Below are 71,391 nucleotides of genomic sequence, written 5' to 3' on the forward strand. Positions count from 1 at the left end.
CGCCAGAGAAAGACATCTCTTGATGCCAGAGATTGGTGAAAAAGGAAGAATTATTTATTTAAAGAATTATACAAACTTAAGAGCAATAACTGAATGTCTTCCTGAGACCCCAAAGTCCTTTAGAACACCCACAAATGCACAGTCTTTCCTTCCCCCTCTGCCCAGTCCGGGTTACCGTATCTCAGGAAAAGAAATAGAAGTCCGTGGTTCTTCTCTGCCCAAGCTGCATGGTCCCAAAAAGACCCATATAGCTGCCGTGCCTGGGTTTAAATCCCAGCACCAATCTTCCTCTGCAGCACCATTTCCGACTCCTCCCACAATTGGCCACAGCTGCCAGCATTCCCGTATTCTCCCAGCTTTCCTGGGCTGCCACAGTAAGTCCGGGCAGGTGTGGCCCTGTGGTGTGGAGCCAATCATCTCCAAGCTCTTACGTAGGCACTGTAACCAGAAGGGTTGCCTCCCAGTTAGGTCATGGGTTGAAGTCACTCCCATCCCCCTGGCTCAAAGCATGGCCACAGCTGTTTAATATACCTATGAAACCAGTTAAAGGTTATAGATATGTTAAATGACCGCTCTAGAGGTTATCTGCAAAACTGTTGCTATGCAAAGCAACTCTCAATGGCCCTGCTCCATGCGTCCCATCCCCCAGCTCAGACTTGTGGGGGTGAGGACCCCCCATATATATATTTTTTTTTCTAATATTTCCTGGACACCACGTTCTGGACCCCATTACAAACCCCTATGTGGGCCCCCCCCCCCCGGCTGCACCCTGTTACAGAGTGACCCCTGTGGACTGTCTACCATGGCTCCAGAGCAGGAAAGAACACAAGGTTCACACGGGAGGAGCGAGGGGAGAGTATACACACAGACTGACATTGTGCGGGGCCTTGGTGAAGATCCCCCCAAGTCAGCCATAACACAGGTGGAGAAACTGAGGCCCAGGGACGGGAGGGGCCTTGCCTGAGCCCAGGTGCATGATATGCAGCTAAGCCACGCTGGGGCCGCAGCCTCCGGCCTCTTCGCACACTGGGGTCAGCCCCCCTCTTCTGTAACAGGCCGGAGGGAAACTATTCTAGGTCCGAGGGCCTCGTGGTCACTCAGCTCTGCTGCGGGAGGCAGTCAGGGACAAGGTGGACATGGTGGGCGTGGCTGTGGGCCAAGGGAACCTTCTTTGTGGACCCCGCCCAGCCGCCTGCCTCCCAGCTTCCGCTGCCCCACCTCCCAGGCCTCCACCCACCGCATCTAGCACCCTTCCCCCGCACCCCTGCTGCGGGTGGTCCTGGCGATCTCTTCCTAGAGGTGAGGAGTCTGCTGACCTCTGTTTTCGGTCTAGCCCTATCTCTTGCCTTATGACTTCGAGTGAGACCCTTAACGTTCTGGGCCTCAGTTTACCCCCCTATATGACGAAGGACTGAACTAAGACGTCAAAGGTGACTGACACTCGGCTTCACGCATCTTTTCTGCTATGAATCTGCGGAGTCAGGCGGCTCTGCGGGCCATCCTAGGTCTGGACTCACCCGCCGTGGGACCTGGGTCTGGGGTCACCTTCACTCGGACCCGGGGACCCCATCTGTAAATAGGGGTGCTACCACCCCGGGCTCACTGGGTTGTTGCAGAGGTGGAACAAGACGCCGTGGGCATGAAACTGCTCCTTCTGGACCAAACGCTCTGACAAATCGAGGTTTTTCTAAAGCCCAGGCGTGTCCTCACCCGAGCTATCCCTCCGAGTTCTCCTGCGGGTTTCCAGAATGCTAACGTCGGCAGCTGGGAGATCAGTCCGCGTTTTGTTCCGGGAAGGCAAGCTCGCGCGAGATCCGGGACGGAACTGCGGCCTCGAACCTTCGGAGACCGAGTTCTAGTCGCCCGATAGCTAAAGAGCGCATGGTTCCCCGGGCGGTTTGTTTTGTACTCTCCTTTTTAATTTCTGTTCTGTTATTAAACAATTGCATGTGGAGATTGTTTAGCAGAGTGTGTTTGCCTCTCTAATGGAACATTCTAATAATGATGTTTTTATTTTACTTGGTTTTTAAAGGTTGTTACAATTTCCGTAAAGTTTCATAAAACGTGGCAGCCAGAAAAGCTTTCACGGAAAAAAAAAAATAAGTGTGTTTACTCAGACACTGATGCTGTCTTGCTATGCTATTGGAAACAGCATTTTGCAAAAGGACAGCAGGATTTCCATCGTCGGAGATGAAGAATCTTAGGTTTCCTCTCGCCCGCAGATCAGCGCAAGGGGTGGGAGTGGCTGGAAGGCTGTGTGGAGGCGTCTGAGGCTGCGTTTGGGCTCCGGGGGAAGGGCTCTGGGATGGATTTGTAATGTCTGCCACTGTACACCCTGGGGGTGTGTGTGCGCACACGTGTGTGGGGGTGCAAGTGCGTGTGGGTGCTTGTGCATCTGTGTCTGCATGTATGTGCCTGCAAGAGGAGAGAGTTATTTTCCTGTAGGTCACACGCTTGTCTTCCCGAACGGGTAACTCTCTACCCACTTCCTCACCCTCCTTGGGATGGTGGGGGAGGCACGTGGCTGGAACCAGAAGGTGACTCTCCCAGGGTCGCCCTGGGAGTGAGTGACAGAGGCAGGACTCGGACCCACAGTGTCTGTCGTGAGGTCAAACGCTCCTTCAACTCACTGCCATAGCCTTTGTGTGACTGAAGGAGACCCTCTCTCTGTGGTACCCCCTGGAACCAGTCCCCGGCGCTCCCTGGTGAACAGGAAACCGGTTGGTCCAGCGCGTGGCCTTCTGGCTCCCCAGTGGTGGACTTGGTAAAACATGCCCTAGCCGGGAATTTTGAATGAGAGCATCAGTCATGGAGATGGTGGTGGCGGCTGTGATGGCCTAGCACCTAAAAATTCTGGGAGTAGCACTGGCTGGGTTGCCCAGTGGGTTGGAGCATTGTCCCAGACACCAAAGGGTCGCAGGTTTGATTCCCAGTCAGAGTGTGTACCTGGTGGGTTGTAGGCTCATTTCTGGTCCGGGTGCATCTGGCAGGCAACAGACCGGTGTGTCTCCCATACTGATATTTCTCTCTCTCTCTCCCCCTCTCTCCCTCTCTCTCACTGTTCCTCTCTCTCTAAAAATCAATAAGCATAGCCTCGGGTGAGGATTAAATAAATAATGCCCGGGGAAATCAACATGTGAAAATGCTCCAGAGCATTCTTTATTCTAGTTTTCTCTTTATTTTCCAAATCCCCTATTGGGATGACTTTTACTATCAAACAATTAGCTTAAATTCTTTTAATGGACCCCAAAGCCCAATAGACACTGCGTCGTCTAGTTAATAAATATAATATTCCGTTTCCAAACGGGACAGTCCTTTGGGACGGTGGGGAATAAAGGGCCCGTTTTGGACGTGCGATCTTCTCACCGAGCATTCCCCGTCCGCCCACGTTTCCTGAGATCCGCGACAGGTCGGACCCAGCTCCACACACTCTGGGGGCACAGTGACAGCCCAGAGGTGGCCCCGAGCTCAGGGAGTGCGACGGGATTGGCGAGGAGCCGTCACGTATAAATCCTGGAAAGCTGAAAAATTAAGGACCGAAGAGACGTTCGTAGACCCCCTTCCAATAAAACCCCATGAAACCCCCACAGACCTGCCTCGGCGGGCAAGAACGCAGCTCGGGGCTCACGCGTGTCAGCGGTGATTTGAGTCTCTAGCTGGAGCATGCACGGGCATGCGGAGCTGCTCCCCCTAATAGGTTATCACAGGATGCAGTTTAAAATACCACTTGAGTCATAACCTCATCCACTTAGAGATCCAGAAAGGGTTCCCGGGGCTGATCAGAGGACTGATTTGCAAATTACTATAAATTAACGTGGTTATAGCTGAGACGTGAATATACGCCTGGAAAGGCTCATATACCGCATAATCTGAGCCGTGTCTTAAGATGATAATAGTGGTAATTTCTAAGATGACTTTTCCTCTAGCTGGCACCTTTCACCCTGTGATCTTGAAGTCCTTTACAAACACTAATTAATTACATTAATTTTATCATAAAGCTTGCTCGTTACTGTACTTTTATTATAAGCTCTTGCCAGCTCAGACTTAATGCAACGCCCTTATTGAAATTCTGCTCTTTGATATCGCCGAGGATCCGCTCGGATGTTACATGTGCCTTCGTAGGTTTTTAAGTCACGCTAAAAATAGTTGGAATAAAGGCTGCCTCCCTTTCACGTGGGAGCGCACGAAGGCACATCACGGCGGAGCCCAGATCAAGTGCTCTGACCACGGTCAGGGTCACACGGCTTGTTCAGGGTCAGATCAGAGGTGCCGGGCGTGGCGGGACCTCAGCAGGAAGACCCGACGGGTGGGCCGAGGGTGGCTGGCTGGTGCTCTGGGGGAAGCAGGGTGCTGAGCCACCTCCAGGACTCGTGAGAACAGCTGCTCTGTCCGACCAGCTTGCCGTGGACACGGCTGTGGCATCAACACTGAACTAGGAGGCGAGGCAGGAAGCCTGGGTCCAGCATCATGTTCCTTTCGTACGAGGTGGGCCTGTCACCCCCTCACCATGAGAGCCTCGGTTTCTTTCTCTCTCAAATGGGTGTCCTCATGCAAGCTTTGCTGCATCCGTGGGGCTTGGAGGGGGCGGAATAATGTGCGTGCAGACTTTTTCTTCAGCAGGAGAGTGTTTGTGGAGGCTGCTCCCCCCGGGGAAAGCTGATGGACTTCGGGGTCCGGATCCGTGGGTTACAAAGTCAGACCCGTTGCCTCCCCCCTTGGCTGCATGACCCTGGCAAGTCATTTCCTCTCTAGGGGCACCCCTCTTTTCTTACATCAAAAAGAGACAGTGATATCTGTGCATCTGACTCACAAATCTGGTCAGGGATTTCAGTGAAATAAAAACAATAAATGATTGTGGTAACTGTCTCATAAGAGGTGCTCAAACATTAGCTATGAACAAAAAAAGACAAGGAAAAGGACACGGAAAATGCGGACGATGGTGAAAGAAACTACACCAGGTGACGAAAACGGGTTTTCACTCAGAGATGGGACCGCAGTAGGTGTTGTTGCTACCTCTAGTTCTACCGTTAATGCTTTCCCTAATGAACATTTACACATTTTATGATGGAATAAAAGCTGAAAGCACTGTGTTTGTGGCTACACAAATCCATATACGTGATAATATCACACAGAACCACACACACATGAGTACATGTAAAAACTAGTGAAATAAGACCCGAGTAGGGTGTATTGATTGTATCACTCTTGATTTCCTGGTTTTGACGTGAATGATACTTGTAAGAGATGTTGCCCAAGGGGGGGAAGCAGGAAGGAAAGTACACAGCACATCTCTGTACTATTTTTTGCAACTTCCTGTGACTATAAACATATTTCAAAATAAAATTAAACAAACACATTTAAGTTATCACACTACCTGAAAGGGACTAAATAGTAGCTGCTCCAATGCCAATTCAATAAGTGGATGGATGGATGAATGGGTGAACAGCTACAGTCCCCCTGTTCCTAAGTAAACTCCCTAATGCTATAGACATAGTTTACTGTATTGTTCTCTAACCATTAGGTTTTGGTTTGAGAACAGGATACTCCTTTTCCCCAGGAAATTCATGCACAAGTATTTGTCAGTGACAACTGATTCATCTTTGAGACCGTTTTGCCCACAGAGGTTCCGGAGTACAGCCCTGATGGGTGTCCCAGGAGCAATCTTGAAGGCTTGAAACATCCAGCCCCGTTCTCCGAGTCTACGCGTGGGGCCAGAAGGGAGTGCGGTGCCATCTGCCAATGCCTTGGATCTCGCTGTGGAATGCGAGCAGAAAACCAGCCCAGCCATTGCTTTGGATATAACAGACCCTGCATGTAATAAAAATTGTGTTCATATGTTTCATTAGATAAATAAAGCTGACTTGGAGAGGTTGCTTCAAACCCAAAGTGAACTGAAACCAAGTTGGCTGCACTTGGTACAAAGAAGTAAATGCAACAGTGGATGCCAGTTATGAAGGATGCAGAGGCTCTGCGTATATTATGTCTTCTAATGTGATCAGGACCTTACAGGACACATGGTTCACTCTGACCATGGTGTACGAGGGACCCTATTCTAATCAGACTACAACCATGTGGCATATATATTCTTAGCATCATTTCACAGAGAAAGAAAGTGTGACTCAGAGATGAAGTAACAATAATAAGCGTGTTAGCAACAGTCAAGCAATAATTGCTGCTGTAACAAATAAGCCCTAGCATATCAGTGATTTAACACACACCCAGCAGTTTGTTTCTTGCTCACATGTCAGTCCAATGCGAAGGTCGGGGCGTGGCTCCCCATTTTCCATGCAGGACTTTTGTGGGAGACAAAGAGGAGAGGCAGCATGGAGGAGGCATAGCTGTTTCTCAGCCGACAGGGTCTGGGCATGCCACCCATCACTTCCACTGTGTGGGCACAGGTTCATCACATTGTCCTTCCTGGAAGAAGCCAGGAAGGAAAGATACTGTGCCTGCTTGGTTGCGTCACTGTACGGGGCGTGGAGTGGGAACCAGAATTGAGTTCAGCTGTGCTCTTTCTGTAACCACCACATGCAGGGGGTTGGCTCTGAGGATGGGCTCTGCATTCCACCTCACCTGGACCTGGCTCCTGGTCACGACACTTTGTACATTTTTACCTTTGGGAGAAAGTTTCTTAACCATTTTAAGGCTTGACCACCTCTTCTGTAAAATATGAGAATAATAAAAACAGCCACCCCATAGAGCTATTGTAAGGATGAAAGCAGAAGCATGCAAAATGTTTAGGGGTGGGCCTGGCATACATTAAACATGAACGGGTAGTTGCTATTATTACCCGTATGATGATGACAATGATTTTTATTCCGTGCTGCCTCCTATCTTCTCCCATTCAGTCCCACTGTGTCTGGCTCTTCTTGCTTTTTATCTCTTTGATGTCTCAAGTTCTCCAACCATTCCAGATTTCTCCAGCTCTATGGCAAAGCCTTTGCAGTAACTGTAATCTAGGAAAATTCGGAGTCTGCTTCCCTCTCTGAGGTATTTCAAGATGCAAACTTCTCGCTGAAGACTGTCAGCATTGCCACAAGACCCTGACTGTCTCCCAAAGCAAACACATTTGACACTGTTGATTTGATGGATAAATGTCACTGGCTTTATTAAATATGCATTAAGTGGAGCCTCTCATAAACTGTATGCACTTGACCCACTCAGGCTATAATACACACAACTAAACACTTGCTCCAACCATGCAGACGGAGCAATCAGGCTAACAACTTCAAGGTTGGTGACAATGAAGTGAGTTGAGTCCCCCCTTTTTGCCCCACTCAGTAGCTATTGCCTGGGCCTCCCCATTTGGCAGTTTGGCAGTTTTCAGCTGTACTTTCCCTGCTCTCAGTCAGTTGCATTTCTAGGTCTGTTAAACTAGAGTTCATGCCCTGCTCTTTGTGAGGTTCATTCACTGGTACCTAAGGGCATTAGGAGGGGGCTGGGTTTGACTCATTAGTGTGTTTCATCTGGACCTGCTGGTACCATCGACTCCCTGCCCTGTCAATAATGTACTCATGTAATTAGCCATAATCTGTCTTTTCATCTTTCTATTTATCCACCCGTCCATCCACCTACCATTGATCCACTCATCCATCCACCCATCTACCCACCTATCCATCCATCCATCATCCATCCATCTGTCCAGCTACCCACTTATTCATCCACCCACCCATCCATCCACTTACCTATTTAACCATCCATTCATCCACCTATCCATCCATCTACCTACTCATCACTTATCTCTGGGTCAGGTAGTATGCAAAGCACTGGGACAGCAAAAATGGAGCCTGGCTTCATGGAGTTTACATTCCAATGGTACAGACAAAAAGTAAGTACACAAGCACAGAAAATTACTCACCACCTGTTAAGTGCAGGGAAGATAAAGGATGACACTAAATGTATGCATGTGTGTGTGTGTGGTGAAGTGGGGGCAATTACGTCATATCCAGTGGTCAGCATAGGTCTTGCTGAGGAGCAGACATTTAACTGGAAGCCAGAAGGAAATGGAGAGGCAGTCCTATGAGGTACAGAGAAGAGAGTCTTTCAAGTACAAGTACAGGGGATGACGTTTGCAAAGGCTCTGGCTCAGCCAAGCCAGCAAACCCATATGTATGTTATCTCCTCTCGTATATAATGGGGGTTTGCATGTACAATTACATCATCTGTTTTTGCTTTGACACTTACTGGAAACCATTGAAAACATTTTGCCTTTCTCCTGCTTCTCTAAACGTGTTGGTCTTACCATTTTTAAAGTGGTAAATGAAAGACCCGAACATTTACCAGCAAGCCTAATGCCAACAGGGCCTTTCTGGGGAATAATGACTCTACCAGACTCACCCTGCAGCCCAGCATCTGGCCTGTAGTTGGAAATAGCAGAAGATGGTTGCATGAAAGTACCCCAAGGAAGAAGCCAAAATCCAGACCAGGAAGCCAGGGCGGTCCTCCTGACCCTGAGCACGTGTTATTTTGGAACAACCTGGTGAGTGATCCATTGGTAGAGATTTTCATTTACCTGCATCGGTGGCACAGTCAGGAAGAGGGTGAGCACCTGCCCTTCAGGTCATCTGTCTCAGCCCATTAAAGCTCAGGTTTAGCACCGACACTGAGGAAAGGGGTGTAGGGTCGAATGGTGGTCCCCCAAAAGATACGTCCTCATTCTAATTCCTGGAACCTGTGAATGTGACCTAATTTGGAAAAAAGGTTCTTTGCAGATATGGCTAAGTTAAGGATCTTGAGAGGAGGACATCATATCAGATTATCTACATGGGCCCCAAGTTCAATGACAAATGCCTTTATAAGAGAACACAGGTAGCAAAGAACACAGGGGAGAACACAAGTAGCGGAAGAAATGGGGACGTGGAAATGGAGGCAGAGATCAGGGTGGTGCAGCCACAGGCCCAGCAGCGCTGGCAGCCACCAGAAGCTGGAAGAGGCAGGAAAGGGTCTATGTATAATGGCTCCCATAGGGAGCATGGCTCTGATGAGTATTGCACTTCCACTCTCTGACTCTTCTACTCTACTTCTACGTCAGAGTTGTGAGATAACACATTTTAGTTGTTTTAAGTCAACAAGCTTATACTAATTTGTTGCAGCAGCCCTTGAAAATTAATAGAAGGGACATCTTTTAACCACCATAACTTCCTCTAACACAACAGTGTCCAGAAGAAACACAATGTGAGATACTCATATCATTTTAAATTTCCTAACAGTCATGTTGAAAAGAGTGAAAAGGGAGAGGGGAAATTAATTTTAATATTCTATTTTGCCCAATATAGCTTAATGTTATTTCAACATGTAAAAATAGAAAAAAAATAAGTAAAATAGTTTACCCTCTTCCTTTGCAATAACTCTGAAATTTGGAACAAATTCCTACTAGCCACATTTTAGGTGCTAAATCACATTTGTGGCCAGTGATGACTACATTAGACAATGTAGATATAGTATTTCTTCTGGGTTTCTTATCTTGGGTCTGGAACATAGTTGACCAAGTGAAAAAAGATACAAGAGAAACTTCTGGACCATAGAACTTCAGGGTCTGCCCTGCTGCAGTGTCCGGGGGTCCAGAGAGTGACCTGGATCAGGTCCAATCAGGCTGCAAAAAACCACACGGAGGGAAAATCTCTGGAAGTCCCTGTAGCCAGTTGGGTGTATTTATCTTGGGGCAAAGAGATAGGTAGCATGGACCAAGAATTAGACATACACGGGGCAAGGGCAGGGGAAAGTTGTGCAGAATCCAGAAGACATTAATACTAATCAATCAGAATTATTGAATACCAAGTATTTTCTGAGCCATTCTCACTTCATATAATCTTCACTACAAACCTAAGTGTAAGGCATCATAACTGTCCCATTTTGTTGAGGAAATTGAGGATCAGCAAGACAAGAGATTTGCTCAGTGTCACATAAGTGAGTGGCAGAGCCATGATTTGAACCCAGGTTTCTCTTGCTACAAAGCCACTAGGTTGTTGTGCATGCTTTGGCATCTGGTGTGTCTGGCCTCAGGCCTGAATGTCCACAGAGGACAGCAGGCTTCAGGGGCTCAGGCTGAGGATGCTGGGGAGTCTGGAGCTGACTCAAGGGCGGGCAAGGTCTTAGAATGCTCAAGGCCAAACAGCATGACTGTTGAATGTCCACTGAAGAGCTTTCTCTTTTGCAGCCAGAGTTCTCACACTCCTTTGCTGCCTCTTCTGGTTGACTAGTTGTCTCTGCAATACGCCACTTGCTGTGTCTCATGTTGGCAAAACTGACCCCACAGAAGCTAAAATTGCCCAATTGGCTAAAAAAAGCAAATTTGTCTTTTAAAAGCAGGACATCAGGACATTCACTTTCTGATAAGAATCTGTAATTTGTGTTTATTTCATTTTCTGTTGATTGATTGCCATACATCTTCTGGCACGTCTCCAAATATCTCTTGCCAACAAAGTAAGCCAAGTTAATTTTCTATAGGAAGAGATATTCTGAAGGACTCTAAAATCTGTCTTCACCATTTTACAAATGATTTCCTGTGTATGTAATGACAGTGGCTTTACTTTTCTTGTTAGGGCAGAGGAAAGAAGTCAAATTCATATTCGCCTGAGGGAATAATGATGAATGGATGTAACCTCTTTGTCTTTTGGTGAATGGACACTTTATATGACAGTCCTTATGGAACATGAGGATCCTAGATTTTCACTTTTTTATTGGCTAGAACCAATTCAGAGATTGGGAGGCAGGGTGTCAGCCCAACAGGAGGCTGTTTAATATAATCGTTATTGAATTGAATTGAGTGAGCACTCAACTGAGAGTCAAGACCAGCATTTTGGTCCTGACTTGACTAACTTGCCCATGATCTTGTGAGAGTTGCTTCTCTTTGTATTTGTCTTTTTCATCTATAAAGACAGGGGATTGGTCCAGATCAGTGGGTTGCACACTTAATCTCAGCCTATGCATACTGTCCTCAAAGAACATTTTCCTTGTAAACTGAAAACAGACTGGGTATGCTTTGCTGCTAGTAAAAGCAAACCTGCCTGATGATGTTTTAAAATATAGATTTATTATCTCACAGTTCTAGGGTTTTTTTTTTTTTTCCAGCAGCTTAGTGTGATGTAATGAAGCCTTCAGACTTCTTGTATCTGTCCACTTTGCAGTCTTAGCATCCCATCTTCAGGCATATTCTTTCATAGTTGCAAAATGGCTGCTGAAATTCCAGAGGCAAGCCCATATTTAGGGTAGGGAGAGTGAGAACAGCTTTTTGCACCTATCCTTTTGACTGTAAAAAAAATCTTTCTCAGAACCCCTCTCCTTGAATTTCATTGGCCAGAACTGTGTCACATGACCACCCCTGGATGCAAGGGAGGCTGGGAAAGTGAGTATCTGATAGGGAGGAATATAGCTTCCATGGCTGCCTTAGGCCAACCTTCATTCTTCCCTTGAGGTTGGCCACATGCCCCCCCTGCCATGTAAAACTGGGTCATACATGAAAGGAAGAAATAGGGAGGTGGTTATCGGGTGATCTAGAAACAGTGCCTGCCAAAGGAGAGGAATGTGAGTGTGATGTAAGGGTGCAAAACCAGATTCCAGTATTTCTCATGAAGGGGTGCTTGGCTGGTCTCAGGAACCTGAAACGGAAGACATTTTACCTGCCTGAGATGAAGACATGAGATGCTCACAATGAACTCTGGGCTCAGAGTGGGGTGGAGGGGTGGGGGTGGGGAGGGGCAGGAGGAATCTGGGCTCACAGTGGGGTGGAGGGGTGGGGATGGGGAGGGGTGGGAGGATGTGCTTTAGTCCTGCCTGTCAAGTCCACAACAGGTTGCATAACCATGTACAGAAGTGAGCACACCAGATGGTGCTTTTTGTTTGCTCGTTTCCTCAGAAACTCACCCTATTTCATGGATATAAGCAGTGCTGTTATGGATGAAGAGGGCTGGGAAGGGAGTGACCCAGTGTGGGAAGCACGTATATAAATCACCATACAAGTTTCCCTTCTTACTCAAGGTGCTGTCCCCTACTTGTCCCCAGTGCATGCCTGGGGAACCTCTCGGTCTCCAAGGAACCCAGTTTGAAAAGCAGCCCCCAAATCTAGTATCAGCGGTTCTTTCCTGATAGTGGGCCCTCCTTTGCAATAGCATTCTGAATGACGTCATGCATTTTTTCCATTTGTCCTTTATCCTGTAGGACTAACTTAGCTTTGGGTTTGTCTAGCCCTGCAGTGTCACCACTGGGGTAGCCGCAAGGCACAAGGGACTATTTAAATTTAAATTAATCAACATTACAAAACATCAGAAGTCCTATTTCTCCGCCAAACTAGCCACACTTCAAGTGCTTGATAGCTACGTGTTGCTGGTGGCTCCCTGTCGGACGGCTGAGGCACAGAACTTCATTGAATGGAGTTCTGTTGGACAGAGCCGGCTGCCCTCTTGAAGTGCTGCTACTGGTGCTGGGGTGTGGGGCCCTGACCACGGCATGCCCTTGAGTTCCCTTGAGGGCTAGGGACTGAAAGTGGGGATCAGAGTGATTCACTCGGAGTTTCTACTTCGGAGAATTTTCCATTAAGTGGGGCCGCTGTGGGTTATGAGCCGCAGTCTAGCAGTCCAAAGGCCTGGCTTTTCCTGATTGGGGAAGTCTACAAAATGCCTGTGCTTCCCCAAACTGTCGTGGTCACGGGAAAACAAAGGAAGACTGGAAAACTGTCACAGACCGGAGGGGCAAAAGAGGCAGGAAGGGTCAGCACAGTGTGGTGCCCTGAACCACGTGAACCCTGGAGTGGGAAAAAGACCTTAGTGGGTGGGGGATCGGGAAAGTCTGAGTGAAGGGTGGACTTGAGGTCACAGCGGTGCCGCCGTGGAGGTTTCTGAGTTTGGGCAAACGTACCAGGTCATGCAAGACGCCCACGGAGGACAGTGGGAGAGGAAACTCACTGTTGCTTGCAACTTTTCTGCGTATCTAAAACTATTCCGAAATGACAGTTTATTTGAAATGAGGAGACTTGGGTTTTCATTTCCGCTCCATCAGTTAGCAACGGTGGCTCCCAAGCACGTGGTGTCTCACCGCCCTCCCCCTCCTCCCGCTCAGGGGCATGAGCGGTGGCTTGGGCTTCACAACACCGCCAGAGCCTGGGGACTCGGAGGCACCACGAATGCCCAGGGACAGCCATCCCACCTTCCAGTGGAGGCCACCACACCGTTCTGGCTAACACTGCGTTGAGTTCTTCACAGTGGTACGGCGTGCTCCTTGCTGTGCGTTTAGTAGAGAGTTAAAGCCACGGGAGGCAGGAGAAGAAGGCGTCTGGTGCCCACTGAGCACCCACCTGTGCCTGACACTGGCGAGACACTTTCCCCCGTGGGACCCCGGTGAGCCTCGAGAGGACCTTCTAGACTCTAGACACGGGCTGTTCCCATTTGCAGAGGAGGCTCCTGAACGTGGAGAAGGAACAGACTCCTCGCCCTTTCCTGGTTGACACCGGTGTCCTTCATGCCCTTCTTGCTCCCTGCATGGCCACCCATCTCCTGATGCTCTGCCCCTCTGTGTCCTGGAGGGTGGAGAGGCCCCAAGGGCGGAACAAGCGTTTGTGCCCCAGAGTCATACTCAGCAGCACTGCAGGGCTCCAATTTCATGAGCCTTCATTTTCTAGCTTGTCCGTGAGCCCGGCTCTCTTCCCCGTCTCATGAGCTTGTCATCGGGGTCCTTTTTCTCCGAGAGCTCCAGGAAACAGTGCTGCTGTCTGCAAAGGAACACGCTCAGGGCCCCATGAGCCCTCTCGGTGGAGCTGGTGGCGCCGGGAGGGTCCTTCCTGCTGATCTGCAAATGACCCTGCTGCCTGCGAAGCCACCTCGTGGTGTGCCGTCCTCTTCTGCTGGTTCAGACTCTCTGTCCCTGTCCTTGGAAAGGAGTTCCTCCAAGCTGTATCCCGTAACCTACACCTAAGGACCTCACATCCTTTTTTTTTTTTTTTAAGATTTTATTTATTTATTTTTAGAGAGGGAAAGGAGGGAGGGTGGGAGGGAGAAAGAGAGAGAGAGAGAGAGAGAGAGAGAGAGAGAGAGAGGGAGAGAGAGAGAGAGAAACATCAGTGTGTGGTTGCTGGGGGTTCTGGCCTGCAACCCAGGAATGTACCCTGACTGGGAATCGAACCTGGGACACTTTGGTTTCCAGCCCGTGCTCAATCCACTGAGCTACGCCAGCCAGGGCTAAGACCTCACATCCTTTGTATGGGTTCAAAGTGTATGTGTGTCTACTGCCCCTCTGTGTCACTGGGTCCAGTTCTCCCCCAGACACTGGGTGTGCACACGGTAGGCTTTGTGGCAGCTCGTGTGTGTGTGTGTGTGTGTGTGTGTACACACATGCACTGTGAGACTGGCCCCTAGCAGGGGCATCTGAGGAGTAGGAGCATGGTGTGCGTGGGAGAATGTGCATTCCAGCCTCTTACAACCCCAGCTTTGAACACTGACCTTGCCACTCAGTAGCTCTGTGACCTTGAGCAGATCACACGCCCATTTTGGACATCAGTTTTTTCTTTCATCACAGGGGCGGGGCTGTGAGGCTGATCCCCTGAGATGCTGGGGTGCCGCTGCTGGCCCAGCCCTGGGATGGGGCTGTAGGGGGATTGATAGGAGTTGTTTTTCTTATCTTTCCCCTGCCCCATCCCAATTTTTCCCCCTAGCCCGCCTGACCCTGGGAGGCCCAGAGTCAAAGCTTTTTATTGTTGGGGGTGGGGCACGTTTGCGTGCCTCTCCCCTGCAGTGGCTGCTGGGTGAGGGTGTGGGGGAAGGTGGCGGGAGGCAAGGGCCGGTCCTCCCTGGATGGGGCTGAGCAGGGCTCGGGACAGTTGTAGGAAGGGCTGCTCCTGCCCTTCACCCTTGACCTCCGCAGGATTGAGTTACAAGCCTTACCTTCTTGCATCACAGAAACCAATCACACGTGGGCCTGTGTGTCCAAGGTCACGCTGTCGTGGGGCACGGGTTCACTTGCACCCCCTGAGGGCAGGAAGTGATCGTGATCTGATGTGGCACTTGGAGCCCAGCGGAAGGAAAGATTGACCTGCCCTCAAGACCTCTGAACTTGTACTTCCAACAAGGAGGGCTCTGCAGGCCTTGGAGGAGTAAGAGGGGGATGGGCATTCCGGGGGGAGGGGCAGCACCAGCGACTAAAGCTCCTTAAATGCTTGTTTATGTCGGACGCTGCTCCAGGGCTTAAGGCAGCGAAGCCCAAAGCACCCGCAGCACGTAGGCACCACTGATTCCATTTTATTTTATTTTATTTTATTTTATTTTATTTTTGTTTTTATTTATTTTCATTTTTAAAAATACATTTTATTGATTATGCTATTACAGTTGTCCCATTTCCCCCCCTTCACTCCCCTCCCCCCTGCACACCCCCTCCCACCCACATTCCCCCCTTTAGTTCATGTCCATGTGTCATAAGTTCTTTAGCTTCTACATTTCCCACACTATTCTTGCCCTCCCCCTGTCTATTTCCTACCCACCATCCACGCTACTTATTCTCTGTACCTTTTACCCCCTCTCTCCTCCTCCCGCTCCCCTGTTGGTAACCCTCCATGTGATCCCCGTTTCTGTGGTTTCATTCCTGTTCTAGTTGTTTGCTTAGTTTGCTTTTGTTTTAGGTGTGGTTGTTAATAACTGTGAGTTTGCTGGTTTTTTTACTGTTCATATTAAGCGGGGGCACGGAAGGTCGTGTGACTCGCTCAAAAGTGAAGAGCCACAAAGAGGCAGAGGCGGCGGGATTAGAACCCAGCTCTGTTCTCATCCCGGATTAGCGCTCCATTCCACTCTCGGGGCACAGGACGCACCCTTGTCACCCCGAGACGAGGGGAAGTGAGCCTGAGAGAGCACCAGAGGACAGGCTGCGACGTTTTCCAAGCCACATTAGGATCTTTTGATTTCACTCTGGGGCCAGGGAGGGGGATTCAGGCGTTTTATGCCTCAGAAGTGATCTGAATAGCGCTGCGTTAGGGAAAGTTCACGTCCGGCCGCAGTGTGGAAGGTAGATTGGTGGTTGTTGAGATATAACCTTATAATAAACTCTTGGTTTTGTTTAATAACTACAATTGGGCCTGAAGTCGCCTCCCCACAAGACGGCGGCTGTAAAAGTGCTTTGTGGAGCCAAGAAGGCTCCTCAAGTGCAAGGCTATTATTAATATGGTATTAGGTTATTGCTTTATTTGGGGACAACTTCCTTTGTTCTTGGAAGACTTTGAATAGAGAAAGGGTTTCTCCATTGTTCGGCATTCGCTCTTAGGGACAGCAAATTGATTTGATTTAAATGCAAGTTTTTGTTCCAATTGTAATGGCTTATGTAATACCAGGAGTTTTTGTTTACAATTTATTCCTGCTTCTGCAGGTGCTCCGTGGGGTGGAATCCTGCACCTGGGGAGGCTAGCATTCACTTCGAAAAAGAAGAGTTTAGAAATACAAGCGTCAGCGTCGCCAGCACAGTGAGGGTGGCAGTGGGTGACGGAAGGGCCTTCCAGGGTGGCGCTCCCGAAGAGCATTCAGGCCGCCTCCTGCTGGAATGCCGGCCCGGCCTGCACCTCCCATGCATTCTGTTCTTTAGCAGCTGTCTCGGAGGCTGGAGGGCGTCGTGTGGAGCCAGGCAGGGTGATGTCTAAATTTGCTGCCTTCTGGGTGGTGGCCTTGGGCAAGCCTCTTCTTACATGTCCCTGCCTCAGTTGCCACCGCCACCGCGTCACACACACAGTCTGAGGGGTCACCTGCCTGCCATGCCTGTGCTGGCCTCCCGAGCAGGTCCATCCCCGGCCTGGGAGTGCAGACACCGAGTCTTCTTGGTGGGTTACACTCAGGTACAGTTGCGGAGGGACCGTCATCTTCTCTCTGCTGGGGCTCACCTCCCTGCTCAGGTGAGCCGAGCTATGAGGTGTCAGTCTGCCCACTCTCCTGCCCCCTTCCCGCGGCTCTCCCAGACTCCCGTGCCTACACCCACCATCTGGCTCACCCTTCTGGTCACTGGACAGTGCCCCAGACCAAAGCGCCCACCCCTTGAACCCCACGTGCCCACGCTGCCCTGAGAGTCCTCCTCCCTGAGCAGCTCTCCGCACCCCCCACCACACCCATCCCCGTTCCCTGTGCTCTGGAAAGCCCCCCGACCAGGACCATTCCAAGCCTCCCTCGCCCCTTCCCAGAGCTACCCCCTTCATCTCAGCATTGGCCACAACAGCGCCCCAGCCCACGACTTCTTGCTAACTCTGCCGATCCTCCGATTTTTCTCTCAGATCTAAGTCTTTCCACTTCCAGACCACCGCCACCTCATCTTCTTCTTTTTTTAAAAAAAACAAGGCCATGTTCCTCTGACCGGCCCTCCGTATCCTCCTCGCCTTACCTCTGAGGGCAGTGCCTTCCTTCACGACGTCTTGGGTTTCTGCTTCCCCATCGGGGCCTCTGCTCCCGCTCTGTACTCATCCATCCGGAGTCGTGGCCACGTGTGCCGGAACTGACACGGCCGGGACGTTCCCTCGTGCACCAAGTCACACCGACACTCACCCACGCTGCAAGCCAGGCTCTCGGGGGCCGCCCTCAGGTACTCGGCTTCCTTCTGTGCTGACGTGTGCCCTGTCGGTGACCCCTTCCCAGTTCACCCCTGAGTTCCCATGGCCAAGTCCACCGTGCTCTATCTCTTACGGCTGCAGCCTCCTGGTCGTATGCCTTAGCCCTCCCCAGTCGTGTCCATAAATAAGGGTGTATTTCTCTCTCTCGCCTTTGATTTTATCTAACTGGGAATTATTTCCTTCAAGAATTCCTAGGAGGTATGCAGAAGGCCTAAAGAACAATGATAAAAACAATACCAATGGACTCATGGGCCGAGATTAAGTGCCTGAATGTCACCCATACAGTCGAAACCCTGGTTGTACCCTTCCCTTACCTCCGCCCCCGTCTTCTCCCAGGACGTAACGATTCTGGTGCTTCCGGTTCACCGTCCCTGCCTGCCTTCGCAGGGAGTGTCCCCTGGACCATGTGGAGGTCAAGTTTGGGAAGGGTACTGCCTATAGTCCTCTGAAAGTTGAATTTTTTTTCATAGTTACATCTGGAGACACACACACACACACACACACACACACGAACATCATATAGAAGTAAAAATGAGGAGTCAGGTAGCTACTCTTCTTGGCATGGATGGACTTCCAACACAACACGGAGGAAAAGGACAACCAGGAGAGGGTCGGAGGCAGGATGCATGCACATGTCCGGATGGACACGCACACATGTAGGTGCACACACATCACAGTGTATTTATCAACCGTATTTGTCTGTTCTCTTCGTCGATGGACTGTTTTCAGTTTTTGCGTTTACGAAATAGCACTGTCTGAGGATTCTCAGCCGTTCCCGGTGCACGTGCGATTCTCTAGAACTTACAGGAGTGGTGGAGTTTCTCGATCCAAAGTGATGCGCATCTTCAACTTGACTGCATGGGAGTCTCAGTTCCCTGAAGAGTCACTCCCGTTTTGGGGTCCAAGAGCATGGGGCAGGCCGTGGTGACCCACAGGCCCGAGATGGGTGATGGTTCACACCAACTGGTTCTTTCTCCTGCTTGGGGCAACTTTGTCCCCCCTCTTGTCACTCAGAGACCCAGACCAGCTCCAGCACTTTTATCACCTGGCCTTCAAGGTCACCCAGGCGGCCACCGTAGTGCTCCATGTGTGGAAGACCCGTCTGAAACTGACTCTGGTTGCATGCCCCTGGTTGGAGCTCAGCCACTGCGCATGCGGCCACCCCTGCCTGTACCACCCCTGGCACCTTTCATTTCCCTCTGTGCCTGGGAGGAAGACTCCAAGGTTTCGGTGCCTTCATCTCCTCTTCAGGCTTGCTCTCTGGGGGGTATGAAATGACTCCTTATTGAAATATCAACTTACACTTCCCCGATTCCTAGAGAGCTGGAGAATTTGGACACCTTCGACCATTCGTGTGTCTCCTTCTGGGACTTGACTACTTATGACAGGTGGCCGTGTTTTAAAAACCAGCTCATTTGTTTTTCTCTTACTTGTTTTTGTAGGTTTGTGTTGTCTTTGGCATTCTGAACACTGATCCTGTTTTGCTTCTGCGTCTGCAAGAGTCTTCTGCACTTGGCTTGCCCAGGACGCCTTTTTCTTGAACAGAGGCTTTTAATGCTAATGTACTCAACATGATCATTTTCCTTTATGATTTATACTGTTCAGTGGTTTGTTTTAAAATATCCGTTCTTACACTGAGGCAACACATTCTTGTATAATTTCTTCTGGAACTGCCCCTGTCTTCTGTATTTGCCTTATAGTCTTACACACACCTGTAACTGGGCTTGATGTATGGTGTGAAGTAAGGAACCAAATTCCATTTTTCTCCACTTGAATAACCGGTTGTTTCAGTACTGCTCATGAGATGTCTTCCTCTTTTCCTCTCTTATCTGCCGTGGCAGCGGTTGAGAAGCAGGATTCCAGAGCTGGGTGCACTGTTCCTGACCTTTCTGTCCCGTGAGTGGTCTGACCTTCTTCCCCTCAGTCTTCACCCGTGGCGTCTTCACAGCGCACCTAGAGCGACATGTGGTCCGTGACACTCGGCCATGCCGCGCACACTGTCTCAGCACCCCGACCACACCGGCGTGGTGTGGGGTTAACAGTGTTAGCCCCTCTCACCCAGCGCAGTTCTTGGTACCTTGTCGTTGCAGGGAATGGATGGGTGTCTGCTGGGTACACAAACTCCGTTTCAGACACGACACGTCGGGTCCACCAGGGCACTCACAGCATCTTTGACGGAGCTGAGGTGTGGCTGTGAACACCCCCCGCAAGACTCAGAATACGGGAGGGGCACAAAGTATGTCTGTCTTCCCAACACGCCTGAAGTTATTTCTCCTGCTTCCTAGCCACCTTAGCGCATAGTGTAACAGCGATACATTTTTTGCCTGTCTGTCTCATGTACCAAACTGTCTTAGTCAGAGGAATACATGCCACTTGCTGTAACCAGCAAGCCTCAAACTGAGGCTTAACAAAATAAAAGTGGCCGTCTGCACACACGTTGATTTCCCATTCGTTTCAGTTCTGTGGGGGGTCAGGTAGGGTCCCTGCGCTCTTCTCTCTAAGCAGTAACTCAGACATCTGGGTGCTGTGCATCCCCTGGTTGTGCCAGATAGAAGACAGAGAGAGAGAGAGTAACCTAAGGCCTGAGAGGAAAACTCAGACGCCTAGATGCAGAAGTACATATACACCTGAGACCCACATTTTATTAACCACAGCTAGTCACGTGACCACAGTGTGACTGCAAGGGAAGCTGGGAAATGTAGTCTTCTTGTACCCAGGAAGAGGAGAAGGGATTGGTGAGCACCTAGCCAGACTGTGCCAGGGAACTCGAGTCCCAGCTCTAAGAGGCAGGACCTTTCTCTCGCATTTCCCTGGGCTCCCTGACACAGTATGCACTGGTGAAAAAAAAAAAACGGAGGCCTTGGGATCAGACAGAATGAGAGCCTGAATTTCATCTACCCCCTAATACTTTTGCAACCCTGGTGACTCTTGACCTTGACAAGTACAACCCAGGTGGAGGCTGAGTCCGACTCAGGTTCAAGGCTGGTTTATTGTGGCCCACTCGCCTTCTCCCCAGCTCAGCGAGGCGTCATGCGAACGCTGGCTCACACCGGCCCGCGCACCACGCTCTCCTCTGGCCGGCCGCAGTGCTCGGCTGTGTTGGGAGCAGCTCCTCCGACAACGCGCATGCATTATCTTCGCTGCTACCATCAGACGCCTGGAAACCAGACCTTTCCCCCATTCCAGCGTCATGACAGGCCCCATTTATTTTCTGTTTGTTGACATTGTGTGGCTTGTTTTCTGCCCGTGCGGCCGTCGTGCCCGGCTCTCCTGGGGTTGGATGTTTTATGCTCCTTTGGCAAAGATTCCTCCATTCTTCTCCTTGCTGCCAGCGCCTGGCAGCGGCGGCAGCAACACAAAGGCTTCAGTGAAACGGCCATCGGATCACTGTGCGGTTTGGCCCTGCCTGGCTGCGTGTCTCTGGGGCTCCAGTCAATTCAATTAAGCAAGGTCAAAGCTGTGTTGGCTCTGTTTATGGTCTCCACTTTTCTCAGTTTTTATCTTATTAGCAGAAGTTATACAGCAATAGGAAGGGCGTCGATTATAATTTGATCTTAATTATGCACTAAAACATAGAAACTTAGAAACATACACACATCCCTCCCTTTTCCCCAACCCTACACACATACCCCGCCCCCCACAACCCCCTCCACACACACAAAGAAAAAAAAGACTGGAAGGAAACATGCCAAAATATCTATAGTGGTTCTCTCTGAGTGGTGGCACATGTGCTTATTTTATTTGCTGCTCTGTGCTTTTCTGTACTTTTCAAATTTTCCAAAACGGGCCAGTACCGCTTAGAGTCCCAGCAGGTAATAGATGTCCCAGCCGGGGGAACTGCAGGGCAACCAGCGCAGTGACTGTGTGCAGAGGTTCCGGGTGAAGGTCAAGTGAGAAGACCCTGCAGCGTCACTCCAGCCCTGAAGTCTCAGCGGACCCGGCGCTCACGAGACCTGCTATCAAGGTTCCTGAGCCCTGCTCTGCATCCGTTTCTCTGCCTGCTCTCTGGGGTCGGGGCCAGGGGAACCACCTCTCTCTGAAATGTCGCTGGTCATCGTGACAAAAGGCACAGAGAGTTCCAGTGATTCTTCATTGCCAACCCATGTGTTAGGAAAAGTCCCACGGTCCTGCCTGAGGAGAAAGCCAGGAAGCACAGGCCTGGCTGGTGCCAAGGCACACGACCTGAGGTTTCTGCAAACAGCCCCAGTAACTACGAGGGAACCGACAAGACGCCACGATGCACTTAGCGACCAGCCGCGGGGCAGCCGTGAGCCCCCTGCGGCATGTACTTGGGGCCCAGCACTGGCAGGGAGGAGGGGACTAACCCCACTTCTCTGTCCTCCCACCCTCGGAGCTCCGATGGGGCGCCCCTCCAGCAGGAGCTGCCACAGTCCAGGGGCCGTGGAGGCCCAGGCCACGCAGTCACATGGCAGCCTCCTTGGACGCTAGACACAGCAGAAAACACACACCCCGAGGACTGCATCCGGAAGTACGGCTAGTGTGACTTGTGTAATCAGCACAAACAAGGCAATATGTACCCCAAACGAGGCTCAGCGGACTAGAAGTGAAGGGGCCTCACCAAACACACTCAGCCGTGACTCTGGGCCAGCCCTGGGCTCAGCTCTGGGAACGGAGCGATTTATGGTGCACAAGCTGTACTTTTGGGGAGTCACAGGCCACCTGGGGGGGAGATACACCTCACCGACAACCCCAGCACAGGACGATGTTGCGGAACATCACTCCACATTAAAAAAAGAAGGAGGTCCTGTCTTTTGAGATCGCACGGATAAGCCAGACACAGAAAGCCACCTACCCCATAACGTCACTTGTACATGGAATCTAAAAAAAGAAAAAGCCAAGCTCTCATAGAAACCGAGAGAAAAAAAAAGTGGTTGCCAGGAGTGGGGCAGCTGGGGAAACGGGGCCAGGCTGGTAGAAGGGCACGAACCTCTGGTTATCAGAGGACTAAGTTCGGAGGAGCTAACGTATAACCAGGTGACTATACTTGCCTGTAAACACTGTCTTGTAAAACAGAAATTTGCCAGGAGAGTAAAACTTAAATTCAACAACAACAACAACAACAAAGGTAAATACGTGAGGTGAGGAACGTGTTCATTAACACAGCGGGGGGAATTCTTTCACGGCGTATGCATATGTGGAATTATCGGGTGTACCCTTTAAATATCGGACAGCTTTCCTTGTCGTCTGCACCTCCGCAGAGCTGAGACGAAGCCGGCAGGCCAGTAAGAGGTGCGCTCCAAGTGGGACCAGCGTGCTTCAGTAGCCCCGGGAGGGCTCCGCGCCACCGAGTCCCGTCCTGTGGGCTGGGCAACGTTTGCCTCTGTGGTTCAGGTTTTCCACCCGCAGAGGAAGCCCGGTGGGCTCCAAGCTCAGGGCCCCGAAGCCCCAGCGACAACCCAGGCCTGTGCCGTGGCAGCGAAGGCTCACGCTCCGCTCTCAGATTGAACACCGTCTGAGACCTGCCTCTGATATATTCCAGTCCTCGCTGACTTTGAGGGGCTCTGGGGTGGGAAGCCCATGCTGGTTTGCTCACTCTGTCCACGTGTATGGGTGTGCATGCTCACACACACACCTTCCTTCCTCTGCACAGCTCCCCCGACACTCTTGGCACACCTCAAGTGCGTCTCTCTTGCACAGAGCAGAAAAGGCTGGTGGCGTGCTTTTACTGCGTTCGCCGAAGAGGTGCGTTTGATGAATTATGAATGACCCGACATGACCTAAATCATAAAGAAATCCATCTTAAGTTTCCACACGTAGTTCAAAGTCCGCTTTTTATCTCTACTTTGTTCAAGTCTATTTTGGATCTTGGGACGTTTTGCCCAGAGAAACGAGAAGCAAAATGTTGGGGTTTGCATCATGCACATATTGACCCATATTCTTTGTTGATTTTCGGAGAGAAAGGCCTCTTTTAGGTTTTTATTTTCCTCTTTCTGTGTGTGTATGTTCAATATCCAGGAGCAATACATAGCAGGAGCCAGTTGCTACCTTATATTCGTTCCCACTGAGGGGTGTTCTAGGGGAGTCCTAAAATGAGTGACTTTCTGATGCCACTTGGGTCATCTAACTGGAGAGTCGTCCTTATTGTTAATTATATCTATTGAAGACTCTGTTTGGGGAGTCGGTGTGGGGAACTCTTAGCCGAAGTTAGAATTTGGTTGGAAAACAGCATTCATCCATGACGTCCAGGTATGAAGAATGGTTTTTAAAATAATCACACTTTTCTTTTGGGGATAGTTGTAGATTCACGCAGCACACGTGCATACAGACAGATCCACGCATACCCCACCCAGGTTCCTGCCCTAGCAACCTCTCCCCGAACTAGTTACAGTGTCTGGATGTCTGGATGCAGACACTGTAGGAAATTCCACTTGTACTCATTTGTGTGTATGCGCGTTTTAAATTATTTGCATTTCTACAGCTTATGTACCCACCCCCACAGTCAGGATACAGGAGTGTCATCAACACAAGGATCCCTGGGTTGACCTTAGCTGCCACGCCCACCTCCCACCTGCCCCTTCCCGACCCTGCCTTCCCTGACACCTGGTAATCAGTCACCTGCTCTCTCTTTTGACAGTTCTTTCCTGTCAAGACTGTTATGGCCCTGGCTGGCATGGCTCAGTGGATTGAGCACTGGCCTGTGAACCAAAGGGTTGCCGGTTCGATTCCCAGTTCGGACAGCTACCTGGGTTGCAAACCAGGGCCCCAGTAGGGGGTGCACAAGTGGCAACCAGACATTGATGTTTCTCTCCCTCTCTTTCACCTTCCCTTCCCCTCTGTCTAAAAATAAATAAATTAAATCTTACAAAAGAGACTGCTATCCATGTGGAATCCTGCAGTATATGACCTTTGGGATTGGCGTTTTCCACTGAGCATAATTCCCTAAAGGTTCACCTGAGCTGTAGTGTGTCTCAGTGGTTTGTTTTTTGTTAAACAATATTCCGTAGTGTGAACATATAGTTTATCCAACTTCTTCCATGGAAGGACACCTGACGTACTATTGACCATGAGGAATAAAGCCGCTATAAACATGTATGTACAGCCTTTGGTGTGAACATTAGCTTTCATTTCCGTGGGGTTCATGCCCGGAAGTACAACTGCTGGTTTCCACAGTGACGGCGTGCCCAGTTTAAGAAGCACCTGTCAGACCATCTTCCAGAGTGGCCAGACCATCGTACCTCCCCACCAGCCGAGTATGAGGGGCCATTTCTCCACGTCCTCCCCAGCGTGGGGGGCTGTCAAAATTGCTTATTTTAGTCATGTTGATGGTGTGGAGTGATCTCTCACTGTGGCTTTCCTTGGCATTTCCTGATGCCTGATGCTGTTGGACATGTTTTCATGGGCTGAGGTATAATTTGTATGTCTTTGGTGAAATGTCTGTTCATGTCTTTTGCCCATTTTTAACTGGATTATCTCTTTTTCTCACTGTTGAATTTTGAAAGCTCTTTACATATTCTAGACGTATCGAGTTCTTGGATAGATGTGCAGTTTGCAAATAATTCCTCCCAGAGTACAGCTTGTCTTGTCCTCCTCCAAAGGGTGTTTTTCACAGAGCAAACATGTATGATTTGGATGAGGTATAATTGTTGATGTTTCTTTTTATGAATCCCATTTCTGTGTGTGTGTCAAGTGTAAGAACACTTTGCTTAGAGAATCCTGAAGATTTTCTTTCTTTCCTAAAAGCTTTACCGTCTCCCATTGTCCATTTAAGCCCGTGGTCCACTCTGCTGGTTTTCATGACAGGCGTGAGGTTTAGATGAGGTTCATTATCTTGAGGGCACATGTTGAATGACAGCAGGGCCATCTGCTGACAAGACTGTCCTTCCGCCACAGGACTGTGTTTGCACCTTTGTCAAAATCATGTGGGCACGTTGGTGCGGGCCTGTTTCTGGGTCCCTGTTCCAATGCATTGATCTGTGTGTCTCTCCCTCTTGGCAATACCACCCCGTCTGGATTACTCTAGGTATATAGTAAGGCTTATACGTTATATACGTAATATTGAGTACAGGGGTTCCTCCCACTTTATTATTCTTTTTCAAGATTGTTTTAGCTACTCTAGGGCCTGAGTTACTACATAAATTTAGAGATAGCTTGCCTATGTCTTAAAAAATACCTGTAGGAGGTGTTTGTGCATGTGTGTGCCTGTCCTCTGAAAACCCTCCCTGTGATCTCCACTTCTGTGAATCTGTTCCTGCTCTAGTTGTTTGCTTAGTTTGTCTTTGTTTTTGTGTTTTTAGGTTCGGTTGTTGATAGTTGTGAGTTTGTTGTCATTTTACTGTTCGTATTTTTGAACTTCTTCTTTTTCTTAGATAAGTCCCTTTAACATTTCATACAATAATGGCTTGTTGATGATGAACTCCTTAAATTTGACCTTATCTGGGAAGCTCTTTATCTGCCCTTCCATTCTAAACGATAGCTTTGCTGGATAGAGTAATCTTGGATGTAGGTCCTTGCCTTTCATGACTTTGAATACTTCTTGTCAGCCCCTTCTTGCCTGTAAGGTTTCTTTTGAGAAATCAGGTGATAGTCTTATGGGAACTCCTTTGTAGGTAACTCTCTCCTTTCTTCTTGCTGCTTTTAAGATTCTCTATCTTTAATCTTGGGTAACTTAATGATGATGTGCCTTGGTGTGTGCTTCCTTGGGTCCAACTTCTTTGGGACTCTCTGAGCTTCCTGGACTTCCTGGAAGTCTATTTCCTTTGCCAGATTAGGGAAGTTCTCCTTCATTATGTTTTCAATTTATTGCTCTTTCTCTTCTCTTTCTAGTAGTTTTATGATTCTGATGGTGGAACATTTAACATTGTTCTGGAGGTTCCTAAGCCTCTCCTCATTTTTTTTGAATTCTTGTTTCTTCCTTCTTTTCTGGTTGAATGTTTATTTCTTCTTTCTGGTCCAAAGTGTTGTTTTGAGTCCTGGTTTCCTTCCCTTCACTGTTGGTTCCCTGTACATTTTCCTTTATTTCACTTTTCATAGCCTTCACTTTTTTCTCTATTTTGTGACCATACTCAACCAATTCTGTGAGCATCCTGATTACTAGTGTTTTGAACTCCGCACCTGATAGGTTGGCTATCTCTTCATCACTTAGTTGTATTTGTTCTGGAGCTTTGATCTGTTCTTTCATTTGGGCCATAATTTTTTGTCTCAGCACAGCTGTTATGGATAAGGGGCGGAGCCTTAGGTATTCACCAGGGCGGGGCAACCCACATCACTGTGTTGTGGCACTATATGTGGGTCTGAGAGGGAACAGTGCTGCTTGCTCATCTCTCAGCCAGCTTTCAGTCACTTCCCCCACTATCCACAAGCAAATCGGGCCCTTCTGGTGCTGATTCCTGGGTGGGTGGGTTTGTGTTCACTCTAGGACCCTGTGGGTCTCTCCAACAGACTCCTGTGAGGCTGGGAGTTTCTCCTGCCTCCTCAACCCCCACAGGTTTTTTTCAGTCAGTGGTTTTGAGGTTTCATTTCCCCGAGCTGGAACCTTGAGTTGTGTGGTCTCTCTTGCTTCCCAGTTGTTCCTCCCAGTTTATCTGCACCTAAATGTGGGACCACCTGCTCTGCCAGCCATTGCCTTGCCTGCCCCAGTCCTCCAACTGCCACCTTGCCACGCACAAGTCCTCTCCACCCCGGCTGCTTGTCTCTGCCCCTCCTACCAGTCTGGATGAGTGTTTCTTTAAATCCTTGGTTGTCAGACTTCCATAAAGTTCGGTTTTCTGGCAAAGACAATTTTTTGTTTTTAAATGTTGTCCTCTTTTGGTTGTGTAAAGAGGCAAAATGTATCTACTTGCACCTCCATCTTGGCCAGAAGTCCCAAGTATTTGAGTCTTAAAAACAGCAGGTATATTGTGCAATATGGCTCTTCTCCCTCCCCACCCCCAGAACCCAACAGCTTTGAGGGCTCAAGTGAAGACCGAGGGGTGTCCTTGGAAGAAAAGACAGCACTGTAGATCATGCTGGGTTTTCCCAAACAAAATACTTCTTTTCTGTGTGTGGCACTCATGTGAATGACGCATCACCTCCGATCTGTGGCAGGGGGCTAAGGTCATGTGGCTCCAGCCCTCACAAGGCCACTCAGAGCACGTCCCAGAGAATCACACACAACCATTTAAGTGTCGCTGTGGCAGGGCTCAGAGCTGGTTGCCTGTGCTCCGTGTTCCCCCGTGGCGACAATGGTGGTGGTCCGTGTTGTACAAACTATGCAGCTATGGGGAAGATTTGCACAGTGGTTGTAACTGTTCTCTGAAGGCAGGAGCATCCCTCAAGAAGCACTGAGGTTGGGTGCATTCAGTTTCATGATCCTAAGTTGCTCCTCAGTGGTCTAATCAAGGTCATGGTCCCAGGGTGCTCCTCCAAGGTCATGGTCGCGGGCCATTTCTAGTGGTCAAGTCAAGGTCAGGTGGTTGGGGACAAGAGTGGAGCTGGTGACTTAGTAGAAACTCCTGGTCAGGTGGACAGACAAGTGCACAGTAGAAACTTCTGGGACAGTGGCTTGGATTGGAAGTGGACAACTGAAGAGAAAGCTTGTGTGTTCGGGTTCGTTACGGGACCGTAAGGCTGATAGGCTTTGGCCCGTGGGCCCGGTGGGTGTCTCTGTTCACCCCGCAGTTCCAATGGTGACAAGCCATGGCCTCCCGGCCCCACACCCGGGGGTTGGCCCAGCGTGTCTTCTGCTAACAGAACCTAGTAAATTGTCAGGGAATGGCAAGAGCTAAGTGGTGATCACTTGTAAGCTATTAATGTAATTGTGTTCTTAAAGCCGCCGTCCTTCAATTACTCGAGTGGCGATTCCAGATTGGATGGGAGTCGCAGCCCTGGAATGATTCATCCTCGGGGCTCGCCCTGCATCCGGGCAGTGGCGCGCGGCGCACGCGGAGCGGGCGGCCTCGCCGTGGAAACCCCGTAATCCACGAGGCGCTCTTCCTCGGCCGTGCAGCGGCTCATTATCCAAGGGTGATGCTACGCTCACGCGTGGCTGTTATTTTAACGCAGTGCTCCGGCGACTTCCGCGAGGGGCCCCGAGTCTCCCAGGCTCCTCTTCATTCTCCTGCAGTAAAGTTAATTTATACCAAGACGATAAAAAATTTGATTTATTTTACAACAGATCAGTAATTGTGCTCTACAAATAAGTTCGTAATGATAATCAACAGCATTTTCAACATAATTTAATTTGTCTTCTCCCGAGAGGTGGTTAAATGCAGTAATAATAACACCAGTGTTATGGACTCCGCAGCAGTTAATCATGGTCTGAATATGCAGACAGCTCCAATATTGTATTGACAGAAATTAAATTAACCATCAGCTTGGGCAATCAGTGGCCATACAGCTATTAAAAGCAATAAAGGCAACAAACCCCAACCGTTGCCAATTACATTTTGACATAGACAAGGGAGAGGACAAATGCTTTTGATGTGAGATTTTTTGTTTCGGTGAAAATAAGACAAGAGAGTTGCACCTCGAATTTATTGACGGCCTTTCCCACCCAGGTTTGCTGGGCGCGGGGTGCGTGCGCCTGTGTGGTCTCCACTGAGCATTTTCTTTTCATTAAAGGACAAAATAAAATTCAGTGGCTGGGATTCATACTATGTTCAATGTTATGACAGCTTTTGAATCCCTTTTGTCTTTTGCTGCCCTCTTTTTTTTGTCTGGACCCTGTGCCCCTGAGACAGGCGAACCCTGAGGACACAGGTTTAAGAAGGTATACAGGGGGAAAGGAAAACAAACAGAAAAAGAAATGTAGTGCTTTTGAACTTAGAAAGATTCTCATTTCATAAGCTCAATGATGCTGTAATAAGACAGCGTTTTACCTAATCTGGGGCAGACTGTGACTGGTTTAATTCAGTGCCCCACCCGGTGTAGCACAGGGTGGTGGGGGAGACTCATTTTTTTCTTTGTTTATTTTGTTTTCCCTTTTTCCCTTCCTTTCCTCCTTCTTTCCCTCCTTCCTCCCTTCCCCCCTTCCTTCCTTCCTTCCCTCTAGACATGAGACAGCGTGTCCAGCATGTCACCCTTGTTCTTAGAGGCAGATTTCAATCATCCTCAGCCTTTGAGCTTCGAGGTCGTCCACATGGGGTCATCCCGGCCGAATCACAGGCTCCGGAAGAGTTAACCCCACTGGCTGGTCAGTGGGCACCGTGCCGGCCGTGGTTGATAGGAAGAAGTTCTTGCTGGACTTCGGTGACAGGAGTGGCTGATGAACCTCATGGTCACTGACATTGGACAGGGAGTTCTGGGTTGAAGACCGGACCCTCAGTGGACCTGGTGTGGCTCCCATGGAGCCCTCTGGCATTAGGAAGAGAGGACATCTCTCGCTGAGTCCGGCTGGGGTGTGGATGGCAGCCCGTCTGTCTGTAGTGTTTCGCGGAGGACCTCTCCTTCCCTGGGACCTTCTGCCTGTCCCTTTCCTCTGGGATGGAGAATATCTGAAGTTGGAAAACGTCCTTGGCCTTTATGGTGGACAAAATACGGACACCCACCAAGATGTCCATATCCTCATACCTTGTAGATATGTCAGCCTATGTGGCAAAGGGACTTGGCCACCGAAGATCTTGAGATGGGGACAGTATCTTAGATGATCTGGGCAAGTCCGATGTCATCACAGGGTCTTTAGAAGAGGAAGGGAAGGGCATCAGAGGGAAGAGGGGGATGTGATGAGGAGAGCAGAGGGGGAGGAGGGTTGCCCTGGTGCTCAGAGTCAGAGAGAGATTTGAAGCTGCTGCCCGTGGACTTCGAACATGGAGGGCGGGGCCCCGAGCCACGGCATGCAGGTGGCTCTGGGAGCAGGAAGAGCCACGGAAGAGGAGCCTCTCCCAGGTCCTCCGGAGGGACCACAGTCCTGCTGAGAAACCTCGACGTCAGGCCAGCTGGACCCGTGTCAGGCTCCTGACCTCCACACCGTAAGATGAATTGACGTTGATTTGAGTGTCTGGCAGTTTGTTATGGGAGCGAAAGGGAATCAATACAGCTCTTCACCTATTTTTAAAAACCTATTGTTGGTTAAATACATTGCAACGACGGAGTCCTTCTTGCCCTTGATTTTCTAAACTCAAAAGCCCGGGTGCTTGCTAATCCAGAGTGCTGGCCTTTGAAACAGACCGGCGCTTCCTTTCCTCTGATTTTCTGCCAGGCAACCCTGAGCTGGTGGAAGACACTGACGGAGGACACGGGTCCTGAGCTGGTGGAAGGGGTGGGGCACTGGCTTTGCGAAGGAAGAGGGGGTGCTGGATTCCTGGGGACCAAGTAGGCAGCCCCCTGAATGGCAGCGACTTCCTGCCTTGAGTCCCCTTTCCTTGCTCTGAGGATGTGCCCAGGGCCCTGCCGAGAGACCTCACACCCATCTTCCCCGGCCCATTTCAAGGTTACTTGGAGGGTCCCACCAGCAGGGGAGAAAGCAGCTCTGGCCCTGTCTGGGCTCGCTACAGGGAGGGAGTGTGTCAGAACGAGCCCATTGCCCGGCCTCTTTAAAGGGGGCCCAGTTTTATGTTGCTTATTACGTACATTGACGTAGCGATGGAACTTGACTACCCGTTACGATTTGGCCTGAGTTTCTTCAGAATCCTTGACTTGGAAAAACTGGGTGTGACTCAATTCTAGGCATTTCTCCTCTCCAGTGAAAGTCCTGCTGGAAAAAAATGACCTTCACGTGGACATTTTATTTAGAAAAGGGAATTTGAGTGATGTATGGCCTCTGGATTTATGAGCATTGAAAAAAAAAAAAACAGGCCCAGCAGAAGCCGTACAGTTTAGAGTTGGTATCGGACTGGAGATTTCGCTTGTGGATCAGCTTGGGGTTCTGAGTCGAAAGAACATAATCTCCCGCCTTCCTTTTGCAGAGCCGTGTGAACTTGACATTAAATCATTTCAGCTTCTCATGATTTATAAAAGAACCATCAACTAAAACCTTAAAGAAAGTAAAAATGTTAGTGACATTTGTATAATTATGCAACTCCGTTTGATCTTCGATTCCAGGGAGCACTTGATGTCACGTGTTACAGAAACACGACAACAGTGCTCGTATTTGCTGGTGATAAAATGCATTTTAGGATGACATGTTGGACCCTTAAGAATACCAGTGTGATGTGAGGGGCTGGACCTGGGAAGACAGCTTCTAGAGACCCTTGAGGGGGCGTGCTGAGGGGGTCAGGGTGTCCCAGTAATGCTCTGAGTTGGTCCAGAAAGAGGTTTTCTAGACTGTGGAGACTTTCGGGATCAAAGAGCATAACTCTTTCTCTTGGCAGATGCAGGCGGTGGGACTCAGAGTGGGGAGAGGGCACGTCTGGAGCCACACGGGTGGTTCCGAAAAATGGCATCGAGGGCGGTTTGTCAGACGCCTCATTGTGGTACCACCTTTAGGAAGGTCTGGATTGTAATCAATCCAGATTGCAGGCTGACTCATTCGATTGGGTCCTCTTTCGGGTGAAGGGGAAGTAGGCAGGCAGCATGGTCACAAAACCACGGGCCACTGTGGCTTCTCTGGTGACTTCTGTAGTCAAGGAGAACCCCGGATGGTTACCTCACGATGTCATGTCACCCCAGGCTCAAACATATTATACCTACAAGCTCATGTATACAGAGACATAAATGATGGACATCTGTTCCTTGTCTAGGCCAAAGACACTGCCAATCAACTGGGAGATTTTTCTCAAGCGCCATCCAGGTGCTAGCGAATGAATGGCAGAACTCACACCACAAGCACGTCTATGTTCCGTAACAGTTATCTGGGGTTTCCGCCTCGCCGAATGGATGGCGGGCTGGCGTGTGCAGTCGTAAGGTCACAGCTGATCCTCTGTTATGACACCTCCTTCCCTGCTGCGGGGAGACGGGGCATGTCCCCCGTTCCTCTGTCCCCGGTGAGTGCTCCTGCCCTCTCCCTCCATGGAGACACGTGTCACAACAGAGCTCAGCAGCCAGGTGACTTCCTTCCCCACGCAGGAGCATGAACATGGCCAAGCTCCGACGAGAAGCAGGTGCAAACAGGGCAGTCACTTCCACTTGCCCCCCGCCCGTTGGCAGCCAGCTGGCGGGTGAGCAGGTAGCAGCCGCCTGCCCGCACACGGCTTCCCCACGCCCACATGGGGCAGCTGGCTGGAGCTCTCCTGCACTGCTCTGCTCTGGGGCCTCTGTCCAACTCTTCCCCTCGGACAGCTCCCCCGAAGTCTCCTAGGTCATCCGTCCCCTCTTTCTGCGGCCCTCCCTGTGTGCTCTGCCTGTCTCAGAGAATGGGGTCTGTTTCCTTCTTTTTATACCAAGGCCTGTCCTTGTGCTTCTGGTCTGGCCTCTTCATTCTTCCTTAGCAACGTGCTTCCTCCGGGCCAGCCCTTTTGCTCTAGCGTGGATGGCCTCACCCCCTGGGTGTTCAGGGGGTCTGCCCGGCAACTCCAGTGGGGCATGGCGTCTCCCCTCTTCAATAATCTCCTCTTACTTGTCATCATATCTGACCTCCCAGTTCATAGGTTGCGTGACCTCCTTTGTGCTCACCTTCTCTCCTCGCCTTCCGGGATGCCACCTATCTCCGTGGCATAGGGCATGTTCTTTGCTTCTTCTTCTGGCCCCTCTGTCTCTGTCTGCCCCTGCCCCGGAAGCCTGGGTTTTGTGTCAGCTGAGGACACATTCGCCTGAGACTCACAGACCGTCCAGCCGACAGAGACTTGCTCGAGGAAGACGAGACGCTACAGGGGAGTGGAGCAGAGATGGGCACTGCCATGCTGCTCGGTGACACTGTCACGGACCCTTAGTCTCATGGGCTGAGCCTCGTCCTCGTGTCTGTCACCTTGGGCCTGAGATACTGCTGCCCGCGGAGGCTTCCTGTCCTCACGCCAGCCTCCGTCCGAAGCAGGAAGGGAGTCCAGGCGCAAACGCCGTGTTGCTTTTTCTCTCTCCCAGCAGCCCCAGCGGCGCTCCCCTTGGCCTCACTGGATAGAACTGCGTTCCGGTCCAATCTGCTCACCCCCAGATGGAAGAGAAGTGGGGGGGTGGTATATGCTACATGGAAATGGGACTGTCCGCCTTTTCCTGATGGAACTGATGGTTTGCGATCGGACCTCTGTCAGGATGAACCAGTTCACCCCCTGGAGCTGGGAGAAGCCCGAGCCTTGTCAAGAGTTCCAGGAACCACCATGTAGAGTGAGTTGACTTGTATATCTCAGAAGGGAGTGTCCCAGTCCTCCCCTCCCCTCCCTGTGGATGGGACGGGTCTCAGCAGATGTGAGGAGGGATCTCAAGACGAGATCAGCTCGGACTTTGGGCAGGTCCTGAATCCAGTGGCTGGGATCTTTGTACAAGGGAAGAATCTGGTATTTGAGACACAGAGGAGAGACATAGGAGGTCACGCGTGACCAAAGCCGGGAATGAACGATACAGCTGCAAGCCTGGGGAGTGCCCGGAGCGCCGGAGCTGGAAGCGGCCAGGCGGGGGCCTGCCCTGGAGCCTTTGGAGGGAGCACAGCCCCGCCCACGCCTTGACTTTGCACTTCTGGGCTCCAGGAAAGAGAAAATGAATTCCTGTTTCTCTAAGCTCTACAGAGTTTCTGGTAGTGTGCTCTGGCAGCCCTTGGAAACGAATATAAACATACCGTTTTACCAACCGAACCCCAAACTGGAGTTTTGTGCGCAGGGAAGGTGAGATGCAGGAGAAGTGGCTGGTGGGCTTACCGTGGATAGCGTCTGTTCTGTCTTGTTTTGTTTCAGGATAAACTTTCTCAGCTCAACCCCACCCACTCCCACGACCTCGGCTTTCTCCTCTAGGCCGGAGCCCCTCCAGTCGCTGTCTCCACCATCCGTTTCTCACCTGTGCTTTCTCACCTGTGCTTCTCACCTGTGCTGCTCACCAGGCCCACCTTTCCTTTGTGACTGACCCCCCGAGACTCCACCTGAATGTCTCACGGGCACCCCAGATTCAGCATGTCCCAAAAACCAGCCTCCTTCCTGAAGCCGCGTCTGTTTCTCTGTCCCCTACCCCGCCGCCTGAGCCTTATCTGGCAGGAACACCAAGAATGTCTGTGTACATCGGCCCTCACGCCCTGTCTTCCAACTGTGTTTGCCTTGTAAGGAAAGTGTTTGGACGGGAGGCACGTGTCACAAACCCTCACAACGCCTCTGGGGGGTGCCTGGGAGATGCCTTCGCGACCGATGCCCAGCCTGACCCCCAGTCCTTCCCAGTTCTATTTGCCGGATCGCTCTTGGACTGCCCCTCCTTCCCACCCACGCTGACCAGGCCGAGGTTTAGGCGTGTGGGTTGCACGCTCGCCGTGTTCGAAGAGTCAGCCTCGGGACGCCGACACACCGACAGGAGCATCTTATGACCCGGTGCCTTAGCAACCATCGGCTCTCACACTCTGTACGTTAAATATGGTTAATGACTCAGATTTGAAACAAACATTTCTCACTTCCTCTGCGCTTCAGAGTCCACTTAATTAAGAGGGAGGTGAAGTGCGCAAGGCAAGTTGCTGAAAGAACTAACAAGCCGTCAGCATTTGCAGCTGCTCATCAGGGTGGGTCGGGCTTTGTCTCTGCTACGCAGAGCTGGGGCAGGTGTAAGACGATCAGTTCGTCATCCCCACTTCTGCATTTTTTTTTCTGTCTGTCAACATTACCTCCCGGTTTCCTTGGGTCGACTTCCTGTTATATGCCGTACCGTCCCGTGAAAATGAACTGATGGCCGCCTCACCTCATCAACCAGGTGGCTGGGGGCAGGTAAAGTTTGTGGGAACAATGCCAGTGGGCCGTATGGGAAGGATAAACCACTGGACGTAGCTCAGACTCTTGAAGTTCATTTCCCTGCACTTTCTCAGATACCTGGAGCCGTGCAGGTGCGGGTGGGAAGGTCTTTTCTCCAGGCTGTGTTCTGCACGCCCTGCGCCTTTCCCCTCGCTGTTCCTGGAGTCCCGGGCTGCTCCAGCCCCTCCCAGCGCCAAGCCCGTGTCCATCGCCCAATGCAGTTGGATGGCTCTGTTCGTGCTTGTGTAGGCGTGGCTTCTACCTGTGAAGCTAGTCCCCTTAATGTAAAGGCCACGGTGATTCATCATGTATTTATCCATTCATCATTCACAAATACAAGTGCAGCCCTTCCGATGATGAAGTGATGAAAGAAGATGTGGGAGCTCAGTTTTGAGGGGGATGCAAATGAGTTTAAGCAAGTATGATACTGTGCTAAACACTGGGAGAGTTGTTAACGGAGAGTGTGGGAAATGGGGACCCCGGCGTGATGTAAGGAGAATCGGAGAGGGACAAGGAGTGATCAAAAGGAGATTTAAGGGGCAGGAACGAGTTAGCCCTGAACAGGCATGCGTCAGTTCTTGCTACATTCCCCGGCATCCAGCACACGATTGGTGTGTACTAGGGAATCAATAAATGCTTATGAAATGGATGGGTGGGTGGATGGATGAGTTGATAAATGAATAGACAGATGAATGGGTGGATAAATTAATAAACGGATGGTTAGATAAACTAAATAAATGAATAGATAGATAAATAAATAAATAGATGGGAGAATGGATAAATAGAAGATTGGTGGATGCATGAGCGATGGGTAGATGACTAATCTTAACTATTTCCAGTGGAGAATGTTGTCACTGGAAAATATTTTTCCAACCATGACGACATACAAGTCCTCACGGACAAATCACATGTTGTCCACATTGATTTGACCATGCTTCAGTAAAGAGAAAGCTTCCATCCACCCCACAGGCTCATGGTAAGCCCTGAGCCCTGGGCTGGAGGCTGAGACCCTCCAACTACAAGCAGAAGCATGATGGCAAGGAATGGCAAACGCTATGGGGACAGCGAGTCCTGGGCGGGCTCTCTGGCTCCAGCAGCAGGACCCGCCCCTCCCGACGAGCCTCTCCTGGCCCCTCGAGTTCATAGGGGTCTTTCCACAGTTGGCTCCCTGCCGTTATCTCGCTCAGCATCTGCCTCCCCCTGTTCAGGGGTAGCCCCTCGGGGGCGGGGACCACAAGAGCTTTGTTTGCTGCCTTATTCTCAGCGTTAATCCCGGTGTCGCCCAATAAACAATGGTCCGTTGATTGAATAAAAAAAATCCGCAGGAAGCACTTCTGAGAAGATGAGTGTGTTCTTGCCGAAGAGAAGTCATTCGGGTTGGCGAGATCAGAGGGGACTTTCCTGGTAGGAGAAGTGCCGTTTGGAAGGTTCGGAGGGAGAGCGCGTGGTGAGCTCAGGGAAGCGCACACAGCTGGGTGGGCCGGGGGCACGGGAGTGGACAGGCAGGCAGGTCCACCGGCCAAGGACCCCCGTGGGAGGCCGGGTGGCACCTTTGGGAACATGGTGTTAGCGAACTTTTTAAACAGGAGTGAGCGCCTCTGTGGGACCTCTGAGATAGGTCCTTCTGGGCAAGGAGTGGAGGGAGGAAAGGGGGAGGGCTTCACAGGGGACCCCAGAGGGACCAACCCCCCAACAGGGCAGGAGAAGGTGTCCCTTACTGGGACACCTCGGGCAAAGTCCTGAAGCGGTCCAGGCGTCCGCCATCCCATCTGGAAGCGGAGAGGTCGAACGAGGCCCCTCGGAGGCACTTGCAGCGTCGAGCGTGCTGTGACCTAAAGACGACAGCCCGCGCTCCGGTTCACGAGCCCACTGCCATCTCCCTCAAGCACCGCCCTTGTGGATAATGGCTCTTTTAAAGCCACTCAGCGCTGTATTGACAGGAATTAAATTAGCCATCAGCGCGGGCAATCAGCGGCTCCGGGGCCGTTAAAGGCAATAAAGGCGCTGCTCTCCGACCATAGTCAATTACTCCGTGACACAGTGAGGAGAGGGGACAGCTGCTGGTGATGCGAGAGGCGGCGGCTGTGGCAGCCCACCCTGCACCCTGAAGACGGAGGTCCAGACTGCACCTTCGGGCCGTCTTCCTCACTGGGACAGGAGCTGCCTGAGCTGATGGGCCCCTGGGCGCACTGCCCTTTGGGGGGGCCGAGTGACCTCGGGCTATTGAGTGGCATGAGGGACACCGCGGCAATGGTGGGGCCAGACCAACAGACAGGGTCCCTCAACAGGAAGCTGAGGTGTGGCCAGGGAATCCACGGGCATGGAACTAGGAAGCCTGCGTGGAAACACTGACTCTGCTCCTGGCTCGCTGTGCACCTGGGGGCAACGGTGGTCTCCTCCCTGACCCTCAGGCTTCTCGTCTCTCCAGCAATCCTGGCGGGAACGGAGTGGCCAGGATGCTTTGATAATTTCCAGGTTCCTTACGCCGGGCGCCTGGCGGAGCGGGGCTCTGTGCGTGTCCGCTTCCTCCCCACGGTGAGGGGCAGAGCTGGGCTCAGGACGCAGGCCCCGTGTAATCCCTATCCTCTCGTGCTGGTTCTAGGCCAGGGGCCTGGGCCCCCTCTCCACAGTTCCAGGGCACACCCGCCTTTCGTACCTGCCGAGCGAGGCAGCGGCGGGAAGGAGAGACGCACCAGCCGGGGGCGGGGGGGTAGGAGCCTCGACTCTGCTTCTTGAGTCTGTTCCTTGGTGGGTGGCTGCATGAGCAAGAGGACTTGCCTGACCCTCTCTGTTTTCCCTTCCACGAAAGGAGCTGGGGGGGGGGGGGAATTACGTAAGGCCACACGGTCCGTCCTGCGTTTCCCGCTTGTTTGGGAGACACCCGCTTGCCCCAGCATGACCTTCTGAGAGGGACCTACAATCACGCACCACTTGGTTGTCGTGTTTGCAGAGACACCGCTGCATCCCTGAGAAACACCTGGGGGGCGCTAGTGGAAAGTGGAGGGAAATCAGGAGCCAGCTGGGCAGAGCCGGCAAGAACACACACACAGCACACACGTGCACACACCCTGGCCTGCTCCCGGTTCCCGTGTGCATTGTGAGTCACGACCATTCACAGGGACCTTCCCCACTGGTTCCGGACACCGCCTTGCTCTCCACGCACGGTGACTTCTGAGCCACCCTCCTCCCGACGCCCATCTCCGCGAGCAAACATCAGGGCTCTCCCATCGCCCTTGCAGGGCGTTCAGTCCCATTCCCACCATCCACGGAGACATCCGGTCCATGCCAAGGTGCCCTCGAAGTCTAAATCCTGCTCTCCTGCAGGACCCAACCCCAGCTGACCTGCCTAACGCCCTGTGCCCCCACCAGCCAGGCTACCTACCGAGTCAGTGCGATGACAGACACGGCACAGTCATTGGACCAAGAAAACAGGGAGGTACCTTTTACGTATTAAACCTGCAAACAAAAGGTGTGAATAAACATTACGGGCTGCTCGAGCACAGGAACGTCTTCTAAGCACGAACATTTTGGAGCAGACCAGATATCGAGGACCGCTTGGTGGGCACCGAATGTCTCTGTGGGCGTTTTGGAGAGGACCAGATGTCATGGAGGGGGTTATCATCTCCATGTCTCCGTTCCCCCGTGTGTCCTATGAGGATGACCACAGCCATGACCGCGGTGTAAAAGCCGGGGCAGGCGCCGCACCCGGGATGGAGTCTCCCGGCGGTCTGTCCCCTCTGGGTGGCAGGTCCCGGGGATGCCGTCACTGTGGTTGGGATTTGCGCCCAGCACACAGTCAAAGCCTGATCTCCGTCTTTGCCCCCAAGACCGGGGATGAAACCCAGCCTCCCACAGATGGTTAAAGGTTTGTTGGGCGAAGCAACCCTCAGGTGGACCTGAGGAGTCCCTCCATGCTCCACTTAAAGCCGATGGCCATTGTCTGCAAGCGACCCGCTTAGGTCAGTGGTCCCCTTTTCAAAGGACTGTTAACAACAGTTGAAAAGATCTGTTCCATATATATTTTTTTTGTGCTGCCAGTTCTTAGTCATCTTTTAATTAAAAGTACTTTTTATTGAACGTTAAACTGTCGAGATTGTCTCTGTGTGAGGAGTAGGGAGGTTGCCATGGAGAGGTTCATGTTGCTATGTGACTCCTTGTGTCAGAGCCGGAATCAAAATGGTAATGGTCATGTCAATTCCGATAAAAAAAAGGCTCCTCAACAGCTTCATTAAAACGGGGAACTTTTATTTCTTCCTTTCTTGTCATTGTGCCAAGAGTAACAGAAGGGGAAATATTGAATTTTGTAAAGAGGCAGACAATGGGGCCAGCTGCCTGCACTGTCAATGGCGAGGAAGTTCATATCAATTTGCGGGAGAAGTCGCGGATGGCCCTCTTCCCCTGGGCTGGCTGCTCCCTGGGAAGGCTGCTTCTTCGCTTGTGCAACAAGGAATGTCTTCCTCCTGGAAGCTGTGGTCACTCGGCTTTGACCCAACAGCATGGACAGTGCCCTTCCGCCCTGCCTGTCGGACCCATGGGGCCGACAGGGCCCAAGGTCACCAAGAAGCACAGGTTCACCTGGAGTGGCTCCCAGCAGCTCCGCCCCGGACAGCGCAAGAACGTGGCCCCGGCACGGGAACCTCAGTTTTGCACGCGCAGTGCATGGACGGGGCCCTGGTTGTGTCCCGAGGCTTTGCTCTGTCGCAGAATGCGGGCAGCCCCGCCACTCTCCCGCCTGGGCACCTCTTCCAGAGCCCTCCCATCTCCAGGGATGCCGTTCCTTCTCTTTGCTGATGAGCCCGTTTTTTTGTTTGTTTTTTTCCTGATTTCAAGACCCAGATTGATTTCTTGCAGCAAGCACGGTGGTCAAGTTCATGGACCGTGACTACACGTACAGCCAACTGCCTTGGAATGCTACCTACTAACCGGGTGACCTGGGTCAATTCATTGACCTCTCCGTTTCTAGGTGCTCTACAACCCCGAGAAAGACGGAAGGCTGCCGTCTGCTCTCCCTGTGAGTCCCCGGGCCCAGCAGGCTCCTGTACCGTGCTGTAGCCCCCTGGACACCACTGGCGTCTGTGAAGGCAGCCTGGCCAGGCCATGGAGTTTCAACATTCGGGAACCAGGGACTAGGTCAGCAGGCGGTTGGCGTCAGCACATAGCAAGGTGTTATTTGTCCAAATACCGTCTTTTAAAGAGACCACGTCCGAGAGGTCCTCTCTCTTCTGAAGGGGGATTTGCTCTGAGGTAACCTCTCAGAGGGCCAGCGTGTCCTGGTCCCGGTGGCTGGACATGGTCCTCTGCGGTTGGTCGGCACGTTTCAGCACCGGCTGTCGGAGTGGGTGGCTACTGCAAGCGGACCTTTGCTAGGCTCCTGCCGCCTGTCCGGCGCAGACCCAGATTTTGCGTGCCGCACAGTGAGTATGGAACTGGAAGCTGCGTGTGGTGCTGGGGCGGGGCCGGGAGCACGTTCTCAGTTGAACTGTGGACATGTAGGAGACGCTGACGTCCTATCCCCTAGAGCCTGAGGGTGACCTTATTTAGAACTGGGGTCTTTGCCCCTGATCAGGTTAAGGGGGGTTCATTAGGACGGGCCCTGATCTGATATGACTGGGGTCCTGACAGTGATTTGGACACAGAGTCAGACGCACACGCAGGGAGAAGGTCGTGGGAAGGGGGAGGCGGAGCTGGGTGATGTGTCTGCCAGCCAAGCCGCAGCAGAGACGGCCAGCTACACGAGTGGGGGCAGGGCTGCAAGAGGTCTTCCCTCCTGCCGTCGGAAGCAACCACCGGACTTCTTGCCCCTGGAAAGGCCACAGGTCTCTGCTGGAGCCGCTCGGTCTGTGGCACTCAGTCGCAGCAGACCTAGGACGCTCTACGGGAGACTAAGACGAAGCTTAGTGTGGCTGGAGCCACGTGGCAGGTGGCAGGCACGTTAAAGACCACGTGGGGCCAAGTGTTCCACTAGCAAATGAGAGAATAGATGGCACCCAGGAAGGTTTCCTGGAGAAGGTGGCACGGTGCTGGGTTTCAAAAGATTGCTGCGATCGAGATCTTCAGAGATTGAGAGCTGAGCTGCGCGGGGAGGAGCAGGAACCTGAGAGCGATGTCGGAGCTCAGGGTGTCTGTGACGGGCCCTTTGGACTAACGTGTCCAACCGCGTTGCCTTTTTCCGGATTTTTGTTGAATGAGGTCAACAAAAAATTTTTATGTTGAGGTCTCATCATAAAAGCAACTGCCCCTTTTCCGCTTTGGAATTCCCTGATCCAAGCAAATTCTGTCTGCCCGTGGGAGGATGTGATTTGTAAAGATGCGCATGTCCAACGAAAACCTGAGAGTCTGTGCCCGCCTTTCAGGGCCGGAATCCACGGCATGGTCTGTTCTTCCAGAAATTCTACCCTGGCTGGAATTGCGGGAGCTTGGCCCTGGGAGGGGCGGGACTCCCTCAGCTGAGTGTTTGATTGGCATGTGTTAGCCAGGGACAGTGACATCGCAGGCCACCAACTCCAGGACGGAAGCTTCTGAGGAGATCTGTCAGTGGCTGCTCCTTGGGAATGACAAGGTGCTACATCACTGTGTCCGGGGGTGTGAGGGTGAAGGGGTTCTCCTCGCAACCCCAGAACCAGAGTGGGCAGTGCCTCCTTGATGGTGACAGAGGGGCCGAGCACTGTAGGTGGTTCCCGGCTGGGGGAGCCGGGGCGGGGCAGGCAGGGGGGACACGAGGACTCTGAATTGTCTTTGCAACTTTCCTCTAAACCTAAATCTGTCCTAAAATGAAAAGCTCACCAAAAAAGGCACAGGTCCCACAGATTCCTGCCCCCCTCCCCCCCTTCCACCTGCACCCCGCTGTACCCGGCAGATCCTCTCCCTGTGGGGTGATTCCTGGTTTGCTCCCGTCATCCTGCGCGTCCTGGGGGGCTCTGTTGTCGGCGTGAGTTTTGCAGACGGCACACGTGTGCTGGTGGCGTGTCTGTACGCGATGTGGCTGTGTTCGCCGTGCATGTTCGTCTGCACCCATTTCTGGGGGTGTGGCTGGGGAGCAGGCACACGGGGGCATGCACAGGTGTGGGCTGCGGGTGTCTGCGTGGTGTTGAGGACCCTGCTGTGGGCTGCGGGCTGGGGGCGTGTGCACCCCGTGTCTGTGTGCAGGGTGAGTGGGGCGTGCCGGCAGCGTGTGTGTTCGGAAGTGACTGTGGGGTGGGGTGGGGGTGCGTGTGTGTTTGTTAGCAGTCGCTAGCCCGTCTTTGCCTCAGATTGTGCCTTTCACCGGGTCCTGTTCCCATTTTCCAAACCTTGCACCCTTCACCCAAACTAAAAATTGCAACTTCCCCTTCCTCCCTCGCGCTCACCCTGTTGGCGGCCAGGGTCCCTTTCCCCCTTTTCCTGCCCATGACATCGTCTGAGCCTCAAGGCGGGGAAACGGGAGATTAAAAGGAAGAAAAAAAGCCTTCCCTGGCAACCAAAATACCTTTAAGTGCAGCATAATTACCGCCGCCTGCCCCTCTCCCTCCGCCGCTGGGACAATGCCACACACCCTACAACACACACTTAAATCTTCACCTTCTCAGAGACACCACATGCAGATGGGAGAGGTTTGATTAAAATTACAGTGCTTTAGGTTCAACTTCACCTATTAAGAGAAAAAGAAGATTGGGTGCCGGACTTTTTTTTTCCCTTCCCAGAGAAAAAACTAGGCCAGGGTGATTCCCCGGGGCCCCGCTGCGCCCCTCAGAGCCCCCCTCGTGGTATTTTCCTGCTACGGGTCTTTGTGAAGATGTTGACATCAGCACGAATGAGGACCGTGCCAGTGTGGAGGGCTTCCTCCCTCCCTCTGTCTGTCTGTCTCCCTCCTGATCTCCCCCCTCCTCTCCCCTTCCCCTTTTAAATTTTTTAAAAATATTCTTTCCTTTAAGTTTAAAAGAAGGGAGAAGGAGAAATAAAAGCAAAGGCACTGTGATGGGACAGGCATTTGCATCTCGGCCTGTGGGAGATGCCCTCCGCCAGGCCAGTAGTCTTCCTCAGTTCGGAGGAGCCTCCCCCACCCTCAGGGCTGCAGTCTCCGCCTCCTCCAGGAAGTCTTCCCAGGAGCTTCTCGCTCTGGGAAGCCCTGGGACTTGAACTGTGTGATGGGGGAGCACACGCTAGAGCTCTTCCTTGTCATTGTCACTTCAGAGTGCATCCTCTTCCCTCCCCTCTGGCCTGGCAGCTCCGGGGGCAGAGCCCACTCCCTGCCCACACAGGTGTCCACACAGGTGCCCACACAGGTGCCCACACGGCCACCTGCACGCAGGAGGGGCCGCCAGATGCCTCTCTCCCATTTCCCATGATGGGCAGTGCTCACGGCACTTGTAGGGGCCCACAGAATGTGCTAACTTCTTTTAAATTCAAAAGGGAAAGAGTAGTGGCTAAGGTAGTTAATAATCTAACAAAACGCCAATATACAAATGCTAGTCTTCCATCGCATCCAGTGCATGTCTTCCATTGGGTCCAAGGTCAAATGATGGCAACCCTTGGCAATTCTGGCAAATAGCTCCTTTTTAATTAATATTTACATTTATTTTATATTTCAATGTATCCACCACAGTCTGTTCTAGCTTATAAAGTGCAGTTTGAATCTAACTTGATTTCCTCTTGCACCGCTAAGTGATGATTCTGAACTCCTTTATCGAACAAGCCTTATTCCCTGCCTTATTTCTCACTCGGACTCACTGGGTGGGTGTGAGTTAGTCATGGCTCTCTGGCGGGCACCTGCGTGGTCCCGGGACTCGGAGCAGGACGGACCCCCGGTGCCCTCGGCCGCTGTCGGGGGCTCCCTGCTCAGTGCCGCTGGCAGGTTTGCCTGGCTGGGCCGAGCTGGCCACGCCGTCTCGGCCGGTCGGCGGGGTCCCACCGTACATCATCCCAGCACAGCGGGTCACGGCCGCTTCTGTTTTTCAAATACCACCCAGAAAACGTCTACCTATGCTTTTCCTTCAGAATCTTCCTGCCTTTTTATCTGGTTTCTAGTAAAACTGGTGCACGACCACTTTATTTTCCATGCTGCCTCCCCATCCAGACGTGCTCAGTGAGCAGCGAGCAGGGAGCACGATGTGGTATCGTGTGTGAGGAGCACGGATTCTCCGGGTGAGGGGCCTCAAGAGACACCTGCCGCCGGCTGATCGGAGGCCCCGTGGGCTGCATGCGGACCTTCCCGGCAGGGCACCCCCAACGCAGAGAAGTCCTGCTGCCAGCACAGACACGTGTGTGGGGACCTACTGACGCGGACGAACACTTCCACAGAGTTCTCCTCCTCTTCCCGACGACCCTGCCGAGTGGCTGCCCGTCCCGTGTTTGAATACTCTTCGTGACAAGAAACTCACCCCGGCTGCTGTGGCTCAGTGGACTGAGCATGGGCCTGAGAACCTCAGGGATACCGGTTTGGTTCCCAGTCTGGGCACACGCCTGGGTTGCGGGCCAGGTCCCTAGTAGGGGGCATGCAGGACACAACCACACATGGAGGTTTCTCTCCCTCTCTTTCTCCTCTTCTTCCCCTCTCTCTAAAAATAAATAAATAAAATATTTAAACCAATAAATAAATAAAAATTTGGAAAAAAAAAGAAACTCACCTCTTGGTTGTGTCACCTGCCCAGGTAAAGCTCCAAACAGCTGGAAAAGCTTGCTTTGTGCCCTGGAACATTGAGGGGAGAAATAATAAACTTGGCTGGATAGCTCTGAGCTTCGTGTCCCTCAGTGGGTGTGGAGAGCTCTCCAGCCAATAGCCAATAGACGCCTCCACTCGAGTCACTGACTACGTGTTTCTGCCCTGGAGGAGGCAGACCTGTTTATCGTTCACCTGCTGAGAGCAATGCCCCCAAGCGGTGCTCGACCCTCTGTCCTCTTGGCCGAGCTCCTGAAACTGAGCCCCGAACTCTAACCTGCCTTCAGGGAGACCTGAGAGCCGCCTTCCAGGGGCATTTCTACAAACAAACATTTAACTGATTTTTTGATTTTTTAAAACTCTAGTGGGCGTTTTTATTTCTTCTCCGCATTTAAGGTTTTAATACCTTTTTTTTTTTGTCTTTTCTGTTGGCCAGAACACGTAACTGCGGAGAACAAAATAGGAACGGACTTTTCTAAGTCGTCAAAAAATAACCACTGGGAGAGAGAATGAGAGAGAGAGAAATTGGAAAAAAAAAAGTGAGGCGTGTCCAGATCTGGTTTCAGTTTCAGTCAGGTCTGGGGGCTCTGCGCATTGTATCAAGCCAGCCGTCCCCTCCCTGTTTATACCTCGTGTCCCGCTGCCTGCCTCGGAGGGGAAGCCAGCGACCGCACGTGTCTCCCGCGGCTGCTGGGCTGTGGTTTGCTCCGGCACCAGTCACACCCCGCAGTGAGCTGCAGGGTTGCCTGGGGGCAGGGCAGCGTGGCCAGGGGAAAGCTCAGAGGGAGGGACCTGGAGTCCAGACCCTGCCTCCTGTGGACTCCGCAGTCTGTTAAGTTGCCTTCCTCAGCCTTCTCCTCTGACAAACTCAAGTAACGACAGTCACAGCCCTCGCCTCTCAGGTCGCAGTCATGTCCTGCCAGTAACGATAGCAGCAGCAACGACAGCGATGATAGCGACCGCTTTTCACGTGGCCAGCGCGGCACCGAGTGGTCTGCAGTGCGTGTGGTAGCCCCCGCAGTGCCCGCCATAGCTGGAAGGAAGTGTTATTACCCCCCGTGTGCCAGATGGAAGTTTGAGCAGCTCAATGTGGTCCCTTCTCCAAGGATGTAGGGCACAGGGTTATAGTGTGGGCGTCCCCGCCACCCACTGAGCACGCCCTCCTAGGACAAGCGAAAACTCTGGGGCCCCGAGGTCGAGTGCTGTTCCTCAGGCGCCAGCACCCGCCTCCGGACACGGGTCTCCCCGTGTGTTCGTGTGTCACGTAGGCTACTGCTACCTGCGCTACCGATCCTTCCAGCGGCTAGCACGGTAGAAGCTGTTACCTGTCGGACACGAGACTTCAGAAAACCCCACCTAGTTAGGTCTCACGTGACAGTCCGTGTGGGTGTTTGTGTTTGGCAGTGACCCTCCCCCACTTGGTGATCTCAGGGACCCAGGGCTCCTCCCTCCGGTGGCTCTCCTCTCCTCCGCCCGGCTGGTGGGTGAAAAGAGATGATGGAGACGCCTTGGCTTCTTAACCATCACTTAACATTTCATTGGTAGCCACTGGTCCCCTGGATCCATCTGGATGCAAAGCAGCCTGGGAAATGGAGTCCTGGGCTGGCCAGTGACCACTCTCTGGAGGGAGGGGCCCTGCCACAGGGCCTCACTCCGCCTCAGGGTGCAGAACTGCGGACACCCGAGGCTGAGAGAGTCCTCACCTGGTCCTCTCCCTAGAGTGAAGGTGAAGCGCCACAGGTCGCATCTGCAGCTATTTGGAGACGTGAGACCAACCGCAGATGACCTTGGCTGTGGGCGTCAGGGAAGATGCCAGAACAGTCCCTTAGACGCAAGCTCCTTTCCTCCCCCGCAGGCGATCTTCAGCCCGTGTCCTGGCAGACGCGCTTCGAGTCTCTCTTCTTTGTGACATCTCGTGGGAACCAGGTTTCCTTTTTGGAATTTCACGTGAGGGCAGAACGGAGTGCACATCCCCCACGTCGGCTCTGCCTCTGCATTTCTTGGGCCCAGGTGTTTCAAAGCATTACTACCTAAGTAATTTATCGGAAAGCGAAGATTAATTTTTTGATAGGAGAGCTGTAACTTGGAATAAACACGAAAAGTACAAAACTCATTTATTTGCAAAGAGAGGGGAAAGGGCGACAGAAACAAGCATCCGCCTTGGAAGCAGAGACACACAGACACGCACGCACGCCCAACGAGGGCCAGACGAGGTGACGGCGTCGTTTTGTTTAAACATGAGGATGTTTTCTTTTCCACGGTCAGTGTGTGGGGCTCATTGCTACTCATTGAATACGAGCGAAAACAGTTCAAAAAAAAAATCTAAAACCTGTGTCAGAGACGCGGAGCATGCATGTAAGGTATTGACTGATTCCTCACTGTCCCCAGACGGCAGAGCTGGTCGAGAAACGAGGGACCCTCTCCACCATGGCTCTCGTTTTAGAGCTGAGGGCATCTGAGGTCAGAGCGGTGCGGTCTCCGTCTCCCCAGCGCTCTCTCCCCCGCAATTTCCCACTTGGCCGCCAGATCTGAGTCTCCGAAGCAAATATCTGACGGTGGGCACCGCCGCTTGAATCCCTTTGGATGGAGCCACTCACCGGGTACCACCTGACTCCCCGCCATCAGCTCAACCCCGTCCCCACTGGTGGCTTCCTCTCCGGCCCTCCCCTGCCTCCCACGCCCTTGCCCTGCCGAACTCACTCACCACGCGGGGTCACTCCGGGTCACGCCAATGGAGTGGGGCCCTTTGCGTGACATTTGCCTAATTTTGGTCCCTCTTTTGAGAGTCACCGTGGAGCTCACTCCCTTTCCCGGTTCCTACAAAGCTCCTCAGTCCACCCTCGCCCAACTCCTTCCATGGGGTTCCGGAGAACAGCTGTTTGTGAATGGGATGGTTTCCTATCCATCCTTTTAAAATGTTAAGGTTTCTCAGATTCTTGTTATGTAATGATTCCCCTTATCAGCTGTGGGCTCCCAGGAGAAGCAGAGGGTGCGTTTTATTGTTTTATTAATCATTCTATTCCCGGGGCCCAGTGTAGTGCTTCATTCTTTAGGAGATGCTCCAGAAACGTGGGCACAGTTGTTGTCTATGACGGAGCCGAGGTGTCCTGTTTGCTAAGCTGCGGACGTGCAAATATCTGCAAAAAGATGTCCTGCAAACTCCCTCCCCTTGGGGGCTGAAACGTCACCTACCAGAGTGGCTTCTCCTGACCTCCCGGTCTGACAAATGCCCATCACGCTCTGTGTCGGGCGGGGCTCTCCAGAGAGAAGAACCAGCGGGAGTCGTGTCTATGTGTTACAGCTCGTGTGGCCGCGGAGGCGGAGACCCTCTGCGGTCTGCTGTCCCCAAGGCGGAGGCCCAGGCACGCCGGCGGTGCGGGGCTGGTCTGCCTCCGAAGGCCCGAGAGGCGGGGTTGCTCCCCGTGTGCGCCCCAGTCCAAGCGCAGGACAACCCTGGTGTCCCCACCTGAAAACAACTGACAGAGAGAACCGGTTCTCCCTTCCCCCGCCCTTTTGCTCCGCTCAGATCCCCCGTGGAGTGGAGGGGACCCACATATACTGGGGACAGTCCCCTGCTTCATTTAGTCTCCCCACGGGGACACTCATCTGACCCAGAAACACTTGATAGACAGACACTGAAATAAAGTTCAACCAAATATCTGGGCACCCTGCGACCCGGTCAAATTGACACGTGACAGCAACCAGCACGGTCCCCACACCATGACCCTGCCCGCCTTTGTTACACCACCGACCGCCACCGAACAGGTGGGTCTTTGTTTCTTCGCTCACTCCCCACCCGTGTCCCGAGCGCTGAGCAGCAAGCCCCTCGAGGGCAGCCCTCAGTCCGGCTGCTCTCCGTGAAGAACCCTGTGCCCAGAACCGGTCGGGCACATAGTAGGTGGTCAAGAAGTATTACTGAAATAAACGGAGGACTCACACAATCAGCGGGCCTACTGATTCACGGTGTTCTTTCAGGTGGAACCTCCTGTGTTTTTCTTTGAAAAAGAAAAGAGAGAGGGGAAATTATACTGAATCTGAAAACTCTAATGTCTGGGAAATAACAAAAACCAGCAACAAAAGAGACTAAACAATTGAACTCAAACCTCCCCGACCCCAGTGGTCCCTCCCGGCACAGCCGACATGGGTCTTTTGAAAGCGTACTCAGGGGACGCACGCTGCGGGAGGAGACGGGAACGGAACGGCAGATTTCTCTGTTTTCTTTTTATACACCAACTCGCTAGTTAACAGTGGGAGCAATCAATAAACTTTAATAGAAGGCTATTACTTGAGCGTGGTAGTAAACTGAAGAATAAAGAATAATAGCTTTTCAACCTTTTATCAGTCTGGGGAGCTAATTTAATATGCATGGAAAATACATTACAATAATTTTTACAACTCTGCAGTCCAGACCTCTCGGAAGATTTTCCAGGAAACAAGTAATGTGCGAAGAATCTCACCCAAATATATCTGGTATGAGGGCTGTGGCTGTGGTCAGGGAGGGCAGCCCGGCGAGTTCTGTCAAGCATCGGTTGCTGGTATGAAAAGTGCCGCTGGTTCGAACCTGGCACCAGACCCCCCACAGCTGACGTTTCAAGCCAGTCTTCGCTTAACGAAGTGGACTGATCACTCCCCTTTGGAACCGTTCAGACTGCAGACACACACACTGAAGCTCTGAGTGTATAATCTTTAACCTCTCAGGAAGGTTGAATGATGTGTTACGAAGCGGTGACTGTGCCCAGCGCAGGCCCAGTGCACCTTGAAGGGGCTCCATTAATCCTAATTTCACGTGCGTCTGGTCACAGTTCGGAAGAGGGAGTAGTTCAGGGGGCGGAGAAACAGCCCGAGTGCATGGCGTGGCTCCGTACCTGTGGCAAAGGACCTTGGTGACACGGAGACCCTGCCCGTTCTCCCAGCCCACAGGACCACCCTGGGTGCACCTGCCTCTTTTATTACTGAACTTGCCTTTTGCCTCCTGCACCCTGGCCTTCCCTGGCCGCTTCTCCTCTCCGCTGAGAACCATCGCTCCACACTGCAGACGGTGTGTCGACACTTCCTCGGGGACTGCCAAAGGCCCGCAGGTGACGGGTCAAAGGCCAGGGAAGATGTCTGTGGTACCCGGCTTGCTCTGAGCGTCTCCACAGGCCTTCCCAGGTTTTCGCGTTTTTTTCTTGAGAAAAATACTTGCTGGCTGGGGCAGGTTTCCCCAAGCGCTCACGGTGCTGATGATGATAGGTTTGTGTATGCTAGTGAATTAGTCTGCACCCGTCCAACCATCTTTAGCTCGCATTAATCACACCCTTTTACTCAAAACAGTGCAACTCTGATCTAAACCAATTAAGCCTGCGCTGTTTAGACAAAGAGATTAATACAGCCCCGGAAAGCATAACCTTTGGCCATAGAGGTGTCTTAAGATAATGAGCCTGATTCGGTGGGTTGGCTTTGTGCAGAGGTATGTTTTGGAAGAAGATATCTATTTGCAGATTCTAAATCAGCAGGAAAAGGAGGTCACCCGGGCAAACAAACGCTGGTCGTACCCGGGCAGGTATCGAGGGGGCGAGGGAGCCCCATTTAGAGCCGGTGATTTGGAAATGCACATTCTCTCTCCCTTGGAAAATCCAGCTGACTCTGACAAAGGAACAGAATATAAAATATAAGCCGGCAAAAGTAATCACAGCTGTAGCGCGAGGCTCAGCTACGGAGCTTCCAGGAAGCCTCGCTCGGTGTACAATGTTTCTGCTCTTACAGAAACGGAGGGGCCACTCGGCCATGTGCGTGCAGAATGGAGCCCTCACTGGGGGTCAGGGGCTGAGTGAGCTGGGCTTGCGGTCTAACACCCGAGCAGGGGTGTGTGCTACCCGGGGGCTCAATGTGGAGGGCTGAGGGCGGAGGGGTGCAATTTGGTCCCTGCCTCCAAGCAACTTGCTGCCCAGTGGAGGACAGGGGCCTGCAAACAGGAAGGTCAATGCCATGGTGAAGCTCTGTAGGCGAGGAGGGAGTGTGGGGGCCTGAGAGCCCAAGGTCAGGGAGCTGAGTCCACCCAAAGGCTTTGGTCAGAGCTCTTGAGGGCCAGTCAGCTCTGAGTGCATCTTCAAAGATACAGAGAGGATGTCCTGGTAGGAAAGTGCTGGAAGGGATTCTAGGCAGGCGGAGTGAGCAGTGGAAGCAAAGGCATGAAACACACCACAGCGGAAGAGCTTTTGGCGTTCATCTGAACCACCGGAGCCTAGAGCTGGAGATCGGTGATGGATGGAGAGGCAGCTGGGGAGGTCAGCTGCTTGGACATTGTTTTCTTAACAATGGGGCTATGCCGGAGGGAGTTAATTAAGCCTGAGGCCTAGTCTGACCACCTCAGTTACCACCAGTTGGCAGTGAAGCCCTGGTCAAGTTATTGTATACTCCTCTGACCTTGGACTTTTCCTCTGTGAAATGGGTGTGTTTGATACCACGGTCTCTCGCGTTGTCCATTCCACCATGGATTAACCAAGTCTTTTTCTTCTGTATTGTTGGTGCTTTGGTGCCTTGGGGACTGGCCGCCTCTGCGGGACTGCCGCCCCTCCCCGCCCAGACCCCCCCACCTTCCAGCCCCAGGGCTAGCTCATCTCTAGGGGCCGCCCACAGCTGGCCTGCAGGCCAGGCCTTTCACATGCAACCCAACCCATCCAGAGCCCAGCCCCCACCATGTCCCTTACTGGGCTCTCAAACTCCAGATCACTCTGTCCCTGCCCTAATGGCCCCTCTGCCCCAGGGCCTGCAATAGTCCACCCTGGGTAAGCCTGCTGACCTCGCCTTGCCGGTTCTTTCTGTGGGAATCGCAGGAAAGGCTACAGCTCAGTCTCTACTCCCTTGCCTGCTGACCGGGGCGCTTTCCTGGGTGGACCCCCAGGGAGCAGGGAGCCCCTCCTTTTGGGATCTTTGAGGGGAATGAGCTATCTCCAATGACAATTGTCTCCTGGTCTGCTGGCCTGTAATACCTGAACAACAATACGCCTACAGTTAAAACTACAGCAATGCTCTCCAGCGGGGAGTCCCAGCGTGTTGCTGGCCCAGGGAGGGGGTGGCTGCAGTGCAGCGTCTGGTCAAACCCTGTCCCCATGGGGGGTGGGGCGGTTGTTTGCAGTTGCACAGAGGCACCTGTGTCTGGTCATTTCACGTCTTGCAAGCTCAGTGTTCTTGGTGATAAAATGAGGACACGGGGCTCCATAATCAATCTAGAAATGGTAGAGAAACCCATGGTGAGATCTTAGACAGGTCCATCCCCCGTGGTCCCCGAGTTTCAGCCAAATGGAGTTTCCCCAGCTCCAGCTCTCCTGGCCCTGCCGACGCAGTGGGGAGCCATCTGCGGGTGGTTTGTAAACTGTGAAGCGCTGTGCTGACGCAGACCTGCCCTTGCCATTCTTCTCCATCAGGAGCCTGTCCCCAAGCTGCAGGTGTGCAAGGTTTTCAGGACAATAGTATGCGATGTAGCCAATGGCTGCGCCAGCGTGCTCAAGCATCTGCCGGGAGCTTCCTCGCTGTGGGGTGGGGGAACAGTGCCGCCTGCCCATACTCAATAACCGTCGTTTCATTATCTTGACGATCTCCTATTTGTATAAAGTCTGTGCTTTCAGGATCTCAAAATACATGGTCTACATTAGGCCTCCTGGTCCCCCAGGGGAGGCGGGAAGTGCAGGTAGGAGCCTGCAGGTTTCCCCTCGCCTGGGTCCTAAGTGGTCTCCTGTCACGCAGGTGAGCAGAGAAGGGATCTTTGCATCCTGTCGTGCAGAGCTCCATGTCAGAGGTTCAGGGCGTGGGTGTTCCGGCCTGAGGTGTGGCAGCTGGAGAGCGGGATGACTGCTGTTCAGGGAGAGCCTGCTACTCACCAGACCAGACCCTGGACCTGCATTCGAGGATGTTGCAACAGTAATTACGGATAAGGAACCCGCAGCTCCGAGAGGTTGAGCTGCGTCTCCAAGGTCACGCAGCCCGTGAGAGGCAGCACAGGGAGGTGGACGCAGCTCTCTGTAGGTGTCTTGAATGCCCAGATTGTCCTTTGCACTGACCTCAGCTGCCCTCCAGCGCTGCTTACTTCAGGTCCTTGTCTTTTTCTTGGCCCTTGTGGAGTCTGACTACATCTCCTACCACCTTGACCTTGAGCTTCAGCTGAGTAGAGTGGGAGGGGGTGAACTTCCCACGAGGAGGCGGAGTGGGGGGTAGGGGGGTCTCTGATGACCCAGACAGAGGAGGCTCTGTCTCCTCGGTCCCGGGCAGACCTGTCCCTCAGCTCGGCTGCTGCTACCTGCTCCCAGTGGCGGTTTCCGTGTAGTGAGCTTCCCCTGAACTTAGTGTTTTAGAACAGCCGTGTGACATTTTCTTTACCAGAGGAGTCTGGTCAAGTTACAGCTGCGTGGCTTTCCTCCGGTCCATGGCCTCAACCAGGAAGACCCGCACGTCAATGGGGCCTCGAGGGCTGGAGGCTGGACTCGGCTGGAAGCATCTTCCCTCTCACACCCGGTGCCTGGGGCTGTCGGTGTGCGTATGGACAGATGGCCTCCCCACACCGCCTGGGCTTCCCCACAGCGTGGCCGGAAGGGTGGATGAACTGGCAGGTGTCTTTAAAAACCGGACCGTATGATCTGCCGCCCAGACGAATGGGTTGCTTGCTGGATTGACCGTATGTACGGACGTGCTCTGAAGATGGGATCGCCGTCAGCTCCTCCCATCGGCAGAGTCTGTGCACTCAGGACTCAGGCCTTCGGAACCCCGCCCACGTGGCCTGTGTGCTGGGCCGTGTGCCACGTGCGTCTCTGAAGTCCCCCACGTTACGCCCCCTTCGTCTGTGCTACAGCAGAAACCCCTCCACAGGGGGATCAGCAGCAGGGGGCCGAAAGCATTCTCCCGAAGCCTGCTTTTTTTCCCCCTTTGATCCATCTCCAAATTGATGTTTCCATCTCATTGTTTTCATATTTGTTTTTTAACTTCATCTAAAGATTTTTTCTTTAAATGAGAATTACTTAACAAAAGGCAAACTCTCACCACCTCCTTATGTAAAGCTAATGTGACAACGCCAGTGTCAACAAGGGGGCAAGATCCATCTCGGAGAAATCTTGAAACCTCTAAGTGGAATCTGCATAAAATAGTTCTGGTATTATTATTCACTATTCTTTCGGTGACAGGTATGTCAGGGCCTTGAAACCTAAAAGAACAATTATGCTATTGTATCTCTCGGAGGATTCAAGGGGTGTGTCTTTGGTGGAAAAAGTGCTATTAGAGCTTTGAAAGCAGTTAAAAGGCAGCCCAAGGGACTCTTTAGCTCGTCACTTTCTAAAGAACGCCTGGGCCCTAAGTGTCTTAAAGTACGTTTATTCAACTCGTACTTCAGCTTTAAAGAGGAGCCTACTAATAATTAACGGCTGCACTTTTTTTTTTAATGTTCGCATTAGCTATAAATAAAAATGCTCGATGAAGTCATCACTGATGAAGTTGAACTGTGTTGCTTATGGGATGGGGCCCGTATCGTTGTCAGGCATCTTGCAACAAATTACCTGTAAGCTTTTTCTTTTTTTAAAAAAATATTTTATTTATTTATTTTTAGAGAGGGAAGGGAGGGAGGGAGGGAGGGAGGGAGAGAGACAGAGAGAGAAACATCAATGTGCGGTTGCTGGGGGTCATGGCCTGCAACCCAGGAATGTACCCTGGCTGGGAATCGAACCTGGGACACTTTGGTTCCCAGCCCGTGCTCAATCCACTGAGCTATGCCAGCCAGGGCTCAGCTTTTTCTTTAAAAAACAAAAACAAAAACAAAAAAAACATTGAGTTCACATTGCAGAAGCCATCGGCACTGACAATTATGCACCAAATCAGGAACTAATCAGTAAATCCTTTCCTTGCACAAACTGGCTTAAGGTAAAACGTCTGAACATTACGACCTAACGCCTTGGTAAGGCAGGCAGCTCACTGCAGCTGGGTGGGGGCGGGAGGCAGGGATCCGACTTTAATTTTCTCTGAAACCTGCTGATGATGTTATTCTCCGGTTCGGCTGGGCCTCACCGGAAAAAGGCAGTGCCAGCTTTTGATGGGAATAATTTAGAAATTCGAGGAAGTCACAGAGAGGCGTGCCATGCCTCTGTCACAGAGGGTGACAAGTCAGTGTGGAAAGGGAACGAGGCAGGAGCTTTCAGTCCCAATGCTGCCAAGATGGCGGGGGTCGCGGAGACTGCGGTTCAAATGTACGGTAGCTAATACGCCCGGGCAGGGGTGGGTGGCCTGTGATTCTCAGCAAGTTGTAAAGTCATGCTTATTCTGTATACTACTTCACAATGTCAAAAGAGATATGCATTTTTTTTTAATTCATGCATTCTTTCACTTCCTACTTATTGGCAGCTGGGATAGGTCCTTAAAACCATCTAGTTTGACCTATCATGGATAAATGACAGAAGGTTCAGAATGGGGATAACTCAGTCCAGAATTCCTTGATGAAGGTAAAAGTGACCCCAGGCAGGCTGTCCTTGCCCCCCAAGATCCATGCCTACTTTCCACGGTTGCAGAACTCTGGCCAGCACAAGGGTGCCTTGGATAAAGACCATATTCCCCATAATCCCGTGTGGCTATGGGAAGCCATCACATGGTCTGATTCTGGCCCAAGTGGCTGGTAAAACTTCTGGGACACCCCTCGTCCCTTTTTTCCTCCCAGACCATGGTAGCGACCTTGGAAATGGAGGCGTGCCCAGAGTGGCAACCACACAAAGACCCTGTGTTCCTGCCTTCATGGAGTCTTGGGCTGCTGGCCACGGGCCCGTATGTGAGAGAGAGGAAAAAATAGCTCGATTTAGGCCATAGTACAGTTGGGTCTTCTCACTCAGATGCATATTTAATCTGCAGCAATTAAAGTGATGGCTGGAAGGGCTCACCCGTGTGCTACACGGGTTGTCTCAAGTCTGGGTCTGCCGATGGGCATTCACTTCAGTATCTCCAGCCCCCAATGTGGGCTCTGACACACAGAGTGTGCCCGGTGAGGTTTCAGGAGAGGTTGGTGGCTGAGTGACCCCCGGGAGAGAGGACCAGCAGAAGCTGGACAGCAGCCCTACGGTACCGGAACCACAGTGTGCGCCGGGGGGGGGGGGGGGGAACTTGCTGGACATGCACACGTCTGAACTCGCAATTTCAGCCTGACCCCACAGTACCGTGTATTGTTTGATTCCAAAAGGACTCATTAAAATCCCATGAATTTCTCCTTCTTGCTCTCTCTCTCTCTCTCTTTTGTCTTCCTGGTATTGTTGTATCTCACTATGATGTAAACAGGGCATAAATCTTGGCTCTTGCCAACTGCTGCTCGGTTCAGATTGCCTGTATTGTCTTGACATATGTTGGAGTCTTTAAATTAACAGAGGAAAGAATTGATTTTTAAAATGGCATTTGCATTAAGGGTTATAAATGGGCAATTTGGGAAGCATGAAGATCTACAGAGAAAGTTATGCACAAATATTACAATTAGCATAGCAGTGGGGTTTTGACTCTCTGAAACCAGCAGCCGCACACATCCACTGTGGATACACTTATCCTGCCCAAAGTCTATATATGGTATAATTTGCATATCCAAGGCAGGTAAGCCAGGAGGTCACTGCCAATCTGGACAACCCATGCAATCTTGGATTCTTGGTGGATTTTTTGGCATCCTTTTTTTCCCCCTGACATCTTGAGTTTCCAAATATCTTGGTCATAGTTTTGAACAGAAACTTCTTGTTTTAAAAAAAGATTTTATTTTTAGAGAGAAGGAAAGGGAGGGAGAAAGAGAGGGAGAGAAACAGCAATGTGTGGTTGCCTCTCACGTGCCCCGCACTGGGGGCCTGGCCCAGAACCCAGGGATGTGCCCTGACTGGGAATCGAACCAGCTACCCTTTGGTTTGCAGGCCAGCACTCAATCTACTGAGCCACACCAGCCAGGGCGAACAGAAACTTCTTTTTCTGTGTGATCAGTGTCTGGCTCCGTTAAAGATCCCGGCTTCAGGAAGTCACGCTGCCCCCACAGAGAGGAGTGCCCTCCTGGATTCCTAGAATGATTCGATCGGAACCTGGGCTACCTGTCTTCAAACGCGTGGCACCTCCTCTCTCTCAGCCCTCTTTGCTGCTGACCCCCCGTCTTGGCCTCTGACGACGTGCCCTCTTAAACCCGCCAGCCGCTTGATTCATCTTCTTCTGGCTTGGGAGTCCCGTTGATTCTTGGCAACCAATTTCTCTGCTCGGTTATCCATCTGAGCACCGTCCACTGGTCCGTCTGGGATGTATTACACCGGGTGAGGGACAGAGAGACGAATTCGATCCTGCCCCTTCCCTTAGAAGAGCTCACTGTTCAGTGAAGGGCACAGTCAAGGGAAGAGGTGATTCCAAATATGGTGGAGGGAGGCTCCTCCGGGGAAGCAAAGAGAGGCTTGGAGACCTGGCGGGAGGGAACCAGGGCCGTTCTTGGGTGGAGACAGCCCCGCTGATTCCAGACAGCTTGCTTCTCGGACAACTTCCGCCTGGTTACGTGCTCACTCTGCAGTCAGTACGTGAACTACACCAAGCAAACCCTTTCCCCTCGGGGGCCTCCGTGTTTTTATTTACAAAATTATAGGGTTAGACGAGGTCACCTTTGCCGACATTCTTAAATTCTGTTACGTTTTGTCCCGTTGACCTTAAGAAAGCTCTTGTCACAAGCATTGTTATGCAAATATTTATTAATTGTTCATTTTTAAACATTTAAAAAATTTAAAAAAATTTATTGTAGGACATTGGACAGCGTCTTTTTCTTCCTTTCAAAAGGTACGGACACTCAAAGCTGACAGTGCACCACACGCTGGGAAGGGGAGGAAGAGGCAGAGACATTCTCGGCGAAGGCCCGCCGTGTCGGTGCATTCTAGTCTCACTTTCCGTGCGCGACCACCTGCCTGTGAAGCGGCTTCCTGCGCGTGAAGCCGCGCCGCGTGTGCTTTGCACGCGGTGTCCTTCACGTACACGCCGTCTCCCATGCACCTGGCCCAGGCTGCTGCAGGCTCTTCCCGTGCACGGTTTCCAGGCCGCAGAGCAGTCCGTCTGCCCGGGGTGGCGTGGTCACCGTCCCGCTCGCTCAGAGATGAGCCTCTCACGCTATTCCTTCTCTCCCTCCTCCGCCCCCTCTTACCTGTCACACCCCCTCAGTCAGCACAGGGTGGGGGGGTGGCTCTGGAAACAGCAGCACCACGTCCAGGGGCAATTAGGAGACGTCAAGGAAACACTCACCACATCAGGGGCAGGGGTCAGAGCGCAGTACAAGTTGCTGATGCCCCCAGGCACTGGCACCGGTGGGCGCCTCCCCGTTACCAGGGCTGACGGGGCAGAGCGGGGACTGTGACCAGAAGTCAGAGACAGCGAAAGCTACACAAGGAGAGAGGATGCCCCGAAGCTCCAGTGTGTGTGTCCACGGGCTCCTCCAATGGAGATGAGTCCTTCTCGGTTGTCCCACCCCCTCTCTCCACTGGGGTTTGAAACCAGCCCAGGTCATCTCCTCCAGGAAGTCTTCCCTGACTTCCAGGTGTCCATCTCTTGGGCTGAACCTGTACTTTGCATTCCAGGCCCCCTTGCCCTTCCCTGTGTCTCAAACGTGCTGATATTACATCTCAGGCCCTTTACATCTGCCATTCCTCTGCTCTGTGTCATATGCTTTGTCTGGACATCTCTGACCTGCGCTGATGTCACGTCTTCAGGGAGCTCTCTTCGCTTCCTGCTGAGACCTGACCAGTCTGGGCTGTTGCCTGGGCTGGTGTGGGGGGTGGGAGAGGCAGCTTCACACATGAAGCTGAGCTTGCTCCACGTGTGCTGGGGCGGCCTTCAGGTCTCCAGACGTGTGTCGTTAAACCACGTGCAGTAACGGCAGGCGTTTTCTCCTTAGCTGGGTCAAGAGCTCCTTGGAAATGTAAGCGTAAGGTCTGTCCAGAATGTGAATCCCTGTTCCCTGCACACGGGTCTCTGCTGAGAACTTCTGGAAAGACAGATACTTTGGCCGTCTCCGAGCATCATTCAAGCGCACTTCACTCTAGGATGAGGCCCATATTATGTGTGTTTAAAGACCGAACACTATGTGAAAACGCACAATACCCACCATGGCAGGGGCACCAATCGGCAGTCAGGCACTCTTGTAGAGAATGCCACGTAAACCCTCTCTGTTATCTGGAGCCAATGGGGGTGTTGTGAGATTGGTGACGATGTTGATCTCGGATCGACAAACTATGTTCTGAGCCGAGTCCTGCTTGCCACCGGCTTCTGCAATCATGCCTCACCGGCGCCCAGCCACGCACACCTACGTACATGCTGTTTATGGCCGCTGTCCCCCCTCAATGCAGAGTCGCGTCGTTGGGACTGTATGGCCACAGAGACTCTCCCTGGCTTCTTGACAACGTGGTTTGCCCACCTCTGGTGGGGATGGCGAGACGGAAGCTCCGAGAGGTCACAAGCCCAGCACAGGACCAGCTCCATGGTGGGGCGGCCCCTGCGCGGTGTGCCGGGTGGCACGTCTCTACTGCCTTCTGCTCCCCGAAAGTCCCAGCCAGCACGGAACGATTTTGTCACTGGACTGTGGGCCAAAGGGGCTGGGGACGGTTTAGGGGAAGAAAAGGACCCTGGCCAGCTGGGGGGACCGAGGCGCGGGGCTGGCAGCTGGAGACTCTCCCCATAGACGATGGCCCAGCCGCGTGTCCGTCGCATTTCTGTTCTTGCGGCGAGAGGGAGCGGGGGCTCTGGAATCTCAGCAGCATCCACTCCCAGAGCCGCAGGCCTGACGAACTCAGGCCGCGCCATCTCCGGCTGTCTCCACGGGCCCCTCCCCACGGTTTGCCCCCAGCAACGCTCAGGGCGACGACTGTCACCTCTGAAGCCGGCAGGATCCCGTTGCTGCGTGTCAGACGTGGGCTCCCGAGGCCTCTGCCTGCTCGCCTGCCCGGCAGCGGCCACCCCGGGGCTGGGCCTTGAGGCTGTCCCCACGGACGTGTGTCCTGGCTCTGTATCCGCCGTCGTCGGCTCGCTCTGGGTCAGGGTGCGTTTTAGATCCTCCGTGCTCAGAGCGAGAGGGCCCCCCCCCCCTTTTGTCTTGCTTCTGCCTCGGAGTGGAAGTCGCTTTTCACGGGCATTCACTCCTTGGAGAAACACGTCCTGAAGATGGCACAGTGTGAGTGCCCGGGCACACACACACACACACACACACACGCACACACACACACACACACAGGAGTGAAACAGGGGACACGGGTGTCCATCGGCGGCCCGCGTCTGTCCCCTGGCTGTGGTTTTTGACCCTTTGGTGACGCAAGATGCCGGGGAGGAAGCAGGCGGGGGGCCCAGTAGAGTTCCCTGCCGCACATTTGACAACTGTGTGTGAATGGACTGTTGTCTTAAAATAAAAAGTGTGATCAGAAAATAAGTGGGTGCTGATGGGATATTCCGGGATCCGTGGCTTTTTTTAAAAGTCGGGGTCTCCAGGAATCGGGCGCATCGGTCGGAGGGGTGCACAGAGCCTCCCCGGCAGGGTCAGTGTCCTGTGCTCAGTGAAGACGGGATTTTTCCGAATGTGGGGAGAATTGTACATGTCTTTGAAAGTGTTAAATTCGATGAGCCCTTTCCCCTCATGTGTGTGTGCAAACATGTATATGTGTGCATGCGTGTGTACACGTTCATGTGCGTCATCGGTGAGGTCCACTCAAGGACCCCACAAAACAGACAGAGAGGAGGGCCCGTGGGGGCTCTGTCACCCTTTGCCCGCACTCCTGGGCAGAACTGCTCCGTTTTCATCTGTTTTACAGTTTGGGTAAACGTTGAAGATCTCATTAAGGCAAGGATCTTCACTCTTTCAAAAACAACTCAGCCCTGGCTGGCGTAGCTCAGTGGATTGAGCGCGGGCTGCGAACCAAAGCATCGCAGGTTCGATTCCCAGTCAGGGCACATGCCTAGGTTGCAGGCCATGGCCCCCAGCAACCACACATTGATGTTTCTCTCTCTCTTTCTCTCTCCCTCCTTTCCCTCTCTAAAAATAAATAAACAAAATCTTTAAAAAAATAAGCAATTCTTATAAAAAGAACAACTTAAACTCCACTGATGCAGTAGAAAGAAGGAAGGGAAGTCAGGCTTTGAGGGACAGACGACCTGCTTTTGAGACCCCGGGCTGTGGAGTGTCCCTGGCTCAGCTTTCCTCCTCTAGGGAAGGAGAGGGGGTGGGGCGTGGCTCCTGCCTCATCACAGGAGCCTCCCGTGGATTCGGTGTCCATCCGGCCTCCATCGCAGGGCCTGGCCTGGACATTGTCTGGCGCCGGGCAGAACTCTGCTCCTTCAGAGGGGACCCAGGCGGTGGGTCAGTGGCTCTCAGCTTCCCTGCAAAGCTGGCCCCCCAGAAAGGAAGAAACGGCCAGGGCCAACCCTCCATTATCTCTCTCTCTGTCTCCGTCTGTCTATCTGTGTCTCAGAAAGAAATGCTGACAAGCAGGGAGGAAGGAAACGACACTTGTAAAACTTCCCCTCGTCTTGGGGAGTTTGCTTCAAAACTTGCACCCGGTGGAGTCGTGAGTGAACTTGCTCCTGCCAGTGCCAGGGAGAGGGGAGTGTTCCGCGCCTTCCCTGACTTTGACACCGCGGCTCCCGAAACTGCGCCGTGCCGCGCGCCCAGCCCCATTGTTCCCGAATCTGCCGCACTCGGCGCGGACTCGCGCGGGGATTTCGCACTTACTATGTCAATAACATCTGGCAAAATTGCCACCTATTAAGAGTAAGTGTTCTTTTTTCCTCCGGTGAGAAATGTGATGGTGTATTATATTGGTTTCCCTTGAGAGGCTAAGGAGACGATTTTAAAGCAGACAAATGCATTAAAGAAATAACCTGAACTCTCAGAAAAGGTTATGGAAAGTCAGAAACTTTTTTTTTTTCCTTGTTCTTGTTCTGGGTGTATTTATTTGGGAGGGGGGTGCAGGCAGCCTCGGCAGGAGGTGAGGGGGGTATTCACTGCATCGACGGGGCCTTCGGCTGCCTCCCCAGGGTCAGTACTTCCCCGTCCTGCTCCGACCCGAAACCACGAAGCCCTGCAGGCCGGGCCAGGTGAGGGCGGTGCCAGGACCCCGGGGCAAGAGCCCTGCAGAGCTGGCTGAGCTTTCTCCATCGCCTATGTGCTGTGTGGCCTCAGGAAACTCACTGGACTTAGGAACCTCAGCTTCTTCCTCCGGGCCCGTGGGTCCGTGGATGTCCACGGATGTCCACCTGAAGATCCAGTGCTGTTGGTCAGGGTCCTGGACACGGGGGGCCGGTGGGCGAGTGGCACCTCTCACTGTCATGACTGCTTGGCCCCATTCCAGACTCTGTAGGTGCTGCATTTACTTCACTTGGGTCTGAGCCCTTGGGATCCACACACCCCTGTGATCCACAAATTCAAGTCCCTCCCCTCCCCGTTGTGCATTGAAATGTCCCGGGGTGACGGGCACAGGAGGGGATGGCGGGCGGTCCTCTCGGGGAGAGAGAGCGGTGGCAGGCAGCCGGGGCGGCCTCCTTTCCTGTCGGCTGTTCACGGAGAGCACAGGGCGAGGACAGAGACGCTCGAGAAAGCCCCAGCGCCCCCCGACCGGGTGACGTTCGTTCTCCACGGCGACAGTGCAGTGCCTTGCCTGGCTGCTGTCTGCATCCAGGGCCCTGCCGGTCTGTCCTGGGCATGCGCTGGGGCGGAGCTGGGTGAGTGCCCACACAGCAGAGACAGCCCCGGGACAGTGACCGGGCGATGCTGAGCGCTTAGCCCACACGCAGCGTGTGGACAGCTGGGCTGCTCGCTGCAGCCGGGGGAAGTAGGCCCCCCACTGTCCTCGTCCCAACTCTGGAGAAACACAGTGTCACAGAGCCTTTGAGAACCTTGCTTGAGTTCTTGTGCCCTCTTTCCAGAATGAGGGTCCTGTTCCCCGGTCCGGCGTTCAAGGCTCACGGCGGGGCCCTGTTTCTTTCTGACCTCAGATCCCGCCGGGCTCCCTCGGTGCCCCTACAGCCGGAGCGGCTTCCCCGTCATCACGCTCCCGTCTGCCTGTCCTCACGGGGGCCCTCCTCTGCCAGGGAGCCCTTCCTCAGCTCTGCCGTCCGGCTCGTTCCGTCATCCACCCATTCTTTTTTTAAAGATTGATTTTTAAAATATTTTATTTATTTATTTTTAGAGAGGGAAGGGAGGGAGAAAGAGAGAGAGAGAGAGGGAAACATCAATGTGCGGTTGCTGGGGGCCGTGGCCTGCAACCCAGGCATGTGCCCTGACTGGGAATTGAACCTGCGACACTTTGGGTTGCAGCCTGAGCTCAATCCCCTGAGCTACGCCAGCCAGGTTTTTTTTTTTTTTTTCCCCAGTGGGGATGGTGTGGAAGAATAGGGGTGTGCTTATTAACCTCTGTGCGCCCCACTGCCCCACCACTACACTCACTGTAGTGGGGGACCCCAGGGGACAATGTGGCAGAATGTCTGTTAAGGTGCCTCAGACGTAATAAACCCAAGACACGGATGGGCCACCCCTGAGCCGCAGGGGACCGACCACAGATGCAAGTGTTGTTGAGCCCTCGCACGGCGCTTAATCATTTGAATCAGTGCCGACATACACAGGTTGGGAGGCTTCATAACATAAATGTGGATTTCTAATTTCTACTGAGTGGATCAGCAGCCTGGGCCACCCTGAGCTCCGCTCTGTGCGTGGAGACCTGGGGCCCCGCTCAGCTCACACGGGATGTGCGCTCTGTCAGTCACCAGTGCCCCCACCCCCTGGCGCTCCACGGCTGGGCTCTTCACTCATTAGAGACACCAGCCAGGCCCCTGGCGGGGTCTGCGTTTACGCAACCCTCGCAAAGACGGCGGTTCCTTTAGCGCTCAAAGTTATCGTTTTTTTCCTGCAAATGCATATGCTGAACACACCTGTCCAGTGTTCACTTGATACAGAAGCAAATAAGCTCAGCCCTCAAGATTCATTTCAGATGTGACCTCTTCTAGGAAGGCCTCCTTGATGCCTCTGGATTGGAGGCCCAGGCCCGGTCCTGCCCACAGCCCTGGGCCGACCTGTCTTCATAGTTGTCACACACGTGCCAACGGCCAGTTTGCTTGTCCAACGTGCAGCCCTCGGTCACCGCTGCTGCCCCTCGTTTTTCTTTGAACCCCCAGCCCTTCCACGGGGCCGGGTGCAGAAGTGGCCTCTGAGCTCACTTGCCTCCTGAATGAACCAACGGACGGACAGACAAATGAAAACAGAAACGGACCCGGCCGGACCCTCGACAACTCCCCTCTGAAGCCGGAAGGCGGAGCGAGTTGTGTCTTCAGCTGCTTCCTGCTCTAAGATCCCAATTCCGAGTCTCAGCTGAAAAACATCAATATTTAGATGACTGTTTTTTCTTTCCAAATGCCCACAATATTTTATGTCCCGGTAATATTTACAGGTTGTCCTCAGAGATAACTAATTGGATTTGCCATCCAGCGCGCAGGGAAAACGTATGGGGGATGGTCCCTCATTACTCACAACGGGGGTGATAGCTTGCTGCCCAAACTCCCACCGTGGTGATACAGGGAACACCGAGCCTGCGCGGGGAGGGACACACGTCCCCGCTGTCACCCTGCTCTTTCTTTCGCATTTACCACTTGGACAGAGCCATTTGCATCTGAATTGAACCCGCATCAGGGTTTGGAGTTTGTGTGCCGTGGTAATAAACAAAGAGGTTCCAGAAACAGCGGTGGGTGAGGCTGCGGAAGCCGGTGCCCCTCACTCTCTGAGGGGGGCCTTCCTCGCTGGCCGCAGGGTTCGGAGATAACCCACCTCTGGCGTCTGGCGTCCCGGTGGCCGACGGCACCGTCCCTGTGGACAGTATTTCACTGACAATGAGAGCGAGGGACAGGAGCAGCTCTTTGTGAGATGCAAACATGGAATTAATGAGCTCTCGTCCCTCCCATTTTCTTTGAATTCATCACTGCCCCCCCACCCCCAATGTTCATCCTTGTTCATCTACCTTCCTTGCATCTTCCTAAGCTTCTAAGTCCTTTTTCTCTTTGGGGAAAAATGAGCCTTGAAGTGCTGGCCGGAAGTACTTCTCTGCTTCTGTCTCTGCCGGCGGACTTCGTCTGTCTGAGGTAGGGATGGAGCTCGACCTACTTCTGTGTCCCCGGGGTGTCCACTCCAGTGTGACCACGTACGTGATTGACAAAAGGAAGCAGGAAGAAACAGTGACAGAGATGTGACTCTGGCTGCCGGTGAGGTGTCTGTACAAGCCACGTGCTGTGCCGGTCGCTGGGCATTGTTCCGGTAAACCCTCGCGGCTCCAAGGAGCTGCTGCTCTTCTTGGTGTTCCTGTGATCGCTGCGATGGCTCTGTCGGCTCGCAGGTGAGAAGCCTGAAGTGCAGAGAGGTGCAGGGACTGCTGCCCAAGGTCAGTCCAGGGTAGGGCCAGGCCTCCCACCCAGGGAAAGGAACCAGCGCTCATGGGAGACGTGTTAGGAACCCCTCGTGTGCGGGTGCACACGTGTGTGGAGTACAATTGGCCGTAGCCTGCCTGTTGTAAGGCCTGGATTTGAACTTGTCTCTTGGACTCCAAAGCCAGACATGTCACATAAGTGCTCACTGCCCACGTGGCTGATCGCCGTGGACACACCCACAGGCCGGTACTGGCCCAATCCACAGCACTCTCGTGCAGGGCATGTGTCACGTGGCTCCCTGAGCTCCGGGACCACATTTACTGACACCTGTGTCCCAGGTGTCCTGAGCGGTCTCTGCCTGGTGGCCCCTGAACTCCTGCTAAGACCTATCACGGTCTGAGGTCAGGGGCTTGGTGGGGAGGTGCGCAGGCAGACCTTTCCTCCTGCCTAGAAACTCGCGCTGTGGAATTCCTGTGGAACTCTCAATAGGTGGGCGTGGAGGGGGCCAAGAATCTAAAAAGATTGTTTGCATTTGAAAATGGAAGCACCCTTTGGCCACCAACATAAAACTTTCAAAAAGCACCTCCCAGTGAGGTGAAAACAGGGTCCTGCGTCCCTCTGCGTAACGAGGGTTCTGGGGGGCAGATTTCTGAGAGGTCCCCCCCATCACCGCCCCTGGGGCCCGCGCCTTGCAGGACCCCCCCCCCCCCCCCCGAACGAGATGGAGCCTGTGACGACGATGAATGTCCCTCCCACGGGTCGTGAAGGGAATTTGCAGCTGCGATTAAGGTTCCCAGTGAGCTGGCTTTGCGTTAGGCCACAGGGAGGTTACCCTGCGTGGGCCTGTCCTGGTCAGGTGACCTTGGACGTGCACAGAGATTCTCCCGCTTGCCTGTTGCCAGCTTGCGGCAGGAACTGTGGACAAGGGCATGTGACGAAGATTTTACAGAAGCCCCTTGAACACAATGAACTGAGTGTTGCCAACAGCCGGGAGGCTCGGAGGAGGACACAGAGCTGGAGATGAGCAGCAGCTCCAGGGAGGCAAGACTCTGAGAAAAAGTTCCAGCTGATTGATACCCCGACTTTTGACCCATGGAAATTGTGAGCAAGCAATTTGTATTGTTCTAAGACTCTAAGTTTATGGGGATTTGCTACAGACCAATTAAAAAGTAATTTTTTATTAAAAGGGGTGTATCCGTTAGTTGCTGCCACAATAATGCTGAGTAACAAAGCAACGGTGAAAACTTACAGTTTACAACAGGAGGCATTGGCTGCCCATGCATCTGTGGGCGGGGACAGCCTTCCGCCCATCCTGCAGGACATGCACGGTCTTCTCCTGTCGTGGTAAAGGCGTGAGAGGACAAGCAGACACACGGGCAGCAGACACACGGGGGGTCTCTGGGGCCCGGGCCCAGCCTCAAAGCTGACATGCTGTCACTTCTGCCTGTACAACATGGACTAAAGCAAATCGGATGGCCAAGGCCAAAGTCAAGGGGCGAGAGGTCCATCCCACCCCGGATGAGGCCATGGAAGAAGGGAGGGGTGAAGAACTGCACAGCAGAGAGATGGCAATGGTGACAGGCACACCTCCCGGTGGGGAGGAGCAGGGCCAGCGGCCCCGGACAGAGGGGGAGTGCTTTTTGCTCGGAGGAGACGCTGCAGTCCACACCGGCGTGATTCATCAGATGACACTCGCTCCACCTCCTCAATAACCTAATTTCGGTTTATAATTGGATGTGGGAGTTGGACTTTCAGAGAGCACAATCGCTGGGCCGTGCCCTTGATTTGCATCGAGGATTCATCACACTGGCGCTCCAGGAGGGCGCCTCATCCGGGCACAGGGTTTGCTGTTCCCTCCAAGTTCCTGGGGGCTGCAGACCACGGACCCCATCTTCACCTCCAGTCTGGTGTCTGAGGGTGAGGACGGGCAGGCTTCGGGGTTCACCCAAATGACGTCTTTGTTGCAACAGGATTGCATTCATTCACTCACAGAAAGGTTTGCTGAGCACACAGTGAGTGCCAAGCAGTGTCCTGGGCCCTGGGGGTGGAGGTCGGGGTACCTGAGGTGTCACGCTCTAATGAGGGAGCTAGTCTTTGAAAACAGCCAACTGCATTACGGAGTGGAGGACACTGCAGAGCTATGTGCTCGGTCTCGGGAGGAGTCAGAGGAGGGAAGGGGAGTCAGGAAGGGGTTTATGGACAGACGCGCTCGTCTTGGGCTCGAAAGACAAGGAGCTGCATCTGTGGGAGGAGGCGGGACCTTCTTGAGTAGCAGAAGGAACAATGTCCATGCATGGCCTTAGTATCTGGGCAACCACAGGCCTTGGAGTCTCTGTGCAAAACCACAGAGCCCCTCCTGGGGCCCAGGATGCTCACCAGTCTGCTAACACAGGTGTTCGTCTACGGTTACTGAGCCTTTCTCAGACTGTCTGACCGAGCGTTCTCTTCCAAGATGGGCTTTAAGTCCTCATTCATTCTGTGTTCTTCTCAGAGGGCGTCATCAGCCCCGGGGGCCCCGGGCAGAGCTCCTGCAGACACGGCGTCCCGAGGGGACAGCCTCCTGCTGTGCCCGGATTGACTGGGAGGCGCCACCACCGACCAGGGTGCTGGCTCGGGCTCCAGGTGTTCCCAGGGGCCTCCAGGATGAATCAGGGTCCCACCCAATGTCTCTTGGCCCAGGCACGTCACCCAGTGAGATGGGAGGGACACTCGCCCTGTGCCACCTGCTGGAGAACGTGAGGTCGGCCCTCCAAGCTCTAGCTCAGGGGAGCGCACCGTACTGTCTGTTGAATGGGCCCCCTTCATCTGTGTCCTACGGTCACTTTTCTGTGAGTTTTTCTTAGTTTCTCTCTCGCTGTCTGACCACTGATGGCTCAGTTTCTGCCAAGCGGAAGGGAAGGGCTAGAGATGACCCCGGAACTTCTGCAGCTCCAGGCGAGGCCTGAGTGTAACGGGTCTCCGAGGTGGCCCGACGGTGCCCTGGGGCTTGCTGGGTGGGGCTGGGTGTGAGGCGGGGCTTCCTGGGCCATGTCCCAGACCCGAGTGGGCTCCGGAGTCACCTTCGGCTCCCCTCTGCCAAACGGCCCAGGTCTGCCCACGGGTCATTTTTAGTCTCTGTAGCGTGGAAGAGATCAGGCAAGTCGTATGCAGCAGCAGCAGCAGCAGCAGCAGCAAAGAATCGGTCGAGGCTGTGGAAGGCCACAGCGGAACAGCCCAGAGGACCTCTAGAACCGGAGATCCAAGCAGGTCTTTCTTTGGCCTGTGTGCCCGCTGCCCCCGGCCCCGGCACTGCCAGCCCTGGTCTCCGCTTGTCAGGACCCGTCTTGCTGCTGGGGCGGCCCTTCCACGGCCCCTGCTCCTGACCACTCCATCTAACATCAAATCTGCCCCAACCAACCAGTCAACCAACGACTCTGCCAGGTCGCCCTGTGCCACTCCCCTTGGGTCAGTCATTGTGAACCAAAGCCGTGAACCAAAGCCATGCCATTCCTCTGTTTGCTCCTTCATTTTTTAAAAATTTATTTATTTTCAGAGAGAAGAGAAGGGGCAGAAAAACAGAGGGAGAGAAACATCAGTGTGTGGTTGCCTCTTGCACACCCCTTACTGGGGACCTGGCCAGCAACCTAGGCATGTGCCCTGACTGGGAATCGAACCAGTGACCCTTTGGTTTGCAGGCAGGTACTCAATCCACTGAGCCACACCAGCCAGGGCTGTTTTTTGTTTTTTTTCCCAGCCACAGAGCCTGTAAGCCCAGCTCATAGTGCCAATGCTTAGAAAAGACAATGCTTATTTAGCAGGAAAACAATGTTGGACGTGCCGGTCTGCTTTTGGCAGCTCAGAGCCCCAGACCAGCCTTGGGGTTTTCTCATTTCGTTTCTCAGCCCTTACCTCTGTGCTTGCTTAATACGACACCCTCTCTTCAAAACCACTCACATACAAATGCACACGTGTGGCTGCACACACACGAACACCCCCAAACACAAACGCACAACACGTACAAACACACCTAAACTCACACTCACGCTGTCCTCAGTGAGTGTGTCAAGGAGCGACTCCCACGGGGACCTGAGCTGGGGACGGTGTGGGTGTGGGGGGCACAACCACCTTCCTCGCCGAGCTCACAGGTCAGGTCCGCACAGAGACAAAGCCCAAGTCAGCTTCTGCGGCTTCCCTGCTGCTGAGGGTGCCCTCAGTCTGCACTGCTCTTCCCCGGAAAAGAAGATGGAAATAGGACCCAGGTCAGGCGCCAAACCTCACACGTTTCTGAGTGGCAGAGACTGGACGGGAACGGGGTGAATAGGAGTGTTTGGAACTAACTCCCAGGGTTTCTAGGAGCCGCAGCATCTGTTTGTCTGTCTTTCCAGCCTCCCGACCGGCACCCAGAGGGTCGAGACTCGAGCCATTAACACCGTATTATGCATTCCAGAAAGACTTCTGCCCGGTCATTATCGCTTAGCTGTACCCTCCCTCTTCTTCGAGTGACTTTATGAGGCCACAAGAGGAGCGTTGTGGCTCCTCACTGGGGTTGGAGGCTCCTGCCTTTGTGACCGTCTGTCACCACCCCTGCCGTGACAGTCACTGCGATGGACAGGGGCCCAGGGCAAGGGGCCGGCAGGGGAGAGCCGGCAGAGTCTCAAGGCTTTTGCGATTGGGCTGCCACCCAACCCCATTGGCATCACCTGGCTGGTTCCCTGAACGGCCTCTCTGGCATCCCTGCCCAGGGGGCGCACCTCGTGTGCCCTCCCCCGAGGCCCGGTTTCTGTGCGTTCGGACATCCTGGGTGGGGAGCAGGGTGCCGTCTGGGGGGAGCGGTGAATGGGTGACCCACCTCGCCGCAGGGGTGCGCCCCAGTTTCCCCAGCTGTGAAAGGGGGATGCTGGTTCCTGCCCCACCCCCTCCCGGGCCCTTCAGGGGACTGGATGACGTCACTGGTGTGAATGTGCTCCACAGACCGGGACATAGGACATCGTACCTTAAATTTGGGGAAGGTGAAACAAAATCTAGCATTCTGTGCAGCTGCTAGATACCTGTGTGTTGCACTCACCCCTCAGGGGGCAAAACCACCTGCCCGCTTCTGTGGTTCCGGGGCTTTTGCACACAAACCCTCCCGGGTGCACACCCATCCAGCTCGTGCTCTTGGACCCGCTGCGCTGCTTCAGTTGCTTCAGCCACACACTCGCCCGTCCGGCCCCCGCTGGTCCTGGTGCTCCCTGCCGGCCAGGCTTGGGCCTCACTCACCTCGTGTCCTCCGCAGCCAGCCCGCCGAGGGCCTGAGACCTACCATGTGCACCGTGATGGGCAGAACTATGTCCCCACAGAGTCATGCGTTGAAGCCCCAAGGCCCAGTGTCCCCAGTGTGGCTGTGTCTGGGGAGGCAAGTGAGGTGAAGTGAGGTCATTCGGGTGGCCTAATCCCACAGGACTGGTGTCGTTAGGAAAGAAGATATGGAGGCAGCCAGGCACGGAGGGAAGACGGTTTGGGGACACACGGACAGGACAGCCATCTGCCGGCCAAGGAGAGAGGCAACCTCTCCTACACCTCCAGTGTAGACTTACGGCATCCAGGATTGTAAATAAAGTATTTGCGGCACTTTAGACAGGCCAACCAGGTCAATGCACGCACATTTTTGATGTAAAAGAACCATCTATGTGCCTTGCTCTGTTTGATGCGGGATGGGGTGGGGGCAGGACAGGGCCGTGTTTGGGCACCTCGTCTGTGCCGGGCCCTCCCAGACATCAGCGCCTTCTCCGGTATTTCCCTCGTTTCAGAGCCGGTGACTGAGAAAGATTAGGCAGCTTCTCCGGGTGCGCGTGGGTACCCGGGTAGCTCTCCCCAGAGCACCACCCTCCTACGGAAGCTGCCTGGTTGACATCTCCGTGTGGATTTCTCCAGGGCGTTTGAAGGTCACCATGTTCAAGAGTGAGCTGTCTGTCTCTGCTGCCTACCTCCTCCCGTCTCTCCTGCTGCCGCAGTGGGATCTCCCTCTGCCCGCTGTTCTTCCCCGGTAGGTCCCTCACCTTCGGTCCCCGCTGCAGGTGTCCCGAGTCCCCCCACCTGTCCCCACCTCAATGGGCCCCGCCCTGACCCTCACCTGG

The sequence above is a fragment of the Phyllostomus discolor genome, chromosome 1 (genome assembly GCF_004126475.2).
Source record: "Phyllostomus discolor isolate MPI-MPIP mPhyDis1 chromosome 1, mPhyDis1.pri.v3, whole genome shotgun sequence".
NCBI lineage: Eukaryota > Metazoa > Chordata > Mammalia > Chiroptera > Phyllostomidae > Phyllostomus > Phyllostomus discolor.